The 69,401-nt window shown below is 42.5% G+C and overlaps 1 protein-coding gene across 1 annotated transcript; it reads right to left on the bottom strand.

Annotated features, from left to right (window-relative positions):
- Window positions 1–38,102: 38,102 nt before the first annotated feature.
- LOC135555658 (ubiquitin carboxyl-terminal hydrolase 31-like) lies at window positions 38,103–57,875 on the bottom strand. The gene is given in 17 exon segments (XM_064988286.1): window positions 38,103–42,345; window positions 42,348–43,300; window positions 43,495–43,650; window positions 43,837–43,995; window positions 44,124–44,349; window positions 44,634–44,753; window positions 45,260–45,389; window positions 47,586–47,663; window positions 48,378–48,472; window positions 51,077–51,188; window positions 51,374–51,554; window positions 51,719–51,866; window positions 52,784–52,919; window positions 54,732–54,824; window positions 54,929–55,023; window positions 56,225–56,356; window positions 56,539–57,875. Coding segments are annotated over 17 exon segments (3,894 nt in total). The 5' UTR covers window positions 57,103–57,875; the 3' UTR covers window positions 38,103–41,829.
- Between the last annotated feature and the right edge of the window lie 11,526 nt (window positions 57,876–69,401).

Below are 69,401 nucleotides of genomic sequence, written 5' to 3'. Positions count from 1 at the left end.
TCTATCACACTCCTGTGATGAGCATTTACTGCCACAATCAACAGATGAGGATCCAATGTTTGTAAAGTCTGTATCTATACATCATCTAATGAGGGTTGGTCATTCCAGAGATAGATAACTGTTCCAGAGATAGAACGTTAGATAACTGGCTACGGTAATAGTCTGGGGGGCGAAATACCTGTCTTAACAGCTTATTCTAAACCCCGAGAGACGAGTGGAGGATAGAAATATAATGCACTCACTAAATTTCTCATTATCTACCTTCCTCCAGGAAACATGAATTGGCTGTCCTTGGCCCTTCATAGGATGCGATGTGAGTGAGAGACTATGCAGTTGAAGGCTACAGCAAGGCTTTCATGGTGGAGATTCAGCACCATGGAGAGCTCCCGGGCTGCCGCACCATGCACAGCACAAACAGGAGAATATTGCCCTACCAGTGAAAAGGCAGTAACTGCTCATAGTGTGGAACTGAGAAAAATGGCTTTTAATTACCTTGGTTTCACAGTAACTTTATGCAGTTACTGCTAACATGACCCCCATTTTCTCCAAAAACACAATAGAGGCAGGATACTTGTCCACATGATTAAGCATGTATTTAATGTAGCAAAAATTACATGATCTCATTTTTCGATCAAATGAGCAGTTCCTGCCTTTTTGCTTGGTAGGGCAGAATAGGCACCATACAGAGGTTAGGTAAAGAGGTGTCAGACCACTATTGTATGCAGTATACTGTACATGCCCTCCAGTATCATGGATCTCAGGCAGGTTATTGATCAATTGTGCCTTTTGTTAAGATGTGGGACATGCTGATGCTTAATACTGTCTGTTGCTGCTGTTTCTTGCAATGGTTGCTGTAGATTGTGATGATGATGATGGTGAAAATTGAGTTCAATGTATCCTCATCATCGACATTAGAGTGGAAGTACTGGGCAAAGAAATATTGCCACAATTTACAGGCGTTTTCATCGTACTAGGATGATTGGTTACATTCAGGGTCCCTTTTTCATTTTATCAAAAGAAAGTGCTTTGGGGGAAATATTATCTAACTTAGATTTAACCTACTTAAAATGTATTGAAACAATTTCATACCACTAAACGTTTGGAGCTGGAATGGAGTGATTTGGTTTCCTGTGAAATCTACGTCACGAGAGACTGACTGAACTCAATCAAGCAGGCACATGACTCCCAGTGACGCATTTATAACCATTACCAACTGTATCCCAAGCACAACGGGACTATAAATAACATGTTAACTTTCCCATTATTCACTCCTATTGAGACATCCATCAAACAAACAGCCTTTTACACACCAATGTACCATGACCAGCAGACACACTCTACATTCAACATGTTAAGAGAAGTATGATAACCTTTAACAATAGATTGCAGGATTGATTTATGTTAGGATGGATATAAAATATATGTTAGTAGAAAACCATTCAATTCAAAAACAGTTATTAATGCTTTTGTACAAACTATTTGATTCTCTGTGAGAATCTAAACTAATTCCCACAGAAATGCAAGTGTATTGACTGTTTTTCTATTAGAGCCGTTTGAGAGTTATGCCCAATACAACATTTTATAAATCATCCAGATCTAAATCATTTTGCCTGATACGAATGCTCCGAGGTGGTCCTCCAACACATGACTATGAATAATACAGTACAGCTAACCACAACATATTACTCATTCTGTCTTCATCTGAATCTTGTAGCCCAAAGCATCCACTGTCACTCAAGCATGGAATGTGACATTCTTATTAATTTGTTAGTGGTCACAGTTACTCTTAGATGTCATAGTGCTTCCTGTCTCAAAGCATAAGTACTCTGTATGTGCACATTACATGTTCTTATGGAAAAGACGATTTAGACAAATGTGTTCTTGCTCTTGTAAGAGCATGATACTCATTAGTTCCAAGTGTGATGACATTGTGATAGTTGATAATAGAAAAGAGGGAGCACATTGAAGTGAACCCAGATGGAGCAGTCCCATTTCTCCCTGTTGTATTTGTGATACAGACACCTAAATGCATGTTTATTATTTTCCTACCCAGGGCACTGAGACACTGTTACAGCTGTTACATTGTAAATCTCCCAGCCCCCACCTCCAAAAACGTCATAATTGAAACTCCCTTTGAATTTCATTTGTAGCTTTGGTGTTTCAGAAAAAAAGGTCAAACCCAATTACTGATATTGTGCTGCAGGCAGTGTGCGACTCGTTGAACAATGATGCTTCAGCGCCCCAAATTAAAGGTTGAGACAGAAACAAGGCCGGGAAATGAAACCTTGACACGTGGGCCAATTTCAGTAATGCAACAAAAATCTCAGCTGTTCCTGTGCATGTCACAGAGCCCTCATTTAGGTGGGGTCGTTAGGCCATGAGATATGTCCCTCTGAGCAAAGAATTATTACCACTTTCCCTCCCACTAAGTCTCATGGCAGAGGGGACATACCACAGTTGGGCCAGTCACTTCTACACTGCCTATACCTGCATCTTAAGAATGGATAAAATACTGTATGACTGAATGTGTTTTAAACTGGATGAAGAACGCAGCCTGTGAGTACAGGAGATGAGGAAGCAGTGCTGGTGGGAAAACTGTAGTGTTCCTGCCACGTCACTGACACAATGGGAGTCCTGCACTACATGGTGCATTTAAGAGTCGGTAATATTCCAGTACATAACGTGTTTCTCATGGCACTGCCTCAGGTGAAAGGGCGCAGTCAGTGACGTCTTACTAACTCAAACATGTACCCTACTCCTCCACCCTTTTCCCTCTGTCACATTGGGTACAGTGAGGAACACGGCGGGGCTTTGTATAGGTGCTCTATGCAGAGGGGGGGAAAAATGCAAATAGTACTATTCTATGATGGTTGTATTCACAAACAGTGAAAAACAGTAAGGTTTCCCACTTGAAAATCCAGGATTTGACATTATCTGGAGAAAGCGCCCTAGCCCCCCTTCCTGTCCATCTATGTTTCTGTGTGATCCAGCAGTCTATTTGTTTATCTAGTCATGGTGTGGGGGTGGGCGAATAGGAAATGAAGTGAAGATGTAGTATATGCCGCAATTTTGTTGTTGAAGACTTGCTGAAAGAAATATCTCAAAAAGAAAACAGTTATGTAACTTGTTGCCGGCTATTACAAAGAATAAACATGCCAGCTTGACGTTCAGAAGGTCGTCTCCTGTATCTGAAGAGACGTAAAAATGTCTGCACGTGTTTATGAGACATGTTCAATTACTGGATGTAAGTGGCAAGGTTTTAGAAGGACTCGATACAAACCATTAATTTACAAAGTGTGTTGGTGACTGAAAATTGGTAGATTGACGATGCTGGTAATGGTCGTGTTCTCTAACATTTACGAGGCCAGAGATAGAAGTTGCTCTCAGCACGACAAATGGAACGGAAACATTGTTTGCGCTAGACTAGCTAGTGGCTGCCAAAAACAGTCTCTCACACACACACACACACACACACACACACACACACACACACACACACACACACACACACACACACGCATGCAAAAAAAGCACACACAAGCTCTGCCCAGTGAGCCAAGAGACCTTGTTGGCTGGAATCATTTCATTCAAAGTGCGCAGGCTGTTTAGGTGTCAGCATAAATCCAGAGAGAAGAGCTAAAGTAAATGCCTTAAATAGAATTACCTCAATAATTACAGCACAGCTCATGTGGACTGCACACATACGGTATATACAGTTGAAGTCGGAAGATTACATACACCTTAGCCAAATACATTTTAACTCAGTTTTTCACAGGTCCTGATATTTATTCCTAGTAAGAATTCCATGTCTTCTATGGGATTGAGGTCAGGGCTTTGTGATGGCCACTCCAATACCTTGACTTTGATGTCCATAAGCCATTTTCCCACAACTTTGGAAGTCTGGTTGGGGTCATTGTCCATTGGAAGACCCATTTGCGACCAAGCTTTAACTTCCTGACTGATGTCTTAAGATGTTGCTTCAATATATCCACATAATTTTCCTACCTCATGATGCCATCTATTTTGCGAAGTGCACCAGTCCCTCCTGCAGCAATGCACCCCCACAACATGATGCTGTCACCCCCGTGTTTCACGGTTGGAATGGTGTTCTTCGGGCTGCAAGCCTTCCCCTTTTTCTTCCAAACATAACAATGGTCATTATGGCGAAACAGTTCTATTTTTGTTTCATCAGACCAGAGGACATTTCTCCAAAAAATACGATCTTTGTCCCCATGTGCAGTTGCAAACCATAGTCTGGCTTTTTTATGGTGGTTTTGGAGCCGTGGCTTCTTCCTTGCTGAGCGGCCTTTCAGGTTATGGACTCGTTTAGGACTCGTTTTACTAAGGATATTGTCACGAATCTCGCCAAAGATGGTGCCTCTTCCTGTTCGGGCAACGCTCGTCTCCACCTACATCGTCCTCTGGGTCCAGCTCATTGCATCTCTCCCCCCCCGAGGGAGTACGATGGAGCGGCGGCTGGGTGCCAGGGAGACGAGGAGAGTGTGAGCCTCCTCGTCTCCTGTTTAACGGGTAGGGCCATGGACTGGGCCAACGCTGTCTGGAACAGTCCAGACTCGGCTCGGGACAACTACCTGGAGTTCACCCGCCGTTTTAGAGCTGTGTTCGACCACCCACCAGAGGGCAAAGCAGCGGGTGAGCGACTGTTCCACCTCAGACAGGAGATGAGGAGTGCGCAGGACTTCGCGTTGGAGTTCAGGACCCTAGCTGCTGGTGCTGGGTGGAATGACAGGGGCCCTGATGGACCATTACCGTTGCAGTCTCTGGGAGGACGTCCGCCGGGAGCTAGCTTGTCGGGACACTACTCTCTCCCTGGATGAACTGATAGACATGTCGATTCGATTGGACAACCTGCTAGCTGCCTGCGGGCGTTCAGTAGGGGTCCTGTTAATTCCACCCTCCAGCCCTCCCGCTCCCATTCCGATGGAGTTGGGAGGAGCTGCATCTAGGGAGACCAGAGGAGGAGGCTCCTCCTGTGCCTATTGTGGACGGAGAGGACACACTTCGGACCAGTGCTGGAGGAGTTCCTCTGGTGGGTGGAACACTCCTCGGCCACCCCAGGTGAGCAGGCACCACACTCACCCAGAGCTCCCTGTTGGTCACATGTTTCTGTTTTTTGTTTTTCCTGCGTTTTTTCCCTCTCTTCAGCATAAGGCGCTAGTCGATTCAGGCGCAGCTGGGAGTTTTATGGATCGCAGACTCGCCTGTAAGTTGGGTATTCCGTTAGTGCAGATAGACCCACCTGTCCCCGTGCACTCCTTAGATAGCCGACCGTTAGGGTCAGGGCTGGTCAGGGAGGCCACGATTCTGCTGGACATGGTAACGCAGGGGGATCATAGGGAGAGGATCAGTTTCTACCTTATTGATTCACCTGGGTTTCCAGTGGTGTTGGGGGTTCGGGTAGGTGTATAGGAGTGTTCGGGTAGGTGTATAGGAGTTTCCATCGGTGCCACGACGGTGGAGAGTCCAGACCAGGTTTCCACCGTGCGCATTCCCCTAGAATATGCCGATTTGGCTATCGCTTTAAGTATGAAAAAAGCAAACAAATTACCACCCCTTCGATGGTGGGATTGCGTGATAACCCTCCAGGAGAACGCTGCACTTCCCCGGAGTCACGTGTACCCAGTCACAGGAGGAGACGTTGGCTATGGAGACATATGTCACGGAAGCTCTGAGACAGGGGTACATTCGGCCCTCCATGTCACCCGTCTCCTCGAGTTTCTTTTTTGTGAGGAAAAAGGAGGGAGGTCTGCGTCCGTGTATTGATTATCGAGGTCTCAATTCGATCACAGTGGGTTTTAGTTATCCGCTACCTCTCATCGCTACGGCGGTGGAATCATTCCACGGAGCGCGTTTCTTCACAAAACTGGACCTCAGGAGCGTGTATAATCTGGTGCGTATTCGGGGAGGAGACGAGTGGAAAACAGTGTTTAGCACCACATCAGGCCACTATGAGTACCTCGTCATGCCGTATGGGTTGAAAAATGCTCCAGCCGTCTTCCAATCCTTTGTAGATGAGATTCTCAGGGACTTGCACGGGCAGGGTGTGGTAGTCTATATTGATGAAATCTTGATTTATTCTGCCACACGCGCCGCGCATGTCTCCCTGGTGCGCAAGGTTCTTGGGCGACTGCTGGAGCATGACCTATACGTCAAGGCTGAGAAATGTGTGTTCTCCAAACCAGCCGTTTCCTTCCTGGGTTATCGCATTTCCAGTTCGGGGGTGGTGATGGAGTGTGACCGCGTTAACGCCGTGCGTAATTGGCCCACTCCGACCACGGTAAAGGAGGTGCAGCGGTTTTTAGGGTTTGCCAATTACTACCAGAGGTTTATCCGGGGTTTTGGCCAAGTGTCGACGCCCATTACCTCACTGCTGAAGGGGGGCCGGTGCGTCTGCGGTGGTCGGCAGAGGCTGATGGAGCCTTCAACCAGTTGAAGGCGCTGTTCACTGAAGCTCCCGTGTTGGCGCATCCGGACCCTTTGTTAGCATTCATAGTGGAGGTGGATGCGTCCGAGGCTGAGGTTGGAGCCGTGCTGTCTCAGTGCTCGGGCACGCCACTGAAGCTCTGTCCCTGCGCTTTCTTTTCTAAGAAGCTGGGTCCGGCGGAGCGGAACTATGATGTGGGGGACCGGGAGTTACTAGCTATGGTAAAGGTCCTGAAGGTGTGGAGACACTGGCTCGAGGGGGCTAAACACCCTTTCCTCATCTGGACTGACCACCGCAATCTGGAGTATATTCGAGCAGCGAGGAGACTGAATCCGCGTCAGGCAAGGTGGGCCATGTTCTTTACATGCTTTAGATTTACGATCTCTTATAGACCAGGACCCCTTAACACTAAGGCTGTCCCGTCTCTATGACACCGAGGACCGGTCCATCGAACCCACTCCCATCCTTCCAGCCTCTCGGCTGGTGGCCCCGGTGGTATGGGAGGTGGACGCGGACATCGAGCGGGCGTTGAGGGTTGAACCTGCACCTACACAGTGTCCGACCGGTCGTAGGTACGTGCCGCTTGGTGTCCGTGATAAATTGATTCGGTGGGCTCACACACTACCGTCTTCGGGTCATCCGGGGATTGATAGGACAGTGCGGGATCTTAGGGGGAAATACTGGTGGCCCACCTTAGCTAAGGATGTGAAGCTCTATGTCTCTTCCTGTTTGGTATGCGCTCAGAGTAAAGCTCATAGGCATCTGCCTAGAGGGAAGTTACAACCCCTCCCAGTTCCACAATGGCCATGGTCCCATCTCTCGGTAGATTTCCTTACTGATCTTCCCCCATCTCAGGGGAACACTACCGTTCTGGTCGTTGTGGATCGGTTCTCTAAGTCCTACCGTCTCCTCCCATTGCCTGGTCTCCCTACGGCCCTACAGACTGCAGAGGCTCTATTTACCCACGTCTTCCGGCACTATGGGGTTCCAGAGGACATCGTATATGATCGGGGTCCCCAGTTCACGTCCCAGGTTTGGAAGGCGTTTATGGAGCGTCTGGGGATCTCGGTCAGCCTTACCTCTGGTTATCACCCCGAAAGTAATGGGCAGGTGGAGATAGTAAACCAGGAAGTGGGTAGGTTTCTGAGGTTGTATTGCCAGGACCGGCCAGGAGAATGGGCGAGGTACATCCCGTGGGCAGAGTTGGCCCAGAACTCACTTCGCCATTCATCCACAAATATGTCGCCATTCGAATGCGTACTGGGCTACCAGCTGGTCCTGGCTCCGTGGCATCAGAGTCAGACCGAAGCTCCTGCGGTGGAGGAGTGGGTACAGCGCTCTAGAGAGACCTGGCGGGCAGTCCAGGATTCTCTCAGGCAGGCCAGTGAACGGCAGAAGAGAGACGCTGACCTCCACCGCAGTGAGGCCCCGGTGTTCGCACCAGGGGACAGGGTCTGGCTCTCGACCCGAAACCTGCCCCTCCGCCTGCCCTGCCGGAAGCTGGGGCCGCAGTGTGTGGGGCCATTTAAAGTCCTGAGGAGGATAAACGAGGTGTGTTATAGATTGCAACTTCCCTCTTACTATCGCATTAACCCCTCGTTTCATGTGTCTCTCCTCAGGCCGGTGGTAGCTGGTCCCCTACAAGACGGTGAGGTACTGGAGGTCCCTCCACCCCCTCTGGACATCGAGGGGTCCCCGGCGTACACAGTACGAGAGATTTTGGACTCGAGACGCCGGGTGAGGGGCCTGCAGTACCTCGTGTACTGGGAGGGGTACGGTCCGGAGGAGAGGTGCTGGGTACCGGGGAGGGACATTTTAGATCCTTCCCTCTTGAAGGATTTCCACCGCCTCCACCCGGATTGCCCTGCGCCTCGTCCTCCGGGTCGTCCTTGAGGCCGGGGTCGGCGCGCTGCGGGAGCCGCGTGTCGGGGGGGGGGTACTGTCACGAATCTCGCCAAAGATACACCTGTTTTGACTTAGGTTTTGTTTGTAGGCTATTTAAGGGCACTAGGCCCGCTGGGTATTTGTGCGGGCTTGTTTCCTGTTATCTATGTATGAGTGTTATCAGTATTTTTCCGGACAGTTTTTAGTCCGGTGTATTTTTGGGACGGGTTGTTTCATGCGCCCTGGTGTTTTGCATGTCGTGGAATCCCAGTCTATGGAATAAAACATCCACATACTAAATTACCTGCTCTCTGCGCTTGATTCCTCCACTCACCATCATTGTAACAGATATAGATACTTTTGTGCCTGTTTCCACCAGCATCTCCACAAGGTCCTTTGCTGTTGTTCTGGGATTGATTTGCACTTATCACACCAAAGTACGTTCATCTCTAGGAGACAGAACGTGTCTCCTTCCTGAGTGGTATGACGGCTGCGTGGTCCCATAGTGTTTGTACTTGCGTACTGTTGTTTTGTACAGATGGACGTGGTACTTCAGGCGTTTGGAAATTGCTCCCAAGGATGGACCTTTTCTGAGGTCTTGGCTGATTTCTTTTGTTTTTCCCATGATGTCAAGCAAACATGCACTGAGTGTGAAGGTAGGCCTTGAAATACATCCACAGGTATGTAATTTTATGTAAATTTCCAAGCTATTTAAAGGCATTGTGATACAGTGAATTATAAGTGAAATAATCTGTCTGTAAACAATTGTTGAAACATTACATTAAGTACATGTCCTAACTGACTTGCCAAAACTATAGTTTGTTAACAAGGAATTTGTGGAGTGGTGAAAAACAAGTTTTAATTAATGACTTAAGTGTATGTAAACCTAATTGTATGTAAACTTCCGACTTCAACTGTATATATTCCATTTCCCAGCTGAAAAAAACAGCATAGACCAGCATATTGACACACCCTGATCTGTTTCACCTGTCTTTGTGCGCGTCTCCACCCCCCTCCAGGTGTCGCCCATCTTCCCCATTATCGCCAGTGTATTTATACCTGTGTTCTCTGTTTGTCTGTTGCCAGTTCGTATTGTTTGTCAAGCCTACCAGTGTTTTTCCCCTTACTCCTGTCTGTTTCTAGTTCGTGTTTTCTAGTTTTCCCAGTTTTGACCATTCTGCCTGCCGTGACCCTGAGCCTGCCTGCCGTTCTGTACCATGTCACACCACACTGGATTACTGACCTCTGCCTGCCCTTGACCTGTCGTTTTGGCTGCCCCTTGTTCTAGTAATAAACTCTTGTTACTTCAACACTGTCTGCATCTGGGTCTTCTCTGAAGCATGATACATATGCTGGTCCAGCATAGGTGATGTTTTTTCTGGTGACCTGCATTTTCTGTGTTTTTGCTGTTGCCTTTGCTGTGTTTTTGCTGGTGACTAACCTTCACTGTGTTTTGGACACTGGTGACCAGCATCAAGTCATAATGCTGGCTTTGAAAGGGGCATTTAATTCCTATTGGAATCCAGCCAGAGTGGGGATACCCAACAATTCTAACTTTTCTTCATCCACAATATGCATTTAGAATGACTGCTAAGGTTAGAAAGATGAATAAATGAGACTACCTAAGCCATCTAAACTGGAACAACCATTTCTGTAACAGGTGCAGTAAGTCCAACTAACAAATTGGATTAGTTTAGAGAAATATATGTTATTTAGCATACGATTAATTCATCAATCAAGCAATGTACATGCAACAACACGGCAAACAAAAACGATATTGAAATAAACTTTTTTTTAAATCAACTGCAGTATGCTAAGAAATATGATAATGATGGGTGTGGTCAGATCAGCTTGACAAGCTAGACCATGTTGGACCAGCATAGACCAGCATCTCCCAGCTTGGTCACCAGAATATCAGCATAAGCTGGTTTTCGTCCAAAGTAGTGAATGCTGGTCACCAGTGTCCTAAACTCAGACCCATGCTGGTCAGACCAGCTAGACCAGGGATGGGCAACTTGAGGCCCGCCCTTTTGTTGGCCCGTCGAGAACCCACTCAGTTACTGTTGAGTTAGAATAGTTGAATAGACAAAGTGCAATTTCAACATGTGGTTGTGCATCAGCAGTTTTTCTCTTCTTATCTCAGTCACTGACAGTCACTCAATTAGCCCATGCCAGCTAAAATGTTTTAGATTGGTAAGTCTAGCATCCAGCTATCTAAACTTGTAGTAATCATGGTAGAATTACCGACCGGGGAGACCCCATTGATTTTGTTAGTCACTCTCACTCAGATATATTAAAAACTGCATACATTTCTCTCTGCCCCATGGAAAAATGAGTAGAATTGCATAAAATTAGTTACACAATTGCAAAATGTGTATAATTGCAGCAAACTTGCTTTTAAAACTGCTACATGTTCTGTACAACCCACCTGCACTCACCAGCATAGACCAGTATAAACCAGCCTGAACCAGCTTGAAATGTATGCTGGTCTTGTCACGTTCTGACCTTAGTTCTGTTATTATGTCTTTGTTTTAGTATGGTCAGGGCGTGAGTTGGGTGGGCAGTCTATGTTTGTTTTTCTATGTTGGTTTTTGTGTTCGGCCTAGTATGGTTCTCAATCAGAGGCAGCTGTCAATTGTTTTCCCTGATTGAGAATCATACTTAGGCAGCCTGTTTTCCCACTATGGGTTGTGGGTAGTTATTTTCTGTTCTGTGTTTTGTTGCATCGTTCAGGACTGTTCGTTTGTCGTGTATTGTTTTTGTTTCAGTATTCATTCTTTATTAAATTACAATGAATACTTACCACGCTGCACCTTGGTCCTCTCTTTCTCCCGACGACAGTCGTTACAGGTCTATGCTGTTTTTTTCAGCAGGGTTAGTTTCAGTAAGGGTAGCGTTCACTAATCAGGCAGATGACATCAATTCATATGATATTATTAATCATGACATCAAACACAAGTCAAAGAGTATTTCAGTTTGAAACTAACTTGTGCATCACAATGCATGGTGCCCATCTAAATAACATTTAAGCTCCCTACCCTACCTAAAAGGCCTCATGGAGCTCTTTTCCATTATTTTAAACAATAGGCCAGTGCATTAAACAGTTGTTAAACTTTGATGATACTGCAGAGCGAGGCTCATTCACCAGGGCAGATGAAAAGACTAGAGGCACCTCTAATTCATCTCACAACCTCATGGGTCCCAGCCCCACTCCTTATTCATTATTGAGCGTGACGATCTTCATCATTTCAATAAATAACAGAGGCAACCCATGGTTAATGTCTCATCTGGCTCTCATAAAACACATCAAAGCTGATTTGATTTTCTCTCCAGCAACACAAACCAGTGAGGAGGCCAATTACATTTTATAAGACACTTTATAGCTACAGAGTGTTGCCACTTTGAACAGAGTGTAATCGAAAATACTTAAATATGTCACACTTTTGCTATAGAAAACACTGTGTTGTCACTCAAGCCAAAAAGGAAACCATAAAGATTACAAGGAAAGCTTCATAGAAATGTTTTTGTTCTGCTGTAATTTATGTATTTATGCTCTATATGCTTTTGAATACAAAAACAACTACCAGCATGTAAATGTAAGTTTCCCCAAGTTCTACATAAGTAGCCTACTAAGTAAGAAGTAAACAACAACACATTAACAGTAACTTGTAACTGAGAGGTCATCCGTGTGGAGTATATTATCCTTCATACATTATTCACATCATCTAAGTATGTGTTTATCTTGGTAAAAAAAAGCCTGTCATCAACCATAACTATCTCTGTCTCTGGTTGTTTACATTATTAATGAAATATACGGTTTCGCCTCATGAACCTCTCAAGTCTCTTTGGAGAGAATATCAATATCAAATCGAATCAAATACAGCAGTGAGTAAGCATTTACAGTGAAATGCTTACTTACAAGCCCTTAACCAACAATGCAGTGAAGAAAAATGATTAGATGTTATGGCTTGGGGTCTTATGGCTTGGGGGTAGAAGCTGTTTAGAAGCATCTTGGATCTAGACTTGGCGCTCCGGTACCACTTGTTGTGCGGTAGCAGAGAGAACAGTCTATGACAAGGGTGGCTGGAGTCTTTGACACTTTTAAGGGCATTCCTCTGACACCGCCTGGTATAGAGGTCCTGGATGGCAGGATGTACTGGGCCGTACGCACCGCACTGTAGTGCCTTGCGGTCGGAGGCCGAGCAGTTGCCATACCAGGCAGTGATGCAACCCGTCAGGATGCTCTCGATGGTGCAGCTGGAAATAGGTTTATGTCTTGCCCTATTCACGACTGTCTTGGTGGACAATGTTTTTTTGTTGGTGATGTGGACGCAAAGGAACTTGAAGCTCTCAACCTGCTCCACTACAGCCCCGTCGAGGAGAATGGGGGCATGCTCGGTCCTCCATTTCCTGTAGTCCACAATCATCTCCTTTGTCTTGATCACATTGAGGGAGGGGTTGTTGTCCTTGCACCACACGGTCAGGTCTCTGACCTCCTCTCTATAGGCTGTCTCATCGTTGATCAGGCCTACCACTGTTGTGTCATCTGCAAACTTAATGATGGTGTTGGAGTCGTGTCTGGCCGTGCAGTCATCAGTGAACAGGGAGTACAGGAGGAGACTGAGCACAGACCCCTACGTCATACGTGTTGATGATTAGCATGTCGGATGTGTTGTTACCTACCCTTAACACCTGTGAGCGGCCCGTCAGGAAGTCCAGGATCCTGTTGCAGAGGGAGGTGTTTAGTCCCAGGGTGCTTGGCTTAGTGATGAGCTTTGAGGGCACTATGGTGCTTCGACTTCGGTGTATCCACTTCAAACACCTACACATACTGTAGGCATATTGGCCTTTACATTGCCATAGTTTGAGTAAATCGGAGAGAAGTGTTAGCTCTCATCCAATTATAGCAGAAACCTTAAAACTTGACAGTTGGCCCCAATATAAGAACCTAGAGGATAAACCAACCTCCATTTCCTTTCCTTATCAAGTTGTTGCCAAAAACAAATGTTCTAATAGGCTATGGGTTAACAGTGGGACAGACGGGTAGGAAGTCTGGATGCTCTCAATGTATAACTTTTAATGTATCATTCATACTGATGCTCAGCTCGGGCTTAGCCTTCTCTAGTCTCTACACAGCAGACACAGCGAGGGGAACTTAGCTTCTCGTGTTGGTGGGATGCTCTCAGAAATGTATAGCCACTTCAAAGTTGTGGAGAGATAGTCAGCCAAGAACAGCGAAAGAGAGATTGAGAGCGAGGAAGAATGCATAGAACCTTGCTGGCAGAGACGAGGATAAAATAAATATTCATAAGCCATGTCTCTTGCATCTTAATCCTGTATACTCCACCAACTTACATCAGGGACATTAACTGTAAAATATTGGACTTTTGTCCTTTTTAACATTTAATCCATTTTGTTCCTTTATATTTCTAACTCTCTCTCTCTCTCTCTTAATGGCTGAGTTACAGTTACATTTGACCTTGAGGCATCGGGATATTCATTGGTAGAAAAGGAGAAGCGATGACAGATGTTTATTATCTAGCTATACTCTTAGAAAAAAGGGTTCTAAAAGGGTTCTTCACCTGTCCCTATAGGAGATCCCTTTTTGGTTCCAGGACGAACCATTTTGAGTTCCATGTAGAACCCTGTGTGGAAAGGGTTCTACATGAAGCTTAAGCTGGAGACATATTTTCCCCATAATGTTTTTATTTACTTTTCTGCTCTTTTGCACACCAGTATTTCTATTTGCACATCACCATCTGCTCATCTATCACTCCAGTGTTAATTTGCTAAATTGTAATTATTTCGCTACTATGGCCTACTATGCATTACCTCCTCACTCCATTTGCACACACTGTATATATACTTTCTATTTTTTTCTATTGTGTTATTGACTGTACGCTTGTTTATTCCATGTGTAACTCTGTGTTGTTGTTTGGGTTGCACTGCTTTGCTTTATCTTGGCCAGGTCACAGTTGTAAATGAGAACTCGTTCTCAACTAGCTTACCTGGTTAAATAAAGGTGAAATAAAATAAAAAATAAACATGGAACCCAAAACGGTTCTACCCGGAGACAAATAGGGTTATTCAAAGGGTTCTAACATGGGGACAGTCGAAGAACCATTAAAGGTTTTAGATAGCACCTTTTCTCAATCAGCACATCTGGAATATTTCATTGCAAATCACTATTGTACCATAAGGAGCAATTGGTGGCATGATGTGAGATGGGCATACATGTTGATTGGCCAATAGACTGATAAAGTGGGGCTCGCTTCTCTCTGAACACAGTGAAAGTAAAGCTTTATGAAACAAATCAAATCAAAGTTTATTTGTCAAGTGTGCCGAATTCAACAGGTGTAGACCTTACAGTGAAATGCTTACTTACAGGCTCTAACCAATGGTGCCAAAAAAAAGGTGTGTGTGTGTGTGTGTGTGTGTGTGTGTGTGTGTGTGTGTGTGTGTGTGTGTGTGTGTGTGTGTAGGTAAGTAAAGAAATAAAACAACAATAGAAAGACATTTGAAAAAAGAGTAGCAAGGCTATATACAAAACCTGTTAGTCAGGCTTATTGAGGTAGTATGTACATGTAGGTATCGTTAAAGTGACTGTGCATATATGATGAACAGAGAGTAGCAGAAGCGTAAAAAGAGGGGTTGGCGGGTGGTGGGACACAATGCAGATAGCCCGGTTAGCCAATGTGAGGGAGCACTGGTTGGTCGGACCAATTTAGGTAGTTTGTACATGAATGTATAGTTAAAGTGACTAAGCATATAAGATAAACAGAGAGTAGCAGCAGCGTAATAGAAAAGAGGGGTTGGGGGGGGCACACAATGCAAATAGTCCGGGTAAACATTGGTTACCTGTTCATGAGTCTTATGGCTTGGGGGTAAAAACTGTTGAGAAGCCTTTTTGTCCTAGACTTGGCACTCCTGTACCACTTGCCATGCAGTAGTAGAGGGAACAGTCTATGACTGGGGTGGCTGGGGTCTTTGACAATTTTTAGTGCCTTCCTCTGACACCGCCTTGTGTAGAGATCAGCATGGCAGATGTGTTGCTACCTACCCTCACCACCTGGGGGCGGCCTGTCAGGAAGTCCAGGATCCAGTTGCAGAGGGAGGTGTTTAAGTCCCAGGATCCATAGCTTGGTGATGTGCTTTGAGGGTACTATGATGTTGAACGCTGAGCTGTAGCATTCTCACATAGGTGTTCCTTTTGTCCAGGTGGGAAAGGGCAGTGTGGAGTGCAAAAGAGATTGCATCATCGGTGGATCTGTTTGGGCGGTATGCAAATTGGAGTGGGTCTAGGGTGTCTGGGATAATGGTGTTGATAATACTGGATTTAACTGTGTTTACCACACTGCATGTATTAACATTCCTTTCTCCTCCTCGTGCTGTGGGACATTTAAATGCTTGACTTTCAATCTTTTGTATATGGATTCTGTAGAACGGATTTAAATCAATACATGTCTGCAATTAAACTTAAGCACTAGCTCCAGTCGATTTTGCTCTTCCCGCTCAAGGCCATATTTCATGCCACATTCATCCCATTTGGGTTTAATGTTGGCAACAACAGAAAATACCTTCCACTTCCAGTCTTGGTTGTAATGCTGTCTGCAACACATTGACGAACAGCAGGCCTTATCACTTTACATCAATACATATTTCATGTCTGAAACATTGTGGGCTTGTAATTCATGGTCCAATATTTATGGGTATTCACAACAATCTGATTACAATTTGCACGAGCTATGATATGCCATAAAAACTGAAAAGCTTACACATACTAAGTGACACAAGCATCTGTTATCCTATGGAAAATCCAACTTGGAACCCCTTCAGTCAGGACTATGCAAACCTGGCAGATAAGAGTCTGTTTGGGTTCTGAAACGCTTATTTCTTTCAACTCGACAACATCCCTCATGGGGAATACATCATGACCATATTGTGGTCGAACCGTGCTGAACCATGCATTTATTACCAATAACCAGCATCTCATGACGGAGACGTGTCACACATCATCCACAACAGAGTGGTAGTCCTTCTCTAACAAGGTGGTTGGTGTGTTTCATGAGGCTAAACTTATCACAGTGACTAACTCATCTCTTCAACAGATCTGCCACAATGGGAAGACACAGCCTTCGACACTACCTTTGACAATAGCAAACATAACATACGTTTTGTGAATAACCATGACAGTCCTCGGGTGTCATGATCATTAAAGCAATGGCATATGAATATACTGTACAAGTGAATTGTCACTGTACACCCTAAACACCCATTGCAGCTTTGTGATATGTCATTTCCCCTGACCTCATTCCTTGTCCTGTGTGCAAAAATCAGGTTGACGACACAATTTCCCAGCTTGCCTGCCGGGAGCTCTGCTGTCCTTGCACAGCTCCTTTTCCCTTTGAGAGAGGAGAGAGACTATACAGCACAGGTCCAACGTGTGACTGACGCCCTGCTAGTCCCAACACATCTCAGCCTGACCCTGATAGACCCATATAGACTCCATTTCAACAAGCTTCATCTCTATCCGCTGTCCCCTTGCCATAAATCATCATTAATTACACATCAGGCAAATATGTGGAGCTCTAGAGTTACTGGCTCCAGAAACTGGAGCCCGGAGGTGCTCTGTCACAGTTAGCCCAGCAGCTTTTTAGATTGCCACGCAATATCCCCTGACGTTTAGCACAGCAGCAGCCACCGGATTGACAGTCCACCAGCCATACTTCATACTAAGTACCAATATACCAATTTGCAACATCAACGCTGACTTTACCCAGCCCACTAATAAGCATCTTCAACTTGGAAGGAGGAAAAAAAACAAGCCACTTCACAACACATTAGAGAGAAGGGTAACTGGACATGAAGGAAGCTGATTCCTGGCATACAGATGGAGGAACTTAACTTGAGCTGGTTTGCCTTGCTCAGCAGGAAAATAAACCTACAGCAATAAGAAATGTGAATTATTTTGTGGATTATAATTCATGGACATTTTCTTACGGGTTGATACATTTTTCGTAAGTGAAAATCAAGTCTGAAAGTTCAAATGGAAATTACAAACTTCAGAAGACTTTTAAAATTCTAATACAAGTTTTACATTTCCTGCATTGCAGGAATGTTCTCTGGCAACAGGGTGATCAAATACAAATCCTACATCTGTAGTTGATGGTGAAAAGGCAGCAGATTGGCCCTTTGATTCCTGTTGATGTGCATCTCCTCTCAGTCACTACAGCTCACCTCTCTCCCACTGAGAGAGAGAGAGAGTACTCATGGGTTGCCTGGCTAGCCAGAGGTGTAGTGGACCTTTTCTACTCTTATCTCAATAGATCCACATCAACGAGTGGCTGGGCAAAACAATGGGTGGCAAATTCCATTCCTGCATGAGCCAACTTGTTTTACCAGTGTAATATCTGGAGGTTGCGTTGCAGCATAATTAATAAGTTGCAACAAAAAATGCATAGTTTGTCACTTATGTGACGTATTACTTGTACGTTGCATATGTGATGTATTAGGGGAACTGACCTAGACAGTTGCATAACTGATCGCATTCAATCAAAATGAGTCTTCCGCATTTAACCCAAATCCTCTGAATCAGAGAGGTGGGATGGGCTGCCTTAATCGATGTCCATGTCATCAGTGCCCAGGGAGCAGTTGTTGGGGGTTAACTGCCTTGCTCAAGGGCAAAACAGAAGATTTTTCCACCTTGCCAGCTCAGGGATTCGAACGAGCAACCTTTTGGTTACTGGCCCAATACTCTTAATCGCTAGGCTACCTGCCAAGGAACAGAAACCTAACATGGATCTAAAGTAATCCATACTGTCCCGGAACAGAACCGTTATTTTAAAAGCATGGGAACCAGTTAATAACGTTCTAGGCATTTTTCCTGTCCCACAAAAAACATGCAACAAAGTGCCTGTGCAAAGCCCTCACTCTGTCACTCAGAAACCTATTCCATTGTCTGCCTGCCAGCTGTGAATCTTTGCTAGTGTGTGAGCGTGTTTAGGCTATCTACTCCTCTCTCCTTTGAATCACAGGCTACTGTACTGATGTTAGCACATTCTACTGTACTGACGTTAGCACAGGCTACTGTACTGGCTTTACAATCTTGATTCAGAAGATAGGGAGAGAGATTTTCAATTAGCTAGAGAAGAATGGATGAACTTTTTCAAATCTAGTTAAGGATACTTTAGGCCAACTATATGTCAGTTACATCTTGCACCATAGGCTACACTTGTCTGTCAATCATAATGTAATGATGAACTATATGTAAAACACAGTTGATTTCACAGATTAAAAAGGAACAGAAAGGAATGATATAAACTATATTTCTTTCTTTTTTACCAGTTCAGAACTTTATTTTGCTGGTTGGAAACAGTAGAATGGAATGAAAAAAAATGAAACAATTGGAAAATAATTTTGGTACCAACCCCTGCTTATTACTTATAAAAACCTCCTCCTGTAGCATATCCCTCGTCCTTCCCCTGAATGTCAGAGTGAACCTGTCTAAGAGACAAGAGTATGAGGTGATTAAATTCCTCCCTTCAGTCACACAGCCTCAACACACAGGGGAGATCACAAGTCAAGGTCAACACACACTCCAAAGCCCAGCTCTGCTCTAGGGCATGTGTGTGTGTGTGTGTGTGTGTGTGTGTGTGTGTGTGTGTGTGTGTGTGTGTGTGTGTGTGTGTGTGTGTGTGTGTGTGTGTGTGTGTGTGTGTGTGTGTGTGTGTGTGTGTGTGTGTGTGTGTGTGTGTGTATTGTTTGACATGTGGTGGTGGGAAAAGAAAGGAGAGGGAAGGATAGGTTGGAGAACATCAGCATGTCAGCCTGTAGTCTATTTCAATGACACTCGGTAGGATGAAAAGCAATGAGCTGCTGACTGCTTAATAAACTGGGAGCTTACACTGCAGTATGGTCTTAACTATGATTCATTACTGTCTCTGGGATCCTCTATGAAAATAAAAGAGGGGCCTGAGGAGAAGTCTGCTGGATTCCAGCCCTGCTAAATTGCTGTAAATTGCCTCTGCATTACACTTCAAGACTTTGTGTGGAGTTCACTTTCTGTCTCTCTTTTGTTTTAATAGCAATTAAAAATATGTGAAACAAAGAACTTTAAAATCGTCCTGGGTAGCAATAGGATTTTCAAGTTTACATATCGGCGATATAGACAGATTTTTATGAATTAGTTAATTGTATTTTATTAATTAATTAATTAGTTTCTTTTCTTCACAGACATAATTACAAAGGTAGATATCAATGGCTTATCTCAAAGTCACGGTAGGTAAATGTCATTTTACGACACATCTGCTGTTGAAAATGTTCTCTTCCTCTGGAACACTACACATACACATACAAAAGAGTCAATGGAACGTACAGATTGGGCACATTCAACAAATATGATCTAACAAAGTGGATATTTGTCAAATATTTAATGATTTATGCATTGTCTCTATTTTCAATGCATAACATGTAGGAGTCCAGAAGAAGTGCCTGCTAAATGCTCACTACTGTTTGTATTAGCTGGGTAGCATAGCTAGAGTACAAAAATCGGGGGTGGTAGTCCAACTAGTTTTTAACTGTAATGCAGTTGATTGGTAACGATTACATGAACATGTGTTGAGGTTGACATCCATACAACCATTGTACTCTAATGTATACCTCTACATAGTGTGAAATACACACATAAATCATATCCTAAATCAGGGATGGGCAACTCCAGTTTCCAGGGGCCTGTTTAGAATGCAATTATACTGAGCACAAATATAAACTCAACATGTAACAATTTCAAGGATTTGACTGTTACAGTTCATGAGGAAATCAGTCAATTTAAATAAATAAATTAGGCCCTCATCTATGGATTTCATATGACTGGGAATAAAGATATGCATTTGCTGGTTACAGATACCTTAAAAAATGGGTCTCAGAATCTAGTTGCGATAGTTTTGTACATTCAAATTGCCAATCAATAAAATACAATTGTGTTTGTAGTCCATAGGTTATGCCTGCCCATACCACAACCCCACCGCCACCATGGGGCACTCTGTTCACAATGTTGACATCAGCAAACCGCTTGCCCGCATGACACCATACACATGATCTGCGATTGTGAGGCCGTTTGGACGTACTGTCAAATTCTCTAAAATGACACTGGAGGTGGCTTATGTTAGAGAAATTAACAATCAATTCTCTGCCACAGCTCTGATGGACATTCCTGCAGTCAGCATGCCAATAGTGCGCTCCCTCAAAACTTGAGACATCTATGGCATTGTCTCTAGAGTTCGAGATAGGCCTTTTATTGTCACCAGCACAAGGTGCACCTGTGTAAAGCTGTTTAATCAGCTTCTTGATATGCCACACCTGTCCAGTGGATGGATTATCTTGGCAAAGGAGAAATGCTCACTAACAGGGATATTAACAACATTTGAGAGAAATAAACATTTTGTGCATATGGAAAATCTCTGGGATCTTATATTTCAGCTCATGAAACATGGGACCAACAGTACATGTTGCATTTATATTTTTTTGTTCAGTGTAGTTTAATCACCTAGTTATTGGGAAAGAGTGTGATACCACTCTGGCCCCTGAGGACTGGAGTGCCCATCCCTGCCCTAACAACCCATAATATCACACGCCATTTAATTTCTGAGAGCCTTTATGAGCCACGTATCCATGGCATCTTCTAGAATGTCTCAAGCATTTCTAATTAAAAAAGAGGAAGTTGCCTCTATATTCGCACTTTAATTGGCAACATTAAAAAGCAAAGGGCGGTGCATATCAACCGAGGAAAGCCAGCTGGGGAGGCAAGCTGGGGAATTGTGAGGAGAATGAAGGAGAAAGCTTGATACATATAGGACATACTACACTACTGCACCATGATTAGGGCATTGGGGCGGGAATAATTAGGGAGGAATTGTTGGGTAACTCCTTGTATTACAGTAGTGCGTCCCTTCATTACACCCTATTAGATCAGAGGTAAATGCTCACAGCAATGGACCTCGCAATAAAGCTCTCACATTATTCCACTGAGTATATATGAGATGATCTATTATTCTTTCTGCTGGCTGGCCTGAATATTATTCTCATTTTTGTTAGCTAAAGGAGCAGAACAGAGTCTGGGGGTAGTGATAGGGCTTCCTCTCACTGTTAATTAGTGAGGGAATGTTGGAGGGAAGGAGGGATATTTAACTTGTCATGGACATGCCCCAAGGCCATCATATAGGTGAAGAGAAAACATGACTTCCTTGCTGATCTTGGAGTTATGGTACGAGCAACCAAGGCTAGAAACAATAACATGACCGTGGTAATAGCTACTGCAAATGAACAACACGCAATCATATCAAAACAACCCTGAACCTTGTTTTAAAATCTAAGATAAAATACCCTTGCTTTAATTTCTCCTTTTACAGCCTAACCTTGCAAACAGAAGCTAATGGCCACAGTCTGACTATAACAGTATACAATTTTAAAAAACGGGTAATTCCCGGATGAAAGGCAAACACCAATTAAAAGTGTTACTTTTTCCTTGAATCCGACTGAGAGCCTCTCAGTGGAGAGGGTCAAAAGACATGGCATGCACATCACCAAGGACCAAGAACCTGAAGCAACAGCGCCTCTTCACCCACAGAAGGCTGAAGAAATGCATCATGGCCCATAAGACCCTCACAAACTTCTACAGAAGCACCATCGAGCGTATTCTATCAGGCTGCATTGCCGACTGGTATGGCAACTCCACCGCCCTCAACCGCATGGCTCTCCAGAGAATGGTTTGTTCAGCCCAACACATCACCGGGGGCACATTGCCTGGCCTCCAGGACATCTTCAGCACCAGGAGTCATAGGAAGGCCAAGGAGATCATCAAGGGCCTCAGCCACCAGAGCCATGGCCTGTTCACCTTGCTGCCATCTACCAGGCGGAGACAGTACAGGTGTATCAAAGACAGGACCGAGAGACTTAAAAACAGCTTCTATCTCCAGATCATCAGACTGTTCAACAGCCATCACTTGCCAGCCAGCTAGTGACACTGTCCGTAACCGGCTAACGCTTGGGACTCCGCCATGCACCTTAGAGACCTCTGCCCCATGTATAGAGAGACATTGCACACTTGTCACTTTAACAATGTTTACATACCTTTTTTTACCCACTTTTAATGTATATACTTTATTCTAGTCATGGCTCATCCTGTGTAAAGACTGCAGTACACACTTTTTCGATTCATATACTGTACTGTCCAAACTGTCTATACAAGTGGTTCTCAAACCTCTCCTCTGGGACCCCCATCAATTCCATGTATGTGATATATTCAAGCGCTAGCACACATGATTCAAGTGATCAACTAATCATCAAGCCCTTGGCTAGTTGAATCAGGTGAGATAGTTCAGGCTTACAAGAAAATTGTGAAACATCTGGCGGTCCAAGAGGAGAGGTTTGAGAACCACTGCTCTATACACACCATTTATATACACCAGGGGTGTCAAACTCATTCCATGGAGGGCCTAGTGTCTGCAGGTTTTAGTTTTTCTTTGCAATTAAGCCCTAGAAAACCAGGTGTGGGGAGTTCCTTATTAATTAGAAATTTTAATTTATCAATCAAGTACAAGGGAGGAGCGAAAACCTGCAGGCACTCTGTCCTCCGTGGATATCTAAGCCTTGAGACAATTGAGACAGGTATTGTGTATGTGTGCCATTCAGAGGGTGAATGGGCAAGACAAAAGATGTAAGTGCCTTTGAACAGGGTATGGTAGTAGGTGCCAGAAGCACCGGTTTGAGTGTGTCAAGAACTGCAATGCTGCTGGGTTTTTCATGCTCAACAGTTTCCCAGGTGTATCAAGAATCGTCCTCACCCCAAAGGAAATCCAGCCAATGGCAGCCAGCAGTTGAAAACATGTCATTGATGAAAGAGGACAAAGGAGGCTGACAAATTGTGCAGAGCAACAGATGGGTGCCCAAAGACCCATTAAAGAATGCACAACTTCACGTACCTTGAAACGAATGGGGTATGGCAGCCGACGATCTTGCAGATTTCCTCTTCTTTCAGAAATAAACTAGATACTGTGGTTGCAGTGGGCTAAGGAACAGAAACACTGGACACTGGAGAATTGGAAAAACATTGCCTGGTCTGATGAATCCCGGTTCCTGACGTTTCATGCTGATGGGAGGACGAGGGTATGGAGAAAACCACATGAGTACATGCATCCATCATGTCACGTGTCAACATTGCAGCCTGGTGGTGGTGGTATGATGGTGTGATGGTGTGGGGGTTGTTTTCATGACTCACATTGGGCCCCTTGATAAAAGTGGAGCAATGTCTGAATGCCACAGGATATCTGAACATCATTACCAATCAGGTGCATCCCTTCACGGCAGCAGTGTATCCACCTGCTATTGGATTTTTTCAGCAGTATAATGCCCCGTGCCACAAGGCTAGGTTTGTCCAGGAATGGTTCAATTAACATGACTGTGAATTAACCTTACTACAGTGGCCTGCCCAGACACCAGATCTCAATCCAATTGAGAATCTGTGGTATGAGATGGAACGAGCTTGTCGGAGTAGAGATTCACTACCAGCCAACTTGACACAACTGTGGGAAGCATTGGAGTCAACATGAACAAGTATCCCTGTAGAATGTTTTCAAAACCCTGTAGAGTCCATGTCCCTGATCTGTCTGTAAATAATTGTTAGAAAAATTACTTGTGTCATGCACAAAGTACATGTCCCAACCAACTTGCCCAAAACTATAGTTTGTTAACAAGAAATTTGTGGAGTGGTTGAAAAACGAGTTATAATGACTCCAACCTAAGTGTGTGTAAACTTCCCACTTCAACTGTACACCCTGGACTCTAGACATAGCTTTTTCTGATATTGCTCGTTCTGATATGTTTAAACTTTTTGGATCAAATCAAATCAAATCCAAATCAAATTTTATTTGTCACATACACATGGTTAGCAGACGTTAATGCGAGTGTAGCGAAATGCTTGTGCTTCTAGTTCCGAACAATGCAGTAATAACCAACGAGTAATCTAACCTAACAATTTCACAACAACTACCTTATACACACAAGTGTAAAGGGATGAAGAACATGTACGTAAAAAAATATGAATGAGTGATGGTACAGAACAGCATAGACAAGATTCAGTAGATGGTATAGAGTACAGTATATACATATGAGATGAGTAATGTAGGGTATGTAAACATATAAAAGTGGCATTGTTTAAAGTGGCTAGTGATACATGTATTACATAAATATGGCAAGATGCAGTAGATGGTATAGAGTACAGTATGAGATGAGTAATGTAGGGTATGTAAACATACTAAGTAGCATTGTTTAAAGTGGCTAGTGATACATTTTTTGCAACAATATTTCCATTATTAAAGTGGCTGGAGTTGAGTCAGTATGTTGGCAGCAGGTACTCAAAGTTAGTGGTGGCTGTTTAACAGCCTGATGGCCTTGGGATAGAAGCTGTTTTTCAGTCTCTCGGTCCCTGCTTTGACGCACCTGTACTGACCTCGCCTTCTGGATGATAGCGGGGTGAACAAGCAGTGTCGGGTGGTTGTTATCCTTGATGATCTTTATGGCCTTCCTGTGACATCGGGTGGTGTAGATGTCCTGGAGGGCAGGTAGTTTTCCCCCGGTGATGTGTTGTGCAGAACTCACTACCCTCTGGAGAGCCTTATGGTTGTGGGCGGATCAGTTGCCATACCAGGCGGTGATACAGCCCGACAGGATGCTCTCGATTGTGAATCTGTAAAAGTTTGTGAGTGCTTTTGGTGACAAGCCGAATTTCTTCAGCATCCTGAGGTTGAAGAGGCGCTGCTGCGCCTTCTTCACCACGCTGTCTGTGTGGGTGTACCAATTCAGTTTGTCCGTGGTGTACGCCGAGGAGCTTAAAACTTACTACCCTCTCCACTACTGACCCGTCGTTGTGGATAGGGGGGTGCTCTCTCTGCTGCTTCCTGAAGTCCACAATCATCTACTTTGTTTTGTTGAAGTTGAAGTTATTTTCCTGACACCACACTCCGAGGGCCCTCATCTCCTCCCTGTAGGCCGTCTCGTCTTTGTTGGTAATCAAGCCTACCACTGTAGTGTCGTCTGCAAACTTGATGATTGAGTTGGAGGCGTGCATGGCCACGCAGTCGTGGGTGAACAGGGAGTGCAGGAGAGGGCTCAGAACGCACCCTTGTGGGGCCCCAGTGTTGAGGATCAGCGGGGTGGAGATGTTGTTTCCTACCCTCACCACCTACGTGCAGCCCGTCAGAAAGTCCAGTACCCAGTTGCACAGGGCGGGGTTGAGACCCAGGGTCTCGAGCTTGATGACGAGTTTGGAGAGTACTATGGTGTTAAATGCTGAGCTGTCATCGATGAACAGCATTCTCACATAGGTATTCCTCTTGTCCAGATGGGTTAGGGCAGTGTGCAGTGTAGTTGCGATTGCGTCGTCTGTGGACCTATTGGGATGGTAAGCAAATTGGAGTGGATCTAGGGTGTCAGGTAGGGTGGAGGTGATATGGTCCTTGACTAGTCTCTCAAAGCACTTCATGACGGAAGTGAGTGCTACAGGGCGGTAGTCGTTTAGCTCAGTTACCTTAGCTTTCTTGGGAACAGGAACAATGGTGGCCCTCTTGAAGCATGTGGGAACAGCAGACTGGGATAAGGATTGATTGAATATGTCCGTAAACACACCAGCTAGCTGGTCTGCGCATGCTCTGAGGACGCGGCTGGGGATGCAGTCTGGGCCTGCAGCCTAGCGAGGGTTAACACGTTTAAATGTTTTACTCACATCGGCTGCAGTGAAGGAGAGTCCGCAGGTTTTGGCACTGTATTGTCTTCAAAGCGAGCAAAGAAGTTATTTAGTTTGTCTGGGAGCAAGACGTCCTGGTCCGCGAAGGGGCTGGTTTTCTTTTTGTAATCCGTGATTGACTGTAGATCCTGCCATACCCTGCCATATACCTCTTGTGTCTGAGCCGTTGAATTGTGACGCTTAGCTTGTTTGATTGCCTTGCGAAGGAAATAGCTACACTGTTTGTATTCGGTCATATTTCCGGTCACCTTGCCCTGGTTAAAAGCAGTGATTCGTTCTTTCAGTTTTGCGCGAATGCTGCCATCAATCTACGGTTTCTGGTTTGGGAATGTTTTAAAGTTGCTGTGAGTACGACATCTCTGATGCACTTGCTAATAAACTCGTTCACCGAATCAGTGTTTTCGTCAATATTGTTGTTTGACACAATGCGGAACATATCCCAATCCACGTGATCGAAGCAATCTTGAAGCGTGGAATCAGATTGGTCGGACCAGCATGTATTGTTTGGTATTAATGCACTAGAAGCATAAGCATTTCACTGCATCTACGAAAACATCTGCAAAGCTATGAATGCAACTGATAAACTTTGATTTGTTTTCAGTGAGAGGTTACTTTGACAGTATTAATATGTTCTGATTTATCACAACTTCCTGCGGGTCACTTCCTCTTGTTCCTCCTTGTTGTGCTGCAGTGAGCAAGCAGCTGCATCTTCATAAAAGTAATGAGAAAATGCCTCTTACTGACAAATGTATTGAAGTACCAATTTACTGGCCAAGCCTGCTGCAGGTTATGTTTAAGATGCAAATGTGTGAGGGGGAGTTAGTGTTTACGACTGGGTCATTAACAAGGAGCACATTGTGCATTTGCATTTTGAGTGTCTCTGTTTATGGAGGCTGGATGGCAAACTGAACATCTTCTTACCATCAACGTCCTCCACCTCTGACAGAGAGCTCTATCTTCCCATGACAACATCAACATCATCTGGCTCAGACTGGTTTCAGGTAACAACAAGATTGAAACAGGTGGCTGTTACACTATATATACAAAAGTATGTGGACATCTCTTCAAATGAGTGGATTTGGCTGTTTCAGCCACACCTGTTGCTGACAGGTGTATAAGATCGAGCACACAGCCATAGACAAACATTGGCAGTAGAATGGCCTTACTGAAGAGATCAGTGACTTTCAACGTGGAACCGTCATAGGATGCCACCTTTCCAACATGTCAAATTTCTGCCCAGCTAGTGCTGCCCTGGTCAACTGTAAGTGCTGTTATTGTGAAGTGGAAACATCTAGAAGCATCAACGGCTCAGTTGCAAAGTGGTAGGCCACACAAGCTCACAGAACGGGACCACTGAGTGCTTAAGTGCGTAGCACACACAAATAGTCTGCCCTTGGTTGCAACATTCACTACTGAGTTCCAAACGGCCACTGGAAGCAACGTCAAACGAGAACTGTTTGTCAGGAGCTTCATGAAAGGGGTTTCCGTACCCGAGCAGCCGCACACAAGCCTAAGATCAATGCCAAGCGTCAGCTGGAGTGGTGTAAAGCTCCCTGCCATTGAACTCTGGAGCAGTGGAAACTCTTTCTCTAGAGTGATTAATCACACTTCACCATCTGAGTTTGGCGGATGCCAAGAGAACGCTACCTGCCCCAATGCATAGTGCCAACTGTCAAGTTTGGTGGAGGTGGAATAACGGTCTGGGGCTGTTTTCTTGGTTCGGCCTAGGGCCCTTAGTTCCAGTGAAGGGAAATCCACATAATTTTGATCATGTAGTGTATATAATCCACATATTCAACAAACATAAAAGCAGTTGGTATCAGTTGCCCTGTGACCTAACATAGGTTAACAACAAAACATGTTGGTAGCAGATAGAATATACTAAATGCTAATTGCATAGGCTGACAAAAGAGCAGTAAAACATTAAAAGTGAGGTTCCAACAGATCATCTGATAAATATGTAGACTATGAAAGAAATCAAATACACAGTGAACAAAATGTATATATTTGTATAATATAAGCAAATAAGAACTCACTTTTGGTCAAAGACCAAGAAATGTCTTCAGGTGAATTGTTTGGTGTGTGCATGGTGTGTGTTGCCCATCTTGGTTACCTTATGCCTGCCTGACCTGCCCCCTGCGTGGGGCGGCAGGGTAGCGGCAGTGTTGGACTAGTGACCGGAAGGTTGCAAGTTCAAACCCCTTAGCTGACAAGGTACAAATCTGTCATTCTGCCCCTGAACAGGCAGTTAACCCACTGTTCCTAGGCCGTCATTGAAAATAAGAATTTGTTCTTAACTGACTTGCCTGGTTAAATAAAAATAAAGTGGCCACTTTGACAGTTGAATTGATTTTATATTGGATAATTAACAACATTGAGTCCCAGATCTGTTTCTGCTGTCTTACCAGTTCCTATGCTCATTGTCACGATTTTAGAAAACCGTAATCTTATGATGGTGTGTTCTCTATCTCCTTTGGTGTATTCATAGTACTGAATCTTAATAACAAGGACACCTTGAGAATCCAACTTTGAACCACATTTAGAAACACACAGAAGAATTCAATAACCGAACAGCTCCAGGTAATGGGAAATGGAATCACTTTATTTGGCGTTCCTGTGCCTCCAAAGACTTAACAATCTAGCCCAGGGGTTTCAAACACCCGGGGTCCAATCCGGACCGTGGAGTTTCTTGACTGTTTCCAGCTCGCTAATAATCACCCAAATGAAAGCTAGACAGTCAGGGAGCATCGGAAATTCCTAAACTATGGATAGAGGAATTTTTGGGCAGATTTTGACAGCGAGGAATTATAAGCAATTTTCAGTGAGGACATTCAAACCTCATTGAAGACTGAATACGGCCCCTGGGGCATGAGTTTGACACCTCTACTCTAACCAGTGACTAAATCTGCTGCTCATATTTAGGGGAAATTCTCCAATTACAGTAGTCATGGAGGAATGGGAAATACAGAAATAAAAGTATGACTTAGTAACACCTTTATTCGTTTGACACGTAATAATAAAGCAACCGAGACAAGGAATTACAAACACATTAGCTCATTCTCCTAAGCCCTGAGAAATATTAGCACAGTTGGAGAACATTCATTTATGAATAAATAATGGTGGAACAGTTTATGAGGAGGGCATCTGGCTTCATATTTGTATTAGCTGCTGCACTCCTACAGCAATGTGTCATGATAAAAAGGATTCATGGAGGCAATATGGCACAGCAGTTATTCTAAAATATGGTTTTCCATTCCTCTGGAACAACAATGGAGAAGGAGGGTAGAGGTACGAGCCTTGAGACCGTGATCAGAGAACTTAGAACTGACATCATTCATTCGGCAATGGTTGATCACATCAATGGCTGCTTCTTTCTATTCGTTTTTCATTAGCCTCAGTCTATATTTGCAGTGCAGCGACAGTGTTTGTCAGGGTACATACTGTATAGTGCTATCCTTTCATACTGTAGATAAGGATTGTTCTCTTGCTCTACCCTTGCCTTGCATACTAACCTTTCAGTGAAACACAAGTATTTTGGTCTGTGCTAAATGTTGATTTGTTTTACAATGCAATACTAATGCATCAAGACAGTGCATTTGTTGTGAATCTCAAAGACAGACTTGCCTGCAAATGCACAAAGAAAAAACATCCTCATACAGGTAGTATAATGGGCAAAAAAAGCCTCAAACGATGTGACAGAGTAGGAAAGTTGCCAAGCCAACAGCATCATTGTTTGTGCTGTTAGATTGTTGGCAGAAACATAAACTCTGTTGTCATAAACACATCTCACACAGAGGCGCTGACCTCGCCTCATCTGATTGGCAGGTCCAGGTAATTCTTATCACCCTGAGTGAGAGCATCAAAGTCGTTGAAACCTGAGGTCTGAGCAATTGAAAATCTATTGAGTATCCCATCTGTGGAGATCTGCAACCTCTGACCTGTGTTATTGAGGGTTATCATACCTGTTTGATCGCTCAGCAGCACACGCAGCTCACTACCAACACAGCAGGAAGAGAAACATGGAACGTTAATCACACGTTGTGTGTACCCAGCAGCAGAACCAATACAATATATTTACGGTGTATGACTGTAGTTGGTGTTGTTGTTGGTGGTGGTAGGGAACACCAGAAATAACCTCTGAAGCGCTATCTACCGCACCACTTGGTTGCTCCACTAGACTGGGGAGGCCTGGTAGGTATCCAGACAGATCTCCCTGATTGATCACCATACAGCAGACATGTGTGCAGGAGAGTAGGTGGGGTGAGCCTTAGCAATACACTGACAAAATACAAACCTGGTCTCAGAACATTTTGTGTTATTCTGTAGGTAAATCCGAGACCCTCCATTTAGTATATGTTACGATTTAGCAAAATGTACAATATGTTACAAATTTGCAAAACGTACAATACATTACGAATTTGCAAAACGTATGATATGTTACGAATTCAAATTTGTTGTGGCTAACGTTAGCTAGGTGGTTAGGTCGCTAATGCTAAGATTAGCTAGCTGGCTAGCATTAGCTAGGCTAGGGGTTAGAGTTAAGGTTAGTTGTTAGGTTACAGCATTAACTTTAATAAAGGAAAATCTATCCTGATTGTCTCGTCACTTTTACCCCTAGCTACATGTACATATTACCTAAACTATCTCGTTCCCCTGTACATTGACTAGGTACCGTTATTCCTTGTTATTTATTGAGTTACTATTTTCTATATTTGAATATATAAGATATGTACTGGCTGAAATGCAATCTTATTCTTTGAGAAATATACATTTAAGTGACATTTGGGATTATTGCAAATTACTCCAAAAATCATTCTATAATTGTGGGGAACCGATTGTGTGAACAGATTATTTTTCTATCTCAAAGAAAACAAACCTCTTGAAAGTAGAACACCATGGCATTGCTATTTGGCCTGTTCATGTGCCAGCAAATCTATATTAAAATCAGTCCATGGTTTGGATGGTAAAGATAGCAATCAGTAACAGTCTGTCTATGTCTCTACGCTGGGTTAATCTTTGTGTATCTGTTTCTTCAGATAACACCAGATAGACTTGCGAAGGAAATTGTACCAAGGCATTATCAAAATGATAATGTTACATGTTGTTTTTGCTAGTGTGGTAGCACTTTTTCAGGTGGTATACAGCTTCTGAGACTAGACGTAGAAGTAACATGGTAAATGAGAATCTCACGAGACACTCAAATTGGCATGATATGTTACGTTTGGTATGGTTACATAAGACAGAATGTTACTTATACCAAAAACAAAAGGAGGGTGGTTGGGTGGGCGTATAACGCAAACATCTAGCAACCCAAAGGTTGCATGTTCAAACTGTATTATGGACAGCTTTAGCTAATTTGAAACTTTGCAACTATTTACTACTTTTTTAGATACTTTGCAACTACTTAGCATGTTAGCTAACCCTTCTCCTAAACAAAACCTTAACACTTTAACCTAACCATAACCCTTTAACCTAACTCATAACCTTAACCCTAAATTGAATCCCTAGCTAGCTAATGTTAGCCACCTAGCTAAAGTTGCATTAGTCACCTAGCCAAAACAAATTTGAATTCGTAACATATAAGAATTGTAATTTGTAACATATAAGAATTGCAATTCGTAACATATCATAATAATTGTAATTAACAACATATCATATTAATTGTAATTCATTACATATCATACAGAATGGATGATGGACATCCACAAATTAATTCATACCATAAGTAAAATTTCATCCTAATTTGAGAATCCTGGATTTTCGTTTACTATGTTACATATACCCCTGAGTCCAGGTTGGAGGTATAGATGAGGGCCTCACCATGCTGAGTGCCATTCAGTGGTCATAATTAGGGATATCACATGGCCTTCAGCCAGGGGTTCCACACCACCACTGGGAATAGTTTTCCAAACACACACACACACACACACACACACACACACACACACACACACACACACACACACACACACAAGCAAGGAGGATGTCAGCCATCAATCTGGGAGCTGTCAGCTGTGACCCGCTGGACCCCGTCACAGCAGAGAAATCTTCCAAATGAAATCAAACAGTCCCTCTCTCCATGATGACGTTTTCAATGGCCAGTGTCTGTAGCTATCTTGATCTGAATGTCAGCCTGTGAAGGGTTGATTGACTAGTGTTGGGGAAGAGAGGCTAACAAACAAGTAGTGTGACAAAGTACAAGAGGAGAAAGAAAGAATATCCTGACATTGATGTGACAGATTGATGTGGACTAACTCGCAATGACAAGCAACTGTTATGGATAGTGGAGATGAGGGAGGAAACAAAAAAATACTCCTTAGAGAGAAATTACCAGAGAGTTCAAGACTGCAGAAAAAAATGGATTGTACCCAGGGTGGCACATGCTTCCTAATATCATACATTTTTGTTCAAACTACATTCCCTACAGTAGATCATCTCTATAGATAATCTGCTTTACAATGTTTTACTGTACTTCATACTAGCTATGAGCAAGACACTTGGGAATCCAATACAATTGTGACATGATTGCTACTGTTTCTCAGAGTTGTGTGCTGCCCCCCTCAATCACCCTACATCACATAAGATGAGCCAGTAGTGTAACTTGGCATATCTCTGGGCCCTTAGTAACTGTGCGCCCGGTGCGGTGACCGTCTTTAATAATCTGTAGCTACAGACAGGTTCATGTTGCTGACCTTTAGCTGAGCTGCCACATGCATATTCAGCCCAGGTTCCTGCACTCCTTCACTACTGCCTCTCTGTCTATGTTTTCCCAGAGCTCTTACCGTGAATTCCTACCTGCTACTCCAGCCCTCAAGAATCAATTACTATCGATTTTCTTACAAAGTTCCCCACACTCTCTAGAGCAGAGTCAAAAGACGGGACAAAGGAGATAAAACCGCATGTGAATTACTAAAGTAACTCCCCCTTTACCGTGGGAGACTGATATTATTGAAGAACGTCGTCCTGTGAAGAGGACGACGTCGGTTCCACTCTGCTTCAAAGCACGGAGAATGTGAGTAAATGGCATCCTCTACTATGTGTGGTGACATTTTAAATGGCTTTGCCTTCTGGACCTCTGCCAAGCCACGAATCCCTTATTATGGCATGGTATGACATGGCGTACAGAAATGCAGGGAGATATGCCTGTGCAAAGACAACCAGGAAGGGCTCTTCTTATACTCATCTGGCTTCACTCTGGCATGGTTTTGGCAACCCACATGTTGTTTATTGCAAAATGCTAATGAAACTAGTGTGCCATTTCTCTTCCAGCAATCTCAGCTCGAGGGCAACAAGTACCCTGGGGAGGGCCTCCATTGATCCATATTCAACTCATTTTCGTGAGTTTCAACGTTAGTCCGCCATTGGATAAAAAACCCAGCATGACAGATTATTTTTTTGGTCAGCACAGTGATTAGATTACTGGGCTTTTATTTCGATGAGGTCTGGCGCTGGTGGGAGTGGGACTCGTTCACAACACTTATTGTTCAAACAACATTTCAAATCACACTTCTATTTTTTTCCCCTGGCATCACCGTTAAAGAACATCCATCCTGATTCTCTCATGCCTACAGCTGGAATCTTAGACACTGACATCAGTTTAAATGCATCCTCACAACCTGGACTGGCTGACAATAGAAATGGTGGTGGATGTGTTGTGGGGGGAAATTGAGTAATATCTTGACAGGTACTCCCAGTACATGAAAGGGATGCGGTTTTGTGTTCCAGGGGCATGTAGAGCTGCCAGACAGAGGAGAGGAACACAGCGGGGTCGTGGGAGGAGGTTGACAGATCATCTGGCCTGCTAGGCTCAGCCCTAATGGTCTGCAGATTACTTCAACAGAAGCTCTGGCCATTGGTCTTCATCATTAACTACAGGTTTATACTGGCTGAAAGGTAGAGAAGGCTGGCATCTGACTGCCCTGTAGGAAGAAGTCTCAGTGAGCAGAGCTGGTGAGAAGAAGGGGGCCAGCCTACATAACACCAAATACCCACCACCATATTTTACACTAGGTATGGTGTTATTTTCTGAATATGCATATCTCTTTTGATGTAAACCCCACCACTGGTGTGCGTGGCCAATGAGTTCTATTTCCATGTCATCTGAACCAAAGCACCGGTTCCAATCCAAGTGCCAATGCCTTTTAGCATATTCCAGAGGGGTATACTACGAATCAGGATTGAGTTAGCGAGGTCAACTCTGATAACCGGTCTAACGAAAGTGGCTCACCTTTTAGCCAGCCATTTCTATGGCAACCCATGCTTCAGAACTAACCTTCTCCAGGGTTCAGGCTAACTAACTTACCCTCAATGAGATGACTGAGCTGCGTATTGTGTACCAGTGGAATCAGATTCCCTCACTCACCATCTCCTTCATTTGAGAAAGATGACTGGTTAAATATTATATTCATCAAGTGTTTTGCAAAAAAAAAAAAATTGTCCTATTCAAATGCCTATCACATTACACATTGAGTACTGACAGGATACATTTGAAAGATCATGACAGTAAAACTTTTCTATTACTAAAATTGTTGGTCACACTTTATTTGGATAGTCCGGATTTTCCATCTGTACGTGCTCTACAGATGATCATAATATCAACAAACTATCTGTTGATAAGCAACTGCTTGCTAAGGTACAGTTAGGGTTATAATAAGGATTTTGGTAAGAGTTACGGTTTCGATAATGGTTAAGGTTAGATACTTCGTTGAAATGTTACTGTTCTATCCAAATAGGAGCGGGAAAAAAGGTTATCGTGTGTATGTAAATGTATTGATTAGCATGCCAAAGCACAAAGACAGCATTAACAATACATAAATAAAACAAACTTCTTTCACATGATAGCCTGCTGAATTTGCAAGATACTGTAACTTATCTTTCATGTTGATTTCGGCAACAATTTAAATGTGAAACGGCTACTCCAATGGTTTGATGGTTGCAGCATTGTCTCAAACAGTTTGGTCTTCGACCAGCCACTTGCAACATGCACGCGCAGTTACAAGCCTGCTAGTTAGCGGCAGGCAGGTGAGCAATTTCCACCCTCATAGTACAACTGAAGCCTGAGCTGGAATGTGCAGCTAACTGAAGCTGGCTAGCTTTATAAAAGCCTGAGTAGATCTAGTTTCATTCGTAGTATACCCCTCAGGCGTTTAGATTTGTTGGATGACGTGAAAATAGGTCTTTTGCCTCGATATGGGTTTTGCATCTAAAGAAAGATGCAAGTGCAGAAAAGAACATCATAACTACTGTAAAATATGTTGGTGGATCTTTGATGTTATAAGGCTATTTTGCTTACACTGGTCCTGGGACCCTCTTAGGGCGCATGAACCGCTAGCGGGACACCTACATCCGGTGAAATTGCAGAGCGCGAAATTCAAAATACAAAAATCGTAATATTAAACATTCATGAAAATACAAGTGTCTTACATCATTTAAAATCTGAATTTCTTGTTAATCCAACCACGTTGTCAGATTTCAAAAAGGCTTTACAGTGAAAGCACACCATGCGATTAGCTGAGGACAGCGCCCCTCATCAAAATACTTTTCAACCAGCACAGGCATCACAAAATCACAAATTGTGATTAAGTAAATCACTTACCTTTGAAGGTCTTCCTCTGTTTGCAATCCCAAGGGTCCCAGCTACACAATGAATGGTCGTGTTGTTTGATAAAGTCGTTTATATATCCAAAAAAGTCTGTTTAGTTGGCGCCAATGATTCAGGAATCCACACGTTCAATATGCATATAAATTAATCCAAAACGCTACTAGTAAAGTTTGTCCAAACAAGTCAAACAATGTTTCCTCAGGTACTCTAATATCTACATAAACAATATTTATGACAGAGAAGTGTGTTCAATCGGGAAGATAAATAACAAAGAGCGCGCACCTCACTCACGTGCCAACAGGACTACTTTTCTAATGAGAGACACCTTGGAAAAACTACAACTACTTGCTCATTTTTCAAGAAACAAGCCTGAAAACCTGTCTAGACTGTTGACATCTAGTGGAAGCCATAGGAACTGCAATCTGGGTCCTATCCATTTGTATATCATATAGGCTAGCATTGAAATGGCCTGTGACCTCAAAAAAAAAATGATTTTCCTCTGGTTTTTGCCTGCCATATCAGTTTTGTTATACTCACAGACATTATTTTAACAGATTTAGAAACTTCAGAGTGTTTTCTATCCAATGCTACCAATTATATGCATATCCTAACTTCTGGGCCTGTGTAACAGGCAGTTTACTTTGGGCACGTCACAGTGTTAAACTAAGTCATTCGAAATTCCAAACATTTCCCTTTATGCCGAAGAAGTTAAGATCAACAGCATCATGAACTTCACCCAAGTACCAAAACATTTTAGCCAAAACTTGGTTGCCTCTGCCAGGAGGCTGAAACTTGGCCGCAAGTGGATCTTCCAGCAAGACAATGACCCCAAGCACATATCAAAATCCACAAATGAATGGTAAATTATTAACCACAAAATAAACATTTTGCAAATGGCCATTTCAGTCTTCGGACTTGAACCCGATTGAAAACCTGTAGTTTGAATTGAAGAGCGCGAATGAAGGATATGGATAAAGATTATGTATGGAGGAACAGTCTACGATCTCTCCCAATGTGTTTCCAATCTCAAAACATTAATCAAAAAGGCTCAGTGCCATTATCATTGGAAGGTGAGGTATTGAAAGGTATGGAAAATAGGGGTACCAATAATTTTGACAACCATCTTGAGAAAAAAAAACATTTTACTTGTTAAATATATTAATTATAATTTTCTCTGAACAATTGTATTAGTATAAAGTCTCATTATCAAATGTTTTTGAGCATACAATATAGCTCAGTATGTATTATTTATTTTATAGTATTTTTTGCTCATCTTTATCAAGGGTGCCAATAATTTAGGACCCAACTGGAGATTAACACACACACACTGGACTTGAAATGTCAGTCCAGTTTGGAGTGGAGGACCTATTGCAAAACAATGAACAGAAGAGATGAAGTCATCAAATTATGAACTTCTGAAATCTATTCAGTAAAAAAAGTGTTTTAACTAAGATGCCAAACATTCTCTGAGCAGAGAATATCTGTGAGAAAAGATCCTCCCAAGACTCAATAAAAACACACGTGTTAATGTGTGATGAGATGAAAGAGGTACCATTTTCTGCAATGTGCAAATCGATTAGACATGCAAAACACTAATAAAAACACATTTACAAGCCCCTCAAGCCCTGACACTCCCCTGTTCGCAATAATAAGCTTCAGAAATAGCTGCTCCAGACTTGGTACATAGCACCATCTTGTATCCATCTGTAAGAGCATGAGGCATTGACTTGTGATCTCATACACACTCACCAAGTCCATACACCACCACCACCAACATAATCTATAATGGAAGGGGGAGAATGGGAGATACATAAAAAATAAAATAAAAACATACGTATCACGCAAAAAACACCATCATATGCCGTTCATGCTGTCAATGTTGACTGTTGGGTTCTGAGTAACAAAATGCTCTGCATAGGCTCTGGATTAATGCAGGAGTGTGGACAATCCTGACGATCTGGTTGGAAATTTAACTCCGTGCCAACATCAAGCACTACTGTAAATATTTAGCAGTCAGCACTTTCAAATTCATTGCGGTACATGCATTTGATTTGTCCTAATGCAATGTAAGGCAGGGTCAGGGGTCAGAAGGAACCAGGAATACCCTCACAATGAGAAAAAAACAATTATGTAAATAATCCCACAATTAAGTAGTAGGCTAATTACATGACACTGTAGAATTATACCAAATAAATTTGACCCGTTTTAGGATATTCAGTTGGACAACTGATGTCCAATGAACTGGCTTTACAGTGCAAAGCAAAACCATTCACAGGAGACAAGCTCCCTCTAGTGGGTCACAGTGGACAACATTATTTCATCATACTGGAGATGTGTAAAAGATGTGTATTAAAAGGGACCATGTACAATAACACTGCTTTACATTTTTTTTTATTATTACATTTTACATGTTGTTTTTGCTTTGGTAAACCAACATAATGTCTCTCTTTCAAAGAAATGCATTCTTTTTTTTTTAAAAAGAGAGAAAAAAATGAATATTAAAAGTGCATATACGTCATAAACAAAACATACAAATAAATTAACATAAAAAGGTTTGACGCAGTCTCATGCACTTTCCAAAACTTATTTCATCATCAAATATTTTCCCGGACTCTTTTTGAACAACTTCCAGAAGACTACAACTGTACAGATAACCACTAAGATAGTGTTATTGTAGTATTGTAGAAATGTGGGCTGCTGCCTGGTACTATTAGGTAGTCAGTATCTACAGTCCAGTGTGTCAATCAAGGAGAGAAGAATGAATCAAATTCCATATGACTGATTAATGACATGGTCTTTACACGATCTAATTAGCTACCACTAACTATGTCAGATGTCCAAGACCAGGGCTCTCCAACCCTGTTCCTGGAGAGCTACCATCCTGTAGGTTTTCCCTCCAACCCTCATCTAGCACACCTAGCTGGTTGATAAGCTGAATCAGGTTACAACTGGGGTTGAAGCAGAAACCTACAACAAGACCAAAAGTGTTCTTTAAAAACAAAATGGACAACACTCCCATTGCTTAATAATGACATTCATCCATTAACTGACATGCCTTTCATACCTAAATCTAACAGTCAACCAGTTCATAGAAAAGTGAAATGAGAGCAGAGTGCACAGGCAATACATGAGATGACTGGGCTAAATATGGAGTCCATCTGTAGTTTCTGTAGTGTTAATAATAAAGTCCTTGCTGGTGAACAAGAGGGCAAGAGGAAGACTGATAACCTGCTCTTTAAAAAGAGAGCACCCTTTGAACACGTACTCCAGCATAGTGGAAAACAATTAACATATATTGACATAATGAACATGAATGTAAAAAAAAGGTAGAGACAATCCCTTAAAACAATCTTAAGACTAAATCCATTTAGTGTAAACTTAAGTTAGAAAACAAGACAAATACAAAATGTTCAGCATCTTAAAGATTTTGGGTTACATCCGTTTTGCAATGTGGTAACATTCTCACATGTAAAAAAAATAAAAAATAATAATAATAATAATATGAAAAGCCTAAAACATACGTGTGCAATTAAAGCAATGGAAGACACTAACCATGCTCTCCATTGCTGGCGTTTGGAAGATAGGATATATTGTACATTTACTCTCTGGTTCACATAGCAACAATCTATTGCATAGTTAAGGAGATGCATGCATTAGAGTTATCATGCAATACTGCTTTCCACAGTGTTGAAATGGTTGTTTCCATCGATTGACATCATAGTGGCACAACCATCTACTTAAAAGCCGAAAAGGATAATATTGTTGCAGGCAGCTGATTTCTCTGTGAAAGCTGATTTCACAAATAAAATATATTCAAAGATGAGGATGGGCCATAAAATAAAGCTTTTCATCACCTAAACGTTGAGAATATGTTTTATGTCCATTTTGTGAAAGATGTGGTAAAATGTACTCGTAACATGGCAACAGGAGAATTGTACCCGAACAGGTTTGGAACCCGGGTCATCAGTGAGACTCAAGATCATGATAAACTAGTCTAGGCCAAGATATTAAATCTGGAAGTCAACACAAGTCTTCAGAAGGGTAAAATACAAAGCAGGATCATGGAGTTAGCCAGCTAACATAAATATTCTGAAATCTTTCTACAAAATAAAAAGTTACATTTGAAATGGGTATGCTCTAACTAACCATAAAATCAAGTTATTTCTGGTTGGTTATCAAAGGTAGCTGGCTAATTCATTGATTCTGTTTTGTAGTATACCCCTCAGGTCAAGGCAAAGTAATTCAGTGAGCTAGCGCTGTTATTGGATCAAAAGCACACCATTTCACCAGTGTTTGCAGCAGCAGCAGCTCACTTAATGACAGTGTAGCCATGGGCAACAATAACAAGTGACAGGTTGTCAGGCTGTTGCTGAGCCCCTACACAATCATTCATATGTAAATAGTTCACATGTAACAGTGGGGGTTTCATTTTCAGACAGACTGTAGCTTTTGGCAGCAAAATGTCTGCAGTGGGGTTTAATATTAAACTTGGTGCAGTTGGTTAGAGATAACAAATCTCAAGACCCTGGAGAAACTGGGTCTCTTACATTGTCGGCAAGCGAAATATTACAAAATGTGTTAAAAGCCATTTCAGTAGAATGGTATCTGAAGATTTCAATATGTTACAAGCAGACCACCAAAAATGTTTACCCTGGTATCTTAAAATCATAATTAAAGTTATATTTAACATAGAAGGTAAGACTGATGAACAGTCTTGAGAACTATTGCACTGAAAGGCTTGGGCTTGGTAGATGACCAAACGGGTTACAGCAAGACACAGGGAGAGTTCAGTAACAGGTCAAAGCTACAGCTAGAAAAGCTTGGCAGAAATGGGGGTGGCACCAGATCTGACTGAAATGACTCGTCAAACTATCATTCAACTAAGGAGAACATCCCCATGCAGGGCCTGACAGTTGTACAGTTACGTATGTACGCTTCAAGTAACAGCAAATAGCAAAACATTCAGTGCAGTGTGTGTTATTTAGATTGAATTGACTTCATCTGAAGACAGGACAAAGGCAAATAAGCACAAATGTTCAACTTAAATGAGCGGTGTTGGATTTTATCAGTACTATACAGCAGCCTCTGGCTGTTATTCCATACATGGCAGAAACGTTAATCTCTCATGAGGTACCACAGGTTGAGAGGTGCTACCAGGACTGGTAACTGAACACATAGATCAGGGGTAGGCAACTAGATTCAGCCACGGATGGTCGGGGGCCGGAACATATTCAGAATAATTTGTACACTGCAAACTGACCATAACTAAGCCCAAAAACAGATTGTATTTGAGAACTATCATTTCATACCTTGATTACATTGAGACACGATCATGTCTCTTTTTTTTTATTCAAGAGAATACTTGGAAACAGAGTTCCTAAACTAAACACATTTGTTGACCAAAAACAATTCCCAAAATATATACATATATTTGTTTATACTAAAAACTTTGGGTAGTCCCCCAACCCCCCCCAAAAAAATCACTTCCTGGCTGGTTTCGCACCACAGAACGCCTGTTGCTGACCCGACATAGATATTTTTTATGTTTATTTCAGAACCTCAGCATTTTAAATATTTCAAACAGTGCCAGTATTGCCCTCTGAACAGCACCAGGTGTAGAAAAGGAGTAACATTTTAGACTACTCCACAAAATATCTTCAGACTAGTGTACCCTTACAGCCTTAATAAAAGTCAAGTCCTAGACCCGTTACTCTGGTTTCACGTGACCTTTTTAAACCAAGTAAATGTAATACATAAAAATTGACAGTAATAGATTTTTTTATTAACTATGTTACTGTATATAGCGTTGTTCTGGGGAAAAATATTCCATACTCTATTTACAAAGTGCTATCTTAAAACATTCCTATTCAGTTTTGTGTACAGTAGTAGACTAATACCATACTTTGCCGAAGGCAATGATTTGGTTCCATGACAGGATAGAAAGGCGCTTTTGATCAATTACATCTTGCTTATGAAAAGAAAAATACAAGTATATATATATATATTATATACTCTCTCAATCTATATATATTTATATCTTAGGCACACGGAAAAAAAAATGCTGCATACATAAAACAACGAGACTGCTATCGATATATGATGTCATTGAGGCTTCTGTGTTGGGCGTGCAGACTGCATGCTGGCAGAAAGATTTCTGGAGGATGCCTGCTTCTCAAGAGGCTTTTTCCCATTGGGGGGAGAATTAAGACTGGATTCAGAAGTGGAAGACTTGGATTTACCTATAACAGGCAACAGAGAGTGTCTGACTGGGGTGGAGGGCTTGGAAGACTCCTTTACCTCAATGACAACCTTGTTCACATGATGCTCTGAGGCACTGCCTGACCCATCCCCCTCCTGAACGCTCCGCCTGGCTGTCCTCTCAGATGCCTTTTTGGCCAGGATGCTGGTCTTACCCAGATCGGCCGACCGACGGGACTCTCTCTGGCGCAGGGCGTTCTTGAAGAACGACAGGCCCTTGTCCTCTGACTTGCTGCTGTGCCTAGGGTCCCTACAGGAGACACTGGGGGAGCGCAGGCTGGTGACAGAGGAGCTGCTGATGGAACTCCGCAAAAACCTCCTCTCTGGACGGACCCCTTCCACAGTAGTCTTGATGGGGTCCTGGCTGCAGCGTTGCTGCCCCAGCGTGGTCTATCAACCAGAGGGCTTACCAACCCCGAGTCCCGACTGCAGCTCCTCTCCAGCAGCTTCTTCCGACCAGAGGTGGTCTTCTCAAGGCCAGAGGCACTCTTCTTTATGGTGGGGGAGGGGGAAGCGGAGGACAGCGGTGTGGAGATGCGTTGCTTGCGCTGGGGGGTTCCATCTGCCGAGTCAGGACCCTTGGAAGACAAAGACTCTTTCTTTTTGGATGAGGTCCTGGCGGGCGTAGCACTGCCGCTGCTGGTGGTCTTGTCTTTAGAGGTGGTCGCCTTGGGGCCCTTTACCACAGGGCTGGAAGACATTTGGGATGTAGAGGATTTGAGGGTGGAGGACGAACACTGGCGCTTCTTGGAGTTTTTCTCTGGCTCAGACTTGATGGAACTCTTTTTGGACCTGGCGCTCTCTAACTTTGGGGCAGATCCGGCGGTGCTGCTCTTGCGTTTCTGCTCTTTCGACAGGGGGGCTTGTGCGTTTTGGTCCAGGGCTGTTATCTGGTTGTTGTTGTCAGTCGGGTCACTCTTGGAGCTCTTCTTATCGGCCGGCGTCGGGGCCCTGCAGTAGACTTCGTCTAGGATCCTCCTGGCATGGTCCTGGTCGGTGCTGTTCCCCTCCATCATGGCCAAGGGGGCCCTGCCACCAGGGTAGCTTTCATGCCGGCTGTAGCTACCGAAGCAAGACGTGGATACCTTGTCATCACAGGCCTCTCCCCTTTCTCCTATCCTCTCCAAGGGGGGAGAGGAGCGTGAGTCCAGGGAGAAGCGTGAGGGGGAGTTGGACCTCATATGGAGCTTGGCAGAAAGGGACCAGGAGGGCTTCATGCTGTTCTCACTGAAGGCCAGAGGACTGGCGATGGATGACCTGGAAGACAAGCTCTGACGTTGGATGCTCCGAACAAAGGGACGGGTCGAAAATCCACCTAAATAGATACAAATAAATGAGTTTACACTAATGCACTAGACTCAATGAAAGGATCATTTAATGCCCCTTTCTCTCAACTGGGCATAGTAACAGATCCTGTAAGGTTAGAAATAACTAGCTAAAGGAGGGAGAGAGGAGGGCAAAAAGAGGTGAAGATGGAGAAAGAAGACAGAGAAACCCAGTGTATCTGACCGTCATCTTCGCTGCGGTCCCCTGTGGTGAACTCCACCGACTCGCCCAGGGAGGCCAGAGAGGTGCGTCTGGAGGAGGCCCCGGAAGCCAGGCTGGCCGGCCTGCTGCCTTGGAGACGGTTCACCCAGTGGTCACACAGAGATGAGCTGGTGGAGCCTGGCACAGATAGACACGACAGTCAAACCCTCAGATCTCTCAAAGATAAACAAGATGTTGATGCTACTGTCCAACTAAGAGTGGACAAACAGTTTTAATGTCACTTAATGGCATTTCTCCTGTAGCACCACATAACACACCATCTTAACGAAACAGGAAAATCCCACACTCCAAGTCACCACTGACCTGCTACGGAGCTGTTGGCGGACCAGGAGGGGATCGTGTTCCTCCTCTGGTAGAACAAGATGTAGGCCGTCTGCTGACACACATCATCATCAGCGACGGGCTGGACCTCACTGTCGTCAAAGCAGTACCACTGGCCGTCAACAGAGTTCTTACAGTAAGCTGGGGTTTAGAAGAACAAGAGATTTAGGGTGATGGTGAAGAAGCTGTCAGAATGTAGTGTTATTTTCCTATCCATCTACCTCCAGTCAGTGACTACTACCACCTTACTGCTAAACCACCGGTCTTACCTGTGTAGTGGCCTCCATGCATGTTTCCGTGGTGATTGCAGACGGCGTACAGGTCGTACAGGTAGTCGTCAGGGTTACGCCCCAGGCCGTAGGGTCGTCTCCATGGTGACCAGTGAGAGGGCAGGCTCCAGCTGCTCTGGGACCTCTTCACCATGTGAGGAGCCATGTCCATGCCAAGCAGAGGGAACCGCACCATGTTCTGCATCTTCACCCTCCTGTCAGCTTCCTTCAGGACACAGCAGTAAACACAGTACCCAGTAAACTGAACTGTCGCTACACATGCCTCAGACAGGCAGGTGACAGGTCACCGGGTAAGACTGAGTGGTAGTGACTGAACATGGACAAGACAGAACAAGCAACACTGACTGAAGGCAAACCAAGAATAGGAACCAGTCGGGCCGCCCAAAGCATGAGCAACTACCGTTACAAAAACAAAACAGGAATGATTGGACACAATTCTCAGTGGGGGAATTGGAAAGGGTGCTGAATGCTTTGTTGTTGCTGCAGTACCTGTCTGAACCTCTTGAGGTGCAGTATGAGCACATCAGGCAGGGTCCACAGGCTGAGCTTGATGCGGCCTTGCTGCAGCTGCTTGCAATGTGGGCAGCGCCAGGCATCATCCGGGGCTAGCTGGAACAGAGACAGCCCACCCATGCGCACACACACACACACACATACACACGCAGCCATCAAGGAAAAGCTCCCCACCGCAGTGCTTTTAAATCAGTCTCACTCACAGAAGGAGTTCCTGACTGATCTACTCCATGTTTTCACAGCACCCTCATTTCTGTGACCAGTGCCAGTTCTTAAACTGACCAACTCCAGCCTCTGCTAACCACAGTGTATATTCAGTCTATCTGGTGTCCTTCCAGACAGAGAGAAGCCATTATAAAAATGCTGTATTTCAAACATAGAATTAGGGGCAGAATATCCAGCACCCTCAGCATTTCAACAAAATGAAAGGCTATTGGATATTCAGCTGTGGAATAATAAACAAACCCTCTGGTAAGAAGAGAATGTTCCTTTTTCCAAGTCTCTTTTCTTGTTTAAATACATACAACAGCATATAAATGCATCGACAGCCATTGTGTGTGGCCTTGTGATACCAACACAATGTGTGTGTACTCCAGTGTTACCTGCTCCTCTTTGGTGTAGAGCTGGAGGCACTGAGCGAGGGTGCAGGCCTGGGGCTGATGGTGTTGCTCTCTGTGCAGATACACACTCTCAGCATCAGGGATGTACTCTTCCGAAGTGAGGCCAAACAGACTGCATGGAAGGAGAATCACAGTCAGCCAATCAAATCACTCAACACACTGCCTCCTATCCTAACACAAAATACTAAATCTGACACTTCCCAATATGTGGGTATTGCTTAAGGTAGTCTAATACTTAAGGATTTCATTCATTTATGTTATCCTGTCTCCAAATGTCTAAAGGCACCCGCATGCTTCCCAGCCGAAACAGTTCCTAAGAGTTTGTGCATATATTATGATTTCTGTTTTCGGATGTTCGGGCACAGTAGCCGAACTGACCCGAAGTCGGTATGCGAAGTCTACACCCCTTCATCGGTGATTGGTCAACAGTAGGGATTTTTCAACAAAGCGTTTGTCATTCAACGAGAGACGGCTTGTTTTCATGCACATTTTTTAAATTCAGAAATAAATACTGCACCAGACATCTTAGTTAAATGTCAAATTGCTTGACTATGAACTCCTCGGCAAAAACGTCAAAATGAATTACAGATTTCTTGTGTTATCTTCGATTCATTCTGACTATTTTGTGGAAGTGTATACTAGCTTCGGCATCTCAAAATGGACAAACAGTACAATTGCTGTTTTTTTTCTTATTATTTATCAAGCGAAGGTATTTAAAAGAGTATGCAAGCACACTCGTTCAGGATTGCCAAGCAGAGTTCGGCAAGGCGCCCGCCAAACTGAAGCATGCAGACTTTTGCCTTAAAAAAGCAAAAACAAACATCAAAGTGCCTCGTCTGCTATACTCTCTCACCCCTGTCTTTAGACAAACAATATATTTTGTTGAAATTAATATTTGTTGGCTTTAAGGGATGGGCATTTGACATCTTTTCACTATTCAAATATCTGGATAATCAAAATACATACGTTAAAAAAAAAAAACACGCAACGTGACAATTTCAACGATTTTACAACATTATAGTTCATATTAGGAAATCAGTCAATTTAAATAAATTCATTTCTTTTGAGAATTGAAGAAGTAGTCCTATTCATTGTGTCACTCCAGGTGGACTCTACTGTTTTTGTGCGCGTAAACTGGAGCGCGCTTCACGTCGTTTTTATCCGGTATTAGAAACAGTTTATTCAGTCTAAAATTGTATCGATTATTTACATTTTAGGGCACCTGAGGTTGGATTCGGAATGTTGTTTGAAATGTTTGGACCAATTTTACAGGTAACTTATTAGATACTTTGTAGGCATGTTGGACGAGTTGAAACCGGTGTATTTCTGAATCAAACACGCCAAATAAATTGACATTTTTGGGACATAAAGAAGGACATTATCGAACAAAAGCACCATTTGTGATGTTTCTGGGATAGTTTGAAGATCTTCTTTTGGCACTACAGAGGTAGGGCATTAATTATATCGCTATTTCTGACTTTTGTGGCACACCTGCGTGGTTGATATGATTTTCATGTGTTTGTATGCGGTGCGCTATCCTCAGATAATCGCATGGTTTACTTTCGCTGTAAAGCCTTTTTGAAATATTACACAGCAGCTGGATTAACAAGAAGCTAAGCTTTATTTTGATGTAGAACATATTTTCAAGAATGTTAAATATTTGAATTTGGTGTCTTTGAATTTCGCGCTCTGCAATTTCACCGGATGTTGGCCGGGCTACCGTCCCACCTGCCCATAAGAAATTAAACCAACAATGTGACCAACAATTTACATGTTGTGTTTATATTTTTGTTCAGTATAGATTTTTTCCCAAAAGTTATGAGGTTCAAAATGTACTGCTCCAACTTCACTTGGTACACATGGAGCCTTTGATGGTAGTGCTGCTTTGATTGACCGACAATAACAAGCTATACTCGTGAAGGCTAACGGTACGGATTTTTTTTTTTAATGGAGCGCATTCATAAAAGCTCATTAAAAACTGTTGTTTTATTCAAATGTCTAATGTCATGGTCTATCCTTGCATGTAGCAATGTCACAGATAATTACATTATAGACAGTCTTTTCATTAAAATAGGCCTAGCCTATATATAATTTTTTTAAATGAATACCCTCGCAAGTAATTGAGTACTAACATCTGTTTGGATATTCTAATATTCTAATAACCGTCCCCATCCCTAGTGGCTTTATGGGGATCATTTATGGTCATGTATTTCCCTGCAGGATAAATCTCACCACAAACCCCCAGAAACATGACGTTTATCAAAGAAATGCAGAGCACCAGCAATATTGTTGTGCAGCGTTCACTCACTAATCCTTGGTCTCTTTGTCCCACTCCACCACTATCTTGACGTGCGGCGGTCCCCCCTGGCCACAGGACTTGTACGCTCTGCCAAGGAAAGATTATGTTGTGGAAAAACGAGAACAAGCCAGTTTCACAACTTAAACACATATCAACCAACAAGCTGTATTCATCTTATCTTCAAAACACTACAAATCTAAGTGAATTAGATTTACATTACCCGTGGGGCTGTCTTTTTGTATGCTGTACACACATCTACCCAGCTTTTTAATGTGTGTACTGTGTGACAAACTCCCATTCTATTCAATTGAATCAGCAACTGGGACAAACTATAAACCAAACCTGCTGAGCAAGCAGTGTGTGAAGAAACAGATACCAAAACATGTAAAGGCATGCCATTTAACAGTTCTGGTGACATAAGAGCATCTGATCTGGCATTCAAGTGTGGTTAAAGGATTACAAGGAGGCAGTAAACTGTAAACAAAATTGTGAATTGGTGAGAGGAGGTGGTGTTCAGTAGGAAGATAACATTTTGAAAAGGGGAGATAATACCTGAACACAAAAGTCCTTTTTCAGGTGAGAAATATTTTGCTATGTGCCCTGCTGAACATGACCCTGGTTGAGAGCTACAGTTGAAAAATAATATAAAATATTCCATTTAGCCGACACTTTTATCCAACGCGACTTACTGTCATGAGTGCATACATTTTTTTACGTACAGATGTGCTCTCTTAATTTGATCACAAGTACCATACTCTACCAACTGACCTACAGAGGACCAGGAATAACAAGGAGACTGACCTTTCCACTGTTGGGTGACAGAGAGGCTGCTCCTCTTGGGGCAGGAGGTACGTGATGCCAACCACACCAACCACTCGTAGGCTGAAGGGCCCCACCTACAGATAATACCAGGACTTTAGTTACTCACTATCCCTATTCCCACGACCTGACTGCTACGTATAGACATGTTGCCACGGCCGTGCTTTTCAAACCAGACCAACAACATTTTAGCCAATGAGGCAACTTAAACGTCTAACATGCCATTAGATGGGAATCAACTGTTTATTTCTTTAAAGTCTAAGACATAGGATAGGGTTTGCTAAACTAACATCTGAAATTGTTTTAAGACGGTCATACTATGGATCATTTAGCTAGTTGATTTTGAATTTTAGGACCCTTTTATGTATAAAAAATATATTTAAAATGTATTTGATAAAATTATGATTTTGGCCTTTACTACTAAAGCCCATAGAAATGCATTGAATAACACATTTAAGAATGGCAAAAAGGAGAGTCAAAAAATGAATTGGAAGAAACAAGGTTTTGAAGTGTCTGTCCTAAATCTAGGACATAAAAAAAACTCAGGAAACATAAACTACCGTTCAAAGGTTTAGGGTTATTTAGAAATATCCTTGTTTTTGAAAGAAAAGCACATTTTTGGTCCATTAAAAATAACATCAAATTGATCAGAAATACAGTATAGACATTGTTAATGTTGTAAATGACTATTGTAGCTGGAAACGGCTGATTTTTAACGGAATATCTACACAGGCGTACATAGGCCCATTATGAGTAACCATCACTCCTGTGTTCCAAAGGCATGTGTTAGCTAATCCAAGTTTCATTTTAAAAGGTTAATTGATCATTAGAAAACCTTTTTGCAATTATGTTAGCACAGCTGAAAACTGTTGTTCTGAATAAAGAAGCAATACAAATGTCCTTCTTTAGACTAGTTGAGTATCTGGAGCATCAGCATTTGTGGGTTCAATTACAGGCTCAAAATCGCCAGAAACAAAGAATTTTCTTCTGAAACTCGTCAGTCTATTCTTGTTCTGAGAAATGAAGGCTATTCCATGAGAGAAATTGCCGAGAAACTGAAGATCTCGTACGCTGTGTACTACTCCCTTCACAGAACAGTGCAAACTGGCTCTAACCAGAATAGAAAGAGGAGTGGGAGGCCCCGGTGCAAAACTGAGCAAGAGGACAAGTACATAAGTGTCTAGTTTGAGAAACAGATGCCTCGCAAGTCCCCAAACACCAGTCTCAACTTCAAGAGTGAAGAGGCGACTCCGGGATGCTGGGCCTTCTAGGCAGAGTTGCAAAGAAAAAGCCATATCTCAGACTGGCCAATAAAAAGAAAATATTAAGATGGGCAAAAGAACTGACACTGGAAGATTGGAAAAAAGGAAGATTGGAAAATAGTGTTATTTATAAAAAGTGTTATTTAACAGACAAATCTAAGTTTGAGGTGTTCGGATCACAAAGAAGAACATTTGTGTGACGCAGAAAAAACGAAGATGCTGGAGGAGTGCTTGGCCCCATCTGTCCGGCATGGTGGAGGCAATGTGATGGTCTGGAGGTGATTTGGTGGTGGTAAAGTCGGAAATTTGTACAGGGTAAAAGGGATCTTGAAGAAGGAAGGCTATCACTCCATTTTGCAACACCATGGCATACCCTGTGGATGGCGCTTAATTGGAGCCAATTTCCTCCTACAACAGGACAATGACCCAAAGCAGAGCTCCAAACGATGCAAGAACTATTTAGGGAAGAAGCAGTCAGCTGGTATTCTGTCTATAATGGAGTGGCCAGCACAGTCACCGGATCTCAACCCTATTGAGCTGTTGTGAAAGCAGCTTGACCGTATGGTTCGTAAGAAGTGCCTATCAACCCAATCCAACTTGTGGGAAGTGCTTCAGGAAGCATGGTGTGAAATCTCTTCAGATTACCTCAACAAATTGACAACTAGAATATCAAAGGTCTGCAAGGCTATGATTGCTGCAAATGGAGAATTCTTGGACGAAAGCAAATTTTGAAGGACACAATTATTTAAATTAAAAATCATTATTTATAACCTTGTCAACATCTTGACTATATTTCCTATTAATTTTGCAACTCATTTAATTTATGTTTTCATGGAAAACACAGAAAAGTGACCCTAAGTGAGCCAAACTTTTGAACGGTAGTGTATAAATATATTTTTATACACATATTTAACCCCTTTTTTGTGCAGGCTCAAAACTACCTTCATAATTCCATTTGTTTCTTTGAACCAGTACCTGGTTATCTTCAGACGAGTCCTGAGACACTTGTGGGGGTCATAGAGCAAAACAGTTTGTGGGAGTCTTACTTTGCAGAGTGGTCATAATAGTTTCTAGGTCAAACTGTTCAGATGCTACAGACCTTTTCATGAGAAGAACAATTTTCGCGATGTCTCATGGTCTGACAAACACCGCTCTAGCTCTGTCACCATTCACCGCAGATGCGGAAGTGAGTAACTGGTGGATACAGTGGATTGAGAGGCATCCAATGCAAAAAAAACATCTCTAGCTTAAACTGACGGATTTTGATGGGGATTTTTTTGTTTTGTAATTGATCAACTCTAGGGGGTTAAATGCAGTAAACCACAGTGCCTACTAGTGAAAGCACTAGTAGGCATTTGATTTTTTGTTGTTGACCTGCTTTCTGTGGGGTTGTGTTTCCATTCACTATCCTCCACCCACCTGAATGTAAACTCCTGGTCTGAGCAGGTGATGCATCTTCTCCAGGATCTCCTTCTGCAGGATATCCCAGGTCACAGTGCGATCCATGTACAGAACAAATGGAAGACCAAACCTGGAACAGAGGGAATGATATTCTCCTGTTAACAGACTCCCAAGTATATTTTAATATAACAAATATCATATGACCTGCATGGTGTACGGTTTCAGAGGACAGTTGAAAACACTGGGCAGTCGTACCCATAGAAATACAATTCCAACATCGCAGTCAATATTCTTAATATTTCATCTCTATAGTACCTCCTCCCTTGGTGACCGGTGCAGGCTCGGTTACAGATCAGCAGGACCATCTTGTCGGCCCCTGTGTTCTTATTGGCCGACGCAGTGGAAGGAATCACGGCTCCTTGCATGAAAGATGGAGTCCTGCTCATCTCATTCCCAAACTTTAAGTTGTTCTGGTTCAGGTTGGCAAGGAGACTCCCTGGATTTCAAATCCCAATCGGTCATTGATACTCAGTCAATACTTCCATATACATTACAGAGAATGCATGACAAGTACACTACCAAAAAAAAACTTCCATTGAGAAATGCCCAAAACATATTGAATAATGTGATATCAACAGTAGATGAATAGTGAAGAGGTACCTCTCTTGGTTCGAATGTTCTCTAGTCTGAACATCTCAGGCGTCTCAAAGGCAAAGATGGAATCGCTCTCCTGAATGATATCGAGATCGTCGTCGTCATCACAGAAGGAGCGATGGAAACCGTCGTAGTACATCTCCGTCAAAACAAACTGAATCAGAGGGATGCGGAGATGGCCAAAACAAATCAATACGCTGCTGCCATTTTTTACCTTTATTTTACTAGGCAAGTCAGTTAAGAACAAATTCTTATTTTCAATGACGGCCTAGGAACAGTGGGTTAACTGCCTGTTCAGGGGCAGAACGACATAGTTTGTACCTTGTCAGCTCGGGGATTTGAACTTGCAACCTTTCAGTTACTAGTCCAATGCTCTAACCACTAGGCTACCCTGCCTCCCCAATGGTGAAACAGATTAGAGTTAGGCCATGCCCATTTCAGTGAATGAATTACAGAACATAAAAAAGCGACATCAATATTCTCTACAGTGTATAGGCCTACCTCTTCTGCAAATACAGAACAATGGTAAATATGGAAGACTACACACCATGATTGAAAACCTCCTCCCTTTCTCCTGGAGTCCTTGCCCTATACCTCAATCATGACAACTTTTCTTATTCAGACCAGGATTTCACACACACTAGTGTTCTGCTTAATGTAATCCAATGACAGCACTGTATGAAAGTTTCAGCCACATCAAACCCAAGGCATCAGTTTTGTTGATCTTCGATAAAATGGGCTCTGTTCCAGTGATCCCGTCATCCTGATTAAAGAGACGATGATGCACAAGCCTAATAGAACTTACGACAACACTGTAAAGCAGTTATTAATGCTGAAATGGTCACACCTGCTGGTACAATCAGACTATTACCCAGGGATGAATCATTAAAGGAAAAAGTAAGCCTAAATAGGGTGCTCCTTTACTGTTCTTTTCAGATAATATTCCTTTGAAATCCTTAGTAGCTAGGTAGCACCAGAAAATAAAGCAATCAAGTTAACTTCTGTGTGTATGTAACCTAGTAAGACAGAGCTGAGTCTGCTAGGGATAAGAGAGCAGGAAGGAAGCAGCACCTGGTCCAGGGGGATCTTGGTCTCACGTGACACAGCATCTCTGAGTCTGGACACGGTGCTGTTCAGGGGCACGGCCACGCCGATCCTCATACAGTGAGAGTACTTCCCCTGGTAGACCACTGTCACATACAGAGGCCTGGGAAGAGAGAGGAAACATGGGAATGACAGGGATCAAATATTAGCACCATATAAGGAATTACAAAACACCAGATAAAAACCACTGACAAAGGCCAGGAAATAACAGAATGGACAAACTCAACTTTCGCCAAATTAAACATAATTATGTCCAATAATCAACCTCCTAGGAGAGGACACGTTTCCAACTCTCCTAGTAATGCTGCTACAACACTGTCTGGAGACTGCTAATTTGTAATTACTCTGTGAGAGCACTGAGCAGGATTCCTCTGGTGACTGTGTGGATCAGTGCTACTCTAAGCTGACACTAAGAATTTAGCCAGCAGGCACAGCAATGCAGCTTTTTCAGGAGTTCAGTTTGAGACACCCTACATTCTGGAGAACCCTCATTTTTAAGATGGTTGCCATTTCTGAGTTTCTCTCATTTGAACTTCAGTTATGTAGGATCGGTCTTCACATCAGCTCAACTATGGCCAGAAACAGTGGCATAAGAGGCTTAGCAGAATATTTTTTATTCAGAGAAATAACCTAGATGTTTCAGACTAGTGATAACTGATAACCCAAAGTTGAGTAACAGAATTGTGTTTCTGGGAGAAGGAAGAAGTAGTAGTGAAGCCAGAGTGGTGAGCCTTTGAGCCTTGGTCTGGAGAACCAACATTCTGTCATCAATCAGATTACAGCCAGAGGACATCACTGTATCATGAGGACAAAAAAGGCCATGCGTGTCCCAGGTACCTCAGTTTAGGAGCATTATGAATCCTCAGCTGAGTGAGCATAAGGGTGGTTTTGACTGCTAGGCACAAATAATGAAACTCAAAATACTAAAACTATGACAGAAAAGAACCTAACATATTCCTAAAAAGTCATAGGCCTACATCTTCATTTCAGATTTAAAAGTAAGTCTATTTCCCTTTTTGCTTTAGCCATTGAATGTTTGTCTGGGCACGTAGCCCTTAAATTGACTTTAGAAATAGAAGAGTCCCATAATTACTGGCTTGGTTTGGTCTGCAGATGGGCCAAATATGCCATTTTGGAGACTAAAACGACATTCCTTGTTATTTACTTTGCTTCTGCAACCCTGGGAAATTAAAATGAACCATAGTCTCATCTACAAGTCCATGCTAGGTAAAGCTCCGCCTTATCTCAGATCACTGGTCATGATGGCAACACCCACCCGTAGCACGCGCTCCAGCAGGTGTATCTCACTGTTCATCCCTAAAGCCAACACCTCATTTGGCCGCCTTTCCTTCCAGTTCTCGGCTGCCTGTGACAGGAACGAATTGCACAAATCGTTGAAGTTGGAGACTTATCTCCCTCACCAACTTTAAACATCTGCTATCTGAGCAGCTAACCGATCGCTGCAGCTGTACATAGTCCATCGGTAAATAGCCCACCCAATTTACCTACCTCATCCCCATACTGTTTTTATTTATTTACTTTTCTGCTCTTTTGCACACCAGTATCTCTACCTGCACGACCATCTGATAAATTATTACTCCAGTGTTAATCCGCAAAATTGTAATTATTCGCCTACCTCCTCATGCCTTTTGCACACAATGTATATAGACTCTTTTTTTCTACTGTGTTATTGACTTGTTTATTGTTTACTCCATGTGTAACTCTGTGTTGTTGTCTGTTATGCTTTATCTTGGCAAGGTCGCAGTTGTAAATGAGAACTTGTTCTCAACTAGCCTACCTGGTTAAATAAAGGTGAATAAAAAATAAAAATAAAAATGTACATTTCAACACTTGTCAACAGTCTTGTTCCTCCCACCAGACCGAATGATGGAACACAGCAGAGGTGTGTACTCACCTTGTGTGAGGTAAGAGGATGGGAAGGGAGATGCAGAGGAAAGGATCAAAGGTGTTGCTCTGTTTTTGGCAATGTGGGCAGGTGAGCGACGACCTGTTGGTAAGAAAGGGAACTAATTTGTCTCAAAAGAAGTCATGAGAAATAAACAGAATGGAGATTATAAAACTCCTCAGGGGTAAGCATCAAATAAGACCTACCTGTACTGGGCCTGAAAAAGCTCTTGCACAAATGAACCGGTAGAGAGTGGAAGAGAAGGCCCCTCTAGACCCCCATCATCCTCTTCCACTGGTGGCTAATAGGACAAAAGAGTGGATGAGCTCTTACTGCATATTAGACGATTTAGGATATTGAGGCTGTATTCTATTCACTACGTCAATGAGCATCCAAAGCTGTCTGGAAAACATTGAAAGGATAAGAGACCAAAATACAAACAAAACTGCCTGTGACGGTGCGGCTCCTCTGACTTATCCTCAAGGAACTATCAGCATTTGACAAGGCAGACTAATCAACAAAAGCTCTGTGGGGTCTATTCAGGTCACGTCTCTCACTCTGCATGTCTAAAGTCTTCTTCATGCTTCGGTTCGGCTCGCGCCCTAAGGTGATCCAAACGAATGTGCTCGCATACTCCCTTAAAAGACCTTTGCTTTTAAAACGAGAAAGTGACAATAGTACCGTTTGTCCATCTTAAGACACCGTAGCCAGTATAAACTTCCTCAACATAGTCAGAATTCATCTAAGGTAACTGAAGAAATCTGTCATTACATTTTGACGTTTTTGCTGAGATCTAAGTTGCACAATTTTACTTTTCAAGTGAACAAAATTTGAATGAAGAGGATTTGTGATGACAAACTCTTCATTGAAGAATCCCTACTGTTGACCAATCACCGAAAAAGGGGCGTAGACTTTGGCTACACATTTTGGCTTGCCTCGAGATAAAACATCAGCACAAACAGCTGAAAACTCCTTGCCTATGACCAAAACAAATAAAATGTCTCCATAATATATACACAAACTGTTCCAAACTGTTTCGGATGGGAAGCAATCCAGGAAAGGGACACAGAACACCATCACTTCCTGTTCATTCTCCCATTAGGAGGTGAATCAGTCAGTACTCAGTAAAGTAAGGAAGTGAGCTCTCTCTCCTAACTTGTTTGTTCCAGTGCTCTGGAAGATTGATGCCTGATATGGGGCTCTGCGTTCAGAAATGGGTTAGGTCTGTAAATCTGTCCTGCAGGATGCCAGGCCCTTACCCTTGCTCAAATGTTAATCCGTTTGGAATGTCTGAATGAGGCTTCAAAGGACATCACAATTAGCCAGCCACCTCCTGTCACCTCGTCGACTCAAGACTGCTGACTCACCTCAGGTACAGCTCCATTCACTGCTAGCTCGGGGTCACATCACTAGCTGTCTCGTTGTGCTAACCTGGCCACTACCACCGTTCCTGAAGTTGCATTAGTAGGCCCTAACTCTATGATGCGCAAACAAAGGTTTACCTTAATGGAAGGCCTGTTGTTGGGATGGTTGTTGAGGTCTTCATGTACCCTGTCCAGAAGCCAGAGCAGAAACTCCTGGGCATCATGCTGAGCATTGCCTTTATACTGCAAAGCACTCTTTGAGACAGCATTCTGCAACAAACAGCACAAGCAACACTGCTTGAAAATGCTGGTGATAGCCTAGTCTCAGAAGTATGATGTAGCCTAAATGTATTTGACCATTTCAAATATGTGAAGTATAGGCTGATTCTGCAGACCAAATGCAGTCCTGTGAGAGAAGCAGTCTTGCTTTATGATACATTGTACCAACTTACTTTGAACTCCCTGCTGTGCTGTGGGGTGTATTCAAATGTCCACAGGGCCCGGACCAGTCCAGACAGCTGCTCTGTCACCTCGCCTCTGTCATGAGGGCCCTTCCTCCCCAAATGCACACCGTTTGTCTTTGGTTTCTCCTTCTCCTCATCCGTTTCCTCGACTCCCCGGTATTGTTCCAGTGCCAAATACTCAGCAAAGAGTTCAGTGTTACTTAGGCACTGGAGGATGGCATTCATGAAACAAGTGTTACCATGGTTTTTGAGACCAGACACTCCAGGGACCTTCTCTCCGAGGAAACGGTCACCATCATCCAAAGCTGATGAATCTTTGCCTCCAGTTTTGAATAATGTGAAACCCCCGTCGTCTTTGTCGCCTTCAATAGCATGCCCATCTGATCCAAAATGGGATAGGGTTGACAGGGTCCTGAGGACTCTGCCCATAAAACTACCCACGGAGCGCACAGAGCCTCGTCTGAAGAGTTTCTTGCTGAAGCTACCAGATTTCTTCTCTTTAGTCGTGGCTTTACTAGACATGATTGCCTGACTTGTTGGGCACCCCCTCATGCAATAAATGTTAAAATACAATCTTTCCTGTGAGGAATGAGCTGAGCTAGCTAGCTAGCTAGCAAACTAGAATTAACTTTCAGCTGTCTCGTGCTACATCTTAATTGGGAAGTCAAGTTACATCTCAACCCATCAACTAGCTAGTTAGTTAACGTTAGCTAACAGTAGCTTGCTGGGATATATTTCCCATACTAGGGGTACAGTACTGACTACCATTAAATACGTGTCACCACATTTTCAAAGACAAGTGTTATGTTGATTTAACTGGACAGCTAACCATAGCAAGTCAGCTAACACAACAACAATCCATAGCTAGCTAAATTGGCTAGCTAGCTTGTAAACTATCCATTAATCCATTTTAAGTGATTCGATTTAGTAAAATACACAAATTACAATAAGCTGACGGAATGCATTTGTATATGCTAAACGAGTCAACCTATCCACTGACGTTCATGCAAATCGTTTCTTGTAGCTAGCTGATTCTTTTTATAGTTAGCATTTGCACATTAGCTAGCTTTGCTAGCCAGAGATCTAACCACTGCATAAATGAGTCCCTTGCGCAGAAGTGTCCTTCCATCCCACCCGAAAATAGAAATGCAGTTACCAAGCAGAGACGTTTAATTCCGTATCCTTGGTTAACTTAAGAAATTTAACAATCCCACTCATGCTTTCCAAGCTGAGGTATTCTCCTAAATCCGACTATCCATTGCAACGGAGTCAGTTTTTCACACTTTCAGCTACAAAAACACGGACACTGCAGGACAGCAGAGAAACAGCTGACGTAACAGAGTCAACGCTAAAATACAACTGGGGGAGAGAGGGGTTCCACTGTACCATTTTTCCACAAATCAAACGTTTTGTATCAAAGTATCAAAATGTGCACTATTGAATAATAAAGTAAATGGTTTTTTTAATGTTTTAATGTAGGCCTATCCATAATCATGCAGTTGACAATTAAGGAAATACTTCCTGATATAAGGACAGTCCAAAAAAATATTGATTATAAGATTGACAAATATTTGTCTTGTTTTTTGTTTTGGGTTGCAAGTATGAGAGTGTTGGGTCTCCTATAGTACACGGTGGGGCTTTATGATAATGGGGTTAATGAAATCTGAGAGGTGGGATTTTTCAGTTCCCACTGAGATCCAGACTGACATCAAGTTGGTCTTCTGGTATTTTAATGCACCACAACATACAAAATGTACAACAAGTAGGATGGTGGAATCAATCCGTGACTGCCACATCTTGGCTGAATGGCCTCACCATATAGTCTACATTATACAGTGATGGATTTAGCTTTATTGAATTTTATGTAACCTATCACATACACATATTAGCCTATCAAAATACAACATTTAGCTCCATGATCTACTAAAACGCAAAACAGAGAGACATGGTAAAACAATATATATTTTAGATCGGTGTTAGAGGAAAGAGAATCAGTCTGATGAGGGAATCAGCAGTCAAGGTCACCAGCATAAAACCAATTGTAATTTGAGTCTTCATTGTGCCCGCCTCATACTCCTCTACCCACCAATCAGCATGTCTTCTGTCATATCGCACAGAACGAAATTAGCCTAATGCAATTTGTCCTTTATATTCTCTAAATTTGAGATGGGAGGGAGAGTCACGGTGAGCTTTGTAGTATATAACCTACTTTCAGACATCAGACACAATGTCAAACATTCAATTATGTAGGCCTAATGGTTCATGCATTTCCCTTATTGTTTTACACTGAACGTAGTACTGTTTTGACACCTACAAATGATGCCGACCTAAGGATGTGATGAGTAAATGTGTGTATTTAATTCCCATGAGTCACTTTCCTCATCAATGTCTTACTTGGATCTTTAGTTATTATTTTGCTGTGGCTATAGCTATTGGGTTGGTGGAACTTAGAAGTAAGGTAAAAGTAGGTAACCTAGATACAGATCCTAGAGGTACAGATTAATCCATATGCTGCCTCCACATGCCCAGATCATTTAGTTCCCATATGCTTGGGACATGGCTTAATTTCCTGTTCTTTTAAGCTGACCTCAGCACACACAGTGACTAGATACTGTGCATCCCAGCAGCACCTCTCATCATTATGATATCTATCCAATTACATCTCTCCCAAGTAGCTCAGACTAGAGTGCAAACCATAGACTTTACATAAAAGAAGGGTGTGTAGACCATGCATTTGACTGGAAAACATTGTATGATGATACCATTACATCCATTTCATCTTATCCTGGTGTTCAGTGCCTCTGTATTGTAGTATACAGTACATGTTATAGCAAACTATTTAATGCAACAATTAATGCCAAGAAATAAGCTGTTATTTTCTACAAAATTGTATAGCATTCAGCCATGTGACTATTGCCCTCTGCTGTTTGGAGAAAGGAAGTCAGTCACCAAGTATGATTTTGAAAATAATTAATTATTTTCACTGCAGTGTAGACTACATTTCTTGGAAATTAGCACCCCCTAATTTAGCTATAGACAGATGATTATTTAAAAATCTCCACATGTAGGCCTAATATAATCTACAGTGTGGTTTTATAGAATGGCTTGACTCATTTGATCATTGTGTGATGGCAAAATACATGCCCGTGCACACACTCAGTGATTTCAAGTGCTTACTTTGTGTTTGTCTTGTTCTTGCCAAATCACACTTCTTGGTATACAGTCTGAAACAAAGCACTGCCAAATCTTGGAAATGTTCCTTACAAGCCAGAATGTTGAATAAAATTACATTTGAACTTACTCTACCGGTTGCCTGTACAGTTCATCCTTTACCATCTCAAAATGTGAGCCAAAACATCCACAGGAAAATAATCCACTGGGCATGGATGTCAATTCAAAGTCTATTCCACGTTGGTTCCATGTATTTCATTGAAATGGGGAAACAACATTGATTCAGTCAGTGTGTCCCCAGTGGGTATTTAAACCAAACTTTTTAGAGTGCCAGTACTGAAGCTGAAATTTTTATCATCTAGCACATGCGCAAAACCATGTCAAATTGGAGTATAAATGTATCACATGCATGTACTTCTGTGTTGTGCAAGTGCATTAGGTCATGAGCAAACACATCTTGATTCGGAAGATTGATTTCCATTTTATTTGGGATGGCAAGAAACAAAATTATAAGGGCCTATTTATATAACGAATATGAATTCGGAGTGCAGAAATTCTTAAATATAAAAGCATTAGACCTCACTAAAGGTGTCAGTCATACAAAAGTTATACTTAAATCCGAACTGGTTCTCTAGCAAATTAGTAAGAATGTCTCACCCCATGTTCAAGAATGGCCTTTTTCCCTTTATTCATATCTCACTTTCGTTTTTTAATTTTTTTATTAAATCATCTCCAAAATATCGCTATTTTTAAAACAAGCCATAGAAAGTTTGTTGCAATTTCAGTTTAATCCACCAAAAAAGACAGAACAAATAATACAACAAATTCAACTCAAATATACTAATTGATAAAAAAAAACATTATATATATTAAAAAAAGGTATAATCTTTGTAAATTATATCATAAATAGTACTGGTGGAGTTACAGTATATCAAACATGCAGCTAGCAAAACAATATGGACATTTTGAACTCCATTAGTAAAAATAAGTAGTGTAGATTGCAAAATAGTTGTGAATAGATTTGATGTACCAATTCCATGGCACATGGTTTATAAACTGCTACGCAAAACAATGCCAGATTCAAATCTTAGAATTTTCTATTTAAAGAATTATACAAAATATATGGGGGATACAACCTTACCAGCTCTGCAGATTTTGCTGCAAAGAGACAGAGTCATTCAATCATATATTTTGGTACTGTAGCTTGTTTTTTTGTCACAGGTCCAGGAATGGCTGAAGAATTACAACATTTATCTGGAGATACAGTGCCTTGCGAAAGTATTCGGCCCCAATGAACTTTGCGACCTTTTGCCACATTTCAGGCTTCAAACATAAAGATATAAAACTGTATTTTTTTGTGAAGAATCAACAAGTGGGACACAATCATGAAGTGGAACGACATTTATTGGATATTTCAAACTTTTTTAACAAATCAAAAACTGAAAAATTGGGCGTGCAAAATTATTCAGCCCCTTTACTTTCAGTGCAGCAAACTCTCTCCAGAAGTTCAGTGAGGATCTCTGAATGATCCAATGTTGACTTAAATGACTAATGATGATAAATACAATCCACCTGTGTGTAATCAAGTCTCCGTATAAATGCACCTGCACTGTGATAGTCTCAGAGGTCCGTTAAAAGCGCAGAGAGCATCATGGAGAACAAGGAACACACCAGGCAGGTCCGAGATACTGTTGTGAAGAAGTTTAAAGCCGGATTTGGATACAAAAATATTTCCCAAGCTTTAAACATCCCAAAGAGCACTGTGCAAGCGGTAATATTGAAATGGAAGGAGTATCAGACCACTGCAAATCTACCAAGACCTGGCCGTACCTCTAAACTTTCAGCTCATACAAGGAGAAGACTGATCAGAGATGCAGCCAAGAGGCCCATGATCACTCTGGATGAACTGCAGAGATCTACAGCTGAGGTGGGAGACTCTGTCCATAGGACAACAATCAGTTGTATATTGCACAAATCTGGCCTTTATGGAAGAGTGGCAAAAAGAAAGCTATTTCTTAAAAGATATCCATAAAAAGTGTCATTTAAAGTTTGCCACAAGCCACCTGGGAGACACACCAAACATGTGGAAGAAGGTGCTCTGGTCAGATGAAACCAAAATTGAACTTTTTGGCAACAATGCAAAACGTTATGTTTGGCGTAAAAGCAACACAGCTCATAACCCTGAACACACCATCCCCACTGTCAAACATGGTGGTGGCAGCATCATGGTTTGGGCCTGCTTTTCTTCAGCAGGGACAGGGAAGATGGTTAAAATTGATGGGAAGATGGATGGAGCCAAATACAGGACCATTCTGGAAGAAAACCTGATGTAGTCTGCAAAAGACCTGAGACTGGGACGGAGATTTGTCTTCCAACAAGACAATGATCCAAAACATAAAGCAAAATCTACAATGGAATGGTTCAAAAATAAACATATCCAGGTGTTAGAATGGCCAAGTCAAAGTCCAGACCTGAATCCAATCGAGAATCTGTGGAAAGAACTGAAAACTGCTGTTCACAAATGCTCTCCATCCAACCTCACTGAGCTTGAGCTGTTTTGCAAGGAGGAATGGGAAAAAATTTCAGTCTCTCGATGTGCAAAACTGATAGAGACATACCCCAAGCGACTTACAGCTGTAATCGCAGCAAAAGGTGGCGCTACAAAGTATTAACTTAAGGGGGCTGAATAATTTTGCACGCCCAATTTTTCAGTTTTTGATTTGTTAAAAAAGGTTGAAATATCCAATGAATGTCGTTCCACTTCATGATTGTGTCCCACTTGTTGTTGATTCTTCACAAAAAATAGTTTTATATCTTTATGTTTGAAGCCTGAAATGTGGCAAAAGGTCGCAAAGTTCAACGGGGCCGAATACTTTGGCAAGGCAATGTATACATATATATTACACACACTTTAACCTTAACACAGATGGGATGCTTTACATAAGTTGCTCTTTTTTATTAGACACTAATTTATATGTCCAATAAACAGACGTTCAAAAATCGGAATGTAAAGCAAAAACGACTGGAAAGTTATTCAAAAGCAAGTGTAGTGAATCAAGGATCTTGGGGTTACCTGAAATGGGTCAAAGTATATATTTTAAATGTTCTCATTTATTTTATCTTTATTTAACTAAGCAAGATGAACTCAACAACATCGATATAGACACAAGTTACCTGCTATATTTGGGGAAAAGGATGAACACAGAGAGAACTTGGCAAAATACAATGCATGCTTCTGTAGTACGAGTAGGTATATACAGTATCATCGGTAACAATTGTGTACAAGCCACCTAGCTAATAAAATACTGGAGCTTGCGGTCATTAGTTACATTTCAACCACAGCGATTCCCCAATTGAGGCGCAACAGAATTCACCGACAAATGCAGGAACACCGGGAATAATAACTAAACCAACGAATGGGAAATGGTGGAGGCTACCAGAACGATTTTTTTTTTCCGAATAAACGTGGTGAGTGAAAAACGTAATTACATAGCTCACTCCCTACCCGGTATCTCATTCTACTCTTATACGACTCTGTATGCGTTGTTTGTTGGCAACTTTGTTATTTACGAAGTTTTTGGAACGGATTCCCGTTTGAACGTTCCACAAATTATACCCACCCCAAAACATGTGCTGTAAAAACATTAGCGATTGTGAAGGATCCACAGACATTACAAAATATACGTGGAGTTTTGTACTGACACAACGTTTAGATTGTTTGTTTGTTTGCAATATGTGATCTTTAGGCTAAGGGAGCTTCAAAAACATTTTATTCCATTGTGGGTTTGAATAGTGTGAAAAGACAACATATTTGGTCACAACATAGGGTACAAAATGTGTGCAATTTTCAATTACAGCATTATCTGCAGTTATTATGCTAATTATTCTGTTGTCAATAAATGTACATGTCAATAGTATTTTCGGATTATAATTTATGGCTCATCTTTTAACTAAATGCAATCTATTAGCTTCCAAAATGTGAGTAGGTATATCTAGTTGTCCGATAACACCTTCTGACAGAGGAGGTAGTCGCATCCCAATATAGCATCTGGAGTATAGGCGAGTGTGTGTGTCAAAAGGAATGTAATGGGCGTGCGGAAAGGAGTGGATGTGTCGAAAGCACTCTGCTTTAGGTTAGAATAAAGACAGAAAAACTCTGTGGTTAGACGGTTTTAATTGAGAAATGTCTTTCTTCCGCGATTTCTTATCACGCAACGACCATACATTGAGATACAGTACCGCGAGAGTTTGGACTTCTGTTTTGAAGCCAGAGGACGAGTCTGAGTTGTATTTCACTGATAGTTTTACATTGTCAGTATTGATGATGGGTGTACTGTTGCTTCATGCGTTGTATGTGTGTGCTTACCTGGACTGTGACCCGGATATTGGCTACTAGGTAGCTATTTCCCATGTATCAAGGTCACATATAGATGGTTATTAATATTAGTTATTCATTGTGTAGGCTGCTATTCTACTTGAAATAAAATCATGTGAGAGAAAAAAATTATCCACATTGCTCCTGCCGGCGATCATGATAACCAGTAGGAAGACTCAAGTCGGCGAGTAACAAAAGCCAGAGCACTGGTCGCCGGCTTACTATCGATTCGTAGTGCAGCCCAATCAGCCATGCAAAACAGTCGAGTGGCAACAAATCTGCCCAATTAGCTGATTGGATGATATTGAGCTGCAGATGCCCATACTTGTTCTGATGGAATGGCTGGTCCTGCACTTTGTAAAAACCCAGAGTACATTGAGTGAATGTTGGAAAATATCTTGGTTATTTTATAAACATAGTGTAACGAAATAGGCAGGGAGCAGGTCTCGAACTCTCAACCTTCTAGGTCCGGCGCGCTATCGACTTCTGCTCATGTTAGGGGCGGCAAGGTATTCTAGTGGTTAGAGCGTTGGACTAGTAACCGGAAGGTTGCAAGTTCAAACCCCCGAGCTGACAAGGTACAAAATTGTCGTTCTGCCCCTGAACATGCAGTTAACCCACTGTTCCTATGCCGTCATTGAAAATAAGAATTTGTTCTTAACTGACTTGCCTAGTTAAATAAAGGTTAAATAATAAAATGTCAAAATGTACATTTGGTGTATAATTTTACTGCGGAAATGCTTAATTCTGCAGGAGTTTATACTAATAAGACTATGTGAGAGGTTACAGTCCAACGCTGCAGTCAGTGTCCAGATTCCATTTAACCCATCTGAACAGTAGGCTACAGTTCCCTTGAGGTGCCATTGGCTTATTTGAAGTCCCTGTCTTGTGACTGTCGAATTTGTATAGCGCTTCACAATAATCACACATATTGTAGGCGCTGTGCTGCTATCATCCTCTTTTACCACTTCACCAAATCTTTCCCATACATTTTCTAGCCCTCTATTCTATTTATTTAAAACTTTACATGGTGCAACTTTTCTCTTATTGAATTAAACTCAGGCATTGCCCTTTTTGCCTGAGTGGCTCAACGTTAACTTTTTATGCCCGCTCCCAAAAGCGTTTCGCGATTGGAGTGTAGGCTATTTCGTGCATGTAGGCCTAAAGCAAAGGCATCAAACTCATTCCATGGAGGGCCGAGTGTCTGCGGGTTTTCGCTCCTCCGTTGTACTACTTGATTGATTAATTAAGGTAACTAATTAGTAAGGAACTCCCCATACCTTGTTGTCTATCGGGTTTAATTGAAAGGAAAGTTCTAAAACCTGCAGAGACTTCGCCCTCCAAGGAATGAGTTTGACACCCCTGCCCTAAAGCGCACTAATGCCAGAGAGCCAAACAATTACAAAAATAAAAACCACAATGTGGCCTATATATATAAATTGCACAAGAATGATACATGTATGGATGTTTTTTATATATTGTTTCAACATGCCTTTCATCCACACAATATTTCATGACCCTACATCTGCAAACCCTGCGGGGACTGCGGGTTATGAGTCAATCACGCATCACTAGTGTACAATAATACTAGCCGATGCACGAGAAGTGTGCACCCCTGTCCCCTGCAGGTTCTGTCATTTTATTATTTTGTTCGATGAGATTGAAAATGAATACCGGTTTGATTGAGAAAGGTCTGTGAATATTATGGGATTGTATGATAGTCTGCTTTAACGTTTATTCTAGCTTTCAACTATTCGAATATGTTTTAACCAGTTAATTGTTCATGTTCAGCACTGCTTGTTGAAGTTAGGATGTTGTCTGGTACCAGCGAAATAAATAGTGGCAGTACGACATACGGGTAAAGCATGAGCGCATCACAATACTTAGATGGCATGAAAACTGTAGGCTATTACACCACAATGTATCATTACCGCCTATCAGTCGCATCATTACCGCCTATCAGCCTATGGTCTTAAAAACGTGTGGTTCGAAGTTAATGTAACGGATGTGAAACGGCTAGCTTAGTTAGCGGTGCGCGCTAAACATCTGCCACAGCCAGGTCTCATAGACTAGACGTAACATAGTAAATGTAAATCTGCAATACCCAAATTAGTATGATATTTTACATTTAGTAGGGTTACATAAGACATATATGGTTACTTAAGTAAAAAATGAAAGTAGGGTGGTTGGTCGGGGAGGATGGATGGGCATGTAACGCGACATTTTAGCTAAATGCCAACTTTTCAACTACTTACTACTTTTGACCTACTTTGCAACTAAACTCAGCAAAAAAAGAAATGTCCCCTTTTCAGGACACTGTCTTTCAAAGATAATTCGTAAAAATCCAAATAACGTCACAGATCTCCATTGTAAAGGGTTTAAACACTGTTTCCCATGCTTGTTCTATGAACCATAAACAATTAATGAACATGCACCTGTGGAACGGTCGCTAAGACACTAACAGTTTACAGACAGTAGGCAATTAAGGTCAGAGTTATGAAAACTTAGGACACTAAAAAGAGGGCTTTCTACTGACTCTGAAAAAAAACAAAAAGAAAGATGCCCAGGGTCCCTGGTCATTGGCGTGAACTATGCCTTAGAAATGCTGCAAGGAAGCGTGAGGACTGCAGATGCGGCCAGGGCAATAAATGAGAATGTCCGTACTGTGAGACGCCTAAGACAGCGCTACAGGGAGACAGGACGGACAGCTGATCGTCCTCACAGTGGCAGACCACGTGTAACTACACCTGCACAGGATCGGTACATCTGAACATCGCCTCTGCGGGACAGGTACAGGATGGCAACAACAACTGTCCGAGTTACACCAGGAACGCACAATCCCTCCATCAGTGCTCAGACTGTCCGCAATAGGCTGAGAGAGGCTGGACTGAGGGCTTGTAGGCCTGTTGTAAGGCAGGTCCTCACCAGACATCACAGGCAACAACGTCACCTATGGGCACAAACCCAACGTCGCTGGACCAGACAGGACTGGCAAAAAGTGCTCTTCACTGACGAGTGACGGTTTAGTCTCACCAGGGGTGATGGTCGGATTCGCGTTTATCGTCGAAGGAATGAGCGTTACACAGAGGCCTGTACTCTGGAGCAGGATCGATTTGGAGGTGGAGGGTCCGTCATGGTTTGGTGCGGTGTGTCACAGCATCATCGGACTGAGCTTGTTGTCATTGCAGGCAATCTCAACGCTGTGCATTACAGAAGACATCATTTACATTACATTACATTTAAGTCATTTGGCAGACGCTCTTATCCAGAGCGACTTACAAATTGGTGAATTCACCTTATGACATCATCCTGACATGACCCTCCAGCATGACAATGCCACCAGCCATACTGCTCATTCTGTGCGTGATTTCCTGCAAGACAGGAATGTCAGTGTTCTGCCATGGCCAGCGAAGGGCCCCAATCTCAATCCCATTGAGCATGTCTGGGACCTGTTGGATCGGAGGGTGAGGGCTAGGGCCATTCCCCCAAGAAATGTCCGGGAACTTGCAGGTGTCTTAGTGGAAGAGAGGGGTAACATCTCACAGCAAGAACTGGCAAACCTGGTGTAGTCCATGAGGAGGAGATGTACTGCAGTACTTAATGCAGCTGGTGGCCACACCAGATACTGACTGTTACTTTTGATTTTGACCCCCCCCCCCCTGTTCAGGGACACATTATTCAATTTCTGTTAGTCACATGTCTGTAGAACCTGTACAAGTTTATGTCTCAGTTGTTGAATCTCATGTTCATACAAATATTTACACATGTTAAATTTGCTGAAAATAAACGCAGTTGACAGTGAGAGGACATTTCCTTTTTTGCTGAGTTTAGCATGTTAGCTAACCCTTCCTCTAACCCTAACCTTAACCCTTTTAGCTAACCCTTCTCCTAAGCTTAACCCTTTAACCTATTGTATTTCATAAAATATCCCTACGAAATGGGTGATGGATACCCACAAATTAATACATACCATACGAAACGTAACATATCTACTATATTGAACAAAAATATAAATGCAATATGTAAAGTGTTGGTCCCATGTTTCATGAGTTGAAATGAAAGTTCTCCAAAAAGCTTATTTCTTAAAAATGCACACATTTGTTTACATCCCTGTTAGTGAACATTTTTCCTTTGCCAAGATAATCCATCCATCTAACAGGTGTTGCGTATCAAGAAGCTGATTAAACAGCATGATCATTACACAGGTGCACCTTGTGCTGGGGACAATACAAGGCACTCTAAAATGTGCAGTTTTGTCACACAACACAAGCCGGCTCCAATGTTATTTTAGAGAATTTGGCAGTATGTTCAACCAGCCTTACAACCGCAGACCACATGTATCTACGCCAGCCCAGGACCTCCACATGTAGCTTCTTCACCTATGGGATTGTCTGAGACCAGCCACCCAGACAGCTGATGAAACTGAGGAGTATTTCTGTCTGTAATAAAGCCCTTGTGTGGGGAAGAACTCATTCTGATTGGCTGGTCATGGCTCCCAAGTGGGTGGACCTATGCCCTCCCAGACCCACCTATGGTGGTGCCCCTGCCAAGTCATGTGGAATCCATAGGTTAGGGCCAAATGAATTAATTTCAATTGACGGCTTTCCTTATATGAACTGTAACGCAGGAAAATCGTTGAAATTTTTGCATGTTGCGTTTATATATGTTGTTCAGTATAAATGGAGTGTACAGGATATAATGCAAAACTCTGAGACCAGGTTGGTTGCCCAGGGGGTGCCTCAAGGTACAGTACCTTGCAAAAGTATTCGGCCCCCTTGAACTTAGCGACCTTTTGCCACATTTCAGGCTTCAAACATAAAGATATAAAACTGTATTTTTTTGTGAAGAATCAACAACAAGTGGGACACAATCATTAAGTGGAACGACATTTATTGTATATTTCAAACTTTTTTTAACAAATCAAAAACTGAAAAATTGGGCGTGCAAAATTATTCAGCCCCCTTAACTTAATACTTTGTAGCGCCACCTTTTGCTGCGATTACAGCTGTAAGTCGCTTGGGGTATGGCTCTATCAGTTTTGCACATCGAGAGACTGAAATTTTTTCCCATTCCTCCTTGCAAAACAGCTCAAGCTCAGTGAGGTTGGATGGAGAGCATTTGTGAACAGCAGTTTTCAGTTCTTTCCACAGATTCTCGATTGGATTCAGGTCTGGACTTTGACTTGGCCATTCTAACACCTGGATATGTTTATTTTTGAACCATTCCATTGTAGATTTTGCTTTATGTTTTGGATCATTGTCTTGTTGGAAGACAAATCTCCGTCCCAGTCTCAGGTCTTTTGCAG

Source organism: Oncorhynchus masou, chromosome 15 (genome assembly GCF_036934945.1).
Source record: "Oncorhynchus masou masou isolate Uvic2021 chromosome 15, UVic_Omas_1.1, whole genome shotgun sequence".
NCBI classification, from domain to species: domain Eukaryota; kingdom Metazoa; phylum Chordata; class Actinopteri; order Salmoniformes; family Salmonidae; genus Oncorhynchus; species Oncorhynchus masou.
This window is presented reverse-complemented; position numbering and strand designations above follow the sequence as displayed.